At 38.3% G+C, this 72,089-nt stretch overlaps 1 protein-coding gene and 6 non-coding genes across 10 annotated transcripts; 5 read left to right on the top strand and 2 right to left on the bottom strand.

Annotated features, from left to right (window-relative positions):
• Positions 1-12,840: 12,840 nt before the first annotated feature.
• Positions 12,841-32,499, bottom strand: ZNF184 (zinc finger protein 184). 4 transcript variants are annotated; one of them, XM_058555014.1, is made up of 6 exons: positions 32,083-32,499; positions 31,652-31,922; positions 28,380-28,447; positions 19,777-19,903; positions 19,108-19,203; positions 12,841-15,789 (listed from the first exon to the last, which is right to left on the bottom strand). In XM_058555014.1, the coding sequence occupies exons 2-6, from the start codon at positions 31,656-31,658 to the stop codon at positions 13,829-13,831; spliced, it is 2,259 nt and encodes a 752-aa protein (XP_058410997.1). In that variant the 5' UTR covers positions 31,659-31,922; positions 32,083-32,499; the 3' UTR covers positions 12,841-13,828. The 4 variants fall into 4 exon arrangements, with proteins under 4 accessions (XP_058410997.1, XP_058410998.1, XP_058410999.1 ...); XM_058555015.1 differs by having other exon boundaries at positions 31,652-31,787; XM_058555016.1 differs by having other exon boundaries at positions 31,652-32,147; positions 32,326-32,499.
• A 5,007-nt stretch (positions 32,500-37,506) lies between these two features.
• TRNAS-AGA (transfer RNA serine (anticodon AGA)) lies at positions 37,507-37,588 on the top strand. The gene has a single exon. It is a non-coding gene; the product is annotated as a tRNA-Ser (tRNA).
• Positions 37,589-51,931: 14,343 nt separating this feature from the next.
• On the top strand, positions 51,932-52,013 carry TRNAS-AGA (transfer RNA serine (anticodon AGA)). The gene has a single exon. It is a non-coding gene; the product is annotated as a tRNA-Ser (tRNA).
• A 5,732-nt stretch (positions 52,014-57,745) lies between these two features.
• Positions 57,746-57,827, top strand: TRNAS-AGA (transfer RNA serine (anticodon AGA)). Its single transcript has one exon. It is a non-coding gene; the product is annotated as a tRNA-Ser (tRNA).
• Positions 57,828-58,551: 724 nt separating this feature from the next.
• TRNAD-GUC (transfer RNA aspartic acid (anticodon GUC)) lies at positions 58,552-58,623 on the top strand. The gene has a single exon. It is a non-coding gene; the product is annotated as a tRNA-Asp (tRNA).
• Positions 58,624-62,791: 4,168 nt separating this feature from the next.
• TRNAS-UGA (transfer RNA serine (anticodon UGA)) lies at positions 62,792-62,873 on the bottom strand. The gene has a single exon. It is a non-coding gene; the product is annotated as a tRNA-Ser (tRNA).
• A 7,245-nt stretch (positions 62,874-70,118) lies between these two features.
• TRNAQ-CUG (transfer RNA glutamine (anticodon CUG)) lies at positions 70,119-70,190 on the top strand. Its single transcript has one exon. It is a non-coding gene; the product is annotated as a tRNA-Gln (tRNA).
• Positions 70,191-72,089: the final 1,899 nt, after the last annotated feature.

Raw genomic sequence — 72,089 nt, 5'->3', positions numbered from 1 at the left:
TTTTTTGCTGAGGAAGACTGGCCCTGGGCTAACATCCGTGCCCATCTTCCTCCACTTTATATGGGACGCTGCCACAGCATGGCTTGCCAATCGGTGCGTCGCTGCGCGCCCGGGATCCGAACTGGCGAACCCCGGGTTGGCGCAGCAGAGCGCGCGCACTTAACCGCTTGCGCCACTGGGCCAGCCCCTCTTTATAATTTTTTTATTGTGCTAAGATTTACATAACAAAATTTCCCTTTTTTACCATTTTCAAATGTACAATTTAGTGGCATTAAGTACATTCACAATGTTTACAATAATCACCAGCGTCCATTTCCAGAACTTTTTCATCATCCCAAACAGAAACTCTGTAGCCATTAAACAGTAACTACCCATTCCTCCCTCCCCTCAGCCACTGGTAACCTCTAATCTACTTTCTAGCTCTACAAATTCGCCTATTCTAGGTACCTCATATAGGTGGAATCACACAATATTTGCCCTTTTGTGTCAGGCTTATTTCACTAAGCATGATGTTTTCATGGCTCATTAATGTTGTAGGATGTATCAGAATTCCTTCCTTTTTAAGGCTGAATAATATTCCATTGCATGTATATACTACATTTTGTTTATCCTTTCATCTCTTGATGGACATTTGGGTTGCTTCCATCTTTTGGCTATTGTGAATAATGCTGCTATGAATACTGGTGTACAAATATCTGTTTGAGTAACAGATTTCAATTGTTTTAGGTATATACCCAGAAGTAGAATTGCTGGATAACATGGTAATTCTATGTTTAACTTTTTGAGGAACTGTCAAAGTGTTTTCCACAGTGGCTGTACCATTTTACATTCCCACCAGCAATGCATGAGGGTTCTGATTTCTAAGCAATACTTGTTATGTTCCGTTTTTTTTGATAATAGCCATCCTAATGGGTGTGAACCACCTCGTTGTGGTTTTAATTTGCATTTCCCTAATGAGTAGTGATTTTGAACATCCTGTCATATGCTTATTGGCCATTTGCATATCTTCTTTGGAGAAATGCCTATTCAAGTCCTTTGCCCATTTTCAAAGAGGGTTGTTTTTTGTTGTTGAATTATAGGGGTTCTTTATATGTTCTGGATATTAATTCCTTATCAGATACATGATTTGAAAATATTTTCTCCCATTCTGTAGGTTGTCTTTTCACTCACTTGATGGTGTTCTTTGATGTACAAAAATTTTTAATTTTGGTGAGGTACAAATTATCTATTTTTTCTTTTGTTTTCTATACTTGTGGTGTCATTGCCAAACTCAGTGTCATACAGATTTTCCCCTATATTTTCATCTTAGAGCTTTATAGTTTTAGCTCTCACCTTTAGGTCTTTGATCCATTTTGAGTTAATTTTTGTATATGGTATAAGGTAAGAGTCCCACTTCATGTTTTTGTATATGGATATCCAGTTTTCCCAGAAACATTTTTGAAAAGACTCTCCCTTACCCATTGAATGGCTTGGCACTCTTGTCAAATAGCAATTGACCATATATCTGAGGGTTTGTTTCTGGGATCTTTATTCTATTTCGTAGGTCTCTATGTCTAGCCTTATGCCAGTATCATACTCTTTTGATTATCGTAGCTTTGTAGTAAGTTTTGACATCAGGAAGTGTTCTTATTCTTCTTTCTCAAGATTGTTTTGGTTTTTCAAGGTCCCTTGAGATACTACAATGAATTTAGGATGGATTTTTTCTATTTCTGAAAAAAAAATGTCATTGGTATTTTGATAGGGATTACATTGAATCTGTAGATCGCTTTGGGTAGTATTGTCCTTTTAACAATATTATCTTCTAATCCATGAACATAAGATGATTTTCCATTTATTTATGTCTTAATTTCTTTCAGCAATGTTCTGTAGTTTTTAGTGTACATGTCTTTCATCTCCTTGAAATTTAATCTCCTTGGTTAAATTTATTCCTGTTTTATGGTTTTTGATGCTATTATAAGTGGAATTATTTCCTTAATTTCCCTTTTGGGTTGTTCATTGTTAGTGTATAGCAACGCAACTGATTTTTGTGTGTTGATTTTGTATTATGCAATGTTGTTGAATTCATTTATTAGCTCTAACAGGTTTTTTGTGTGGAATCCTTAGAGTTTTCTACATATAAAATCATGTCATCTTTGAACAGAGATAATTTTACTTCTTCCTTACAATTTGGATGCCTTTTTTTTTTTTCTTTTTCTTGACTAATTGCACTGGCTCAAACTTCCAGTAGTATGTTGAATAGATAGTAGGTGAAAGCAGGCATCCTTGTCTTGTTCCTGATCTCAGGGAAAAAGCCTTTAGGCTTTCACCATTAAATATGATGTTACCTGTGGACTTTTCATATACGATCTTTATCATGTTGAGGACGTTTCCTTCTATTCCTAGTCTATTGAGTGTTCTTTTTTTTTTTTTTCATGAAAGCATATTGAATTCTGCCAAATGCTTTTCCTGCATCAACTGAGATGACCATGTAGTTTTTATCCTTCATTGGATTAATGTGATGTATTTCATTGATTGATTTTCATTGAACTATTGTGCACCTGTGAACCATTGTGCACTCTGGGAATAAATCCCACTTGGTCATGGTATGTAATCCTTTTAACATGTTGCTGAATTAAGTTTGCTAGTATTTTGTTGCTCTTCATAATTTTTATCAATATGCATAATTATTTATATATGTTTTCTTTACATGAGAATGTAAGCTTCATGGATGGCAGGAATTCTGCTTTGTTAACTACACCTAGGATGGTGCCCAGCTCAATACATTTTTGTTGACTGATTTATGGCAACTTAACAATGAAATAACCAGAATAGGAGATCAGGAAAAAGGCATTTGAGGAGCTGAGAGGGTGCCTTTGGAAGCACAGATAAAACTCTCCCTATGGAATCCCAGAGTTAGGAGGAGTTTGAGAAGGTCAGTCTCCACAAAGTAGGCAGAAATAGGACTACATAAATATTCTGTCTCCAGGTTGTTGTTGCCTGGTAAAATATATAATACAAGTATATGTCAATAGTCATAGTGAACTATTGTGGTAGGAAGAATTCTAAGATGGGCCCCATGATCCTTTGGCTCCTGGAATTACTCTTGTGATTACGTTAGGTTACATAACAAAAGAAATTTTGCAGATGTAATTAAGGCTTCTAATCCATTAACTTTAAAATAAGGAGATTATACTTGTGGGCCTAACCTAATCACATGAGCCTTTTAAAAGTGGAGAGTTTTCTTTAGCTGGTAGCATGAGAAGGATTTGACTGTGATTCAGAACTTTGAAGATGAAGGGGTCTACATGAAAAGGACCTGAAAAGGGCCTCTAGGAGCTGAGAGCAATCTCAAGCCAACAGCTGGCAAGAAAGTGGGGATCTCATTCCTTCAACCACAAGGAAATGGATTCAGCCCCAGTGATCTCAATGAGTTTCGAAGCAGATCCTTCTGCAGATCCACCAGATGAGAATGCAGCTTGGCCACCACCTTGATTTCAGCCTTGCAAGACCCTAAGGAGAGAACCCGGCTGAGCCCACCCAGACTTCTGAACTACAGAACCGTGTGATAATAAATGGATGTTGTTTTAAACCAATAAGTTTGTAGTAATTTGTTATGCAGCGGTAGAAAACTAATACAGCTGTCATCTTGAATTACATTATTTCTGGCTTTGGTGTCTTTCCAACTAAATCAGTTTCTTTAATGTGCTGAAAAACATGAAGGAGTCTTCAAGATGGAGAGAAACCAGAGGGTGTATCCTGCAATGGCCGTAAGCTTCTACTTATTTGAACAAGGAGATCGAGAAGGTTATTTTTATTCTCTGTAATGAATAATTATCTGCTTATATCAGTGTCCATGTCATTTCCAGTTAGTTTAGTTCTAATCTACTTATGCCTATCATCTTCTACCTATCACCTCCTACCACTCTTTGCCATTTACCCCACATAACAGCAATTGTTGCAAGATTATGTGCTGTTTGGGAATTCTTTGTAGTCTTTCAAATCTTTTTATCATGCTGCTTTCCCTTTATTTCCAGAATGTCCTTTCCTCCTCCCTTCTCTGTTTGGACAATTCCTGTAGTTCCATCAAGACCCAGATAAAATGTCACCTTCACTGGGAACCTTACCATTGAGTAAAATGCCTTGCTGTTTCTTGGTTGAGCACAGCACTTAGTTTACATCTTTAGTACAGGTGACATCTCATTATATAATTTTAATTGTTCTATCTATATAAATAGATTGAATAGATGGTGAACTCTTGAGACTGAATTTTATGATCTTTTTATCCTCAATCTCTAAGAAATACGGGTGCTCAATAAACTAATTTTATTAAATAAATAAAGAAACCCATAGGCAAAGCAGAAATTGGATTCGTTCTCTGAGGTGAAGGTGATAAATTCAGCTTCAAGGGTGTTTAATTTGACAAACCAGTAGGAGATCTGAGTAGAAATGTCCAGTAGGCCGCTGGCAGTGCAAGATGGCAGCTCAGAGACGAAGCAGTACAGATCATATTGTTCTTCAAAGTAATCTCTTCCAAGCATCATAGTTTCTTTTATATTGCCTTAAATGATTTTATCCTTCCATGTCAGATCTTTCTGCAAACTATTAATAACGCAAAGTACCCCAATTTGAGTAAATTAAAAACAAAAATTATAGCACTTCAGAGTAAAGATTGTTTGGGCCATTTCTGTATTCTTGTGGATGCTTTTGAATACCACCTCTTTTTTTTAACTGTAGTCACTTTTATTATTCATTCAATTCCTCAAATTTTGTTTTTCCTCAAATTTTGCAACTACATTGATAAATTTTAACATTCTATGTGTATGGAATTTCTTTGGCAACTTTGAGTTATTTTATATTTTTAAATGTTGTTTTTCATTTTGCCAATTTCTAGAAATGTTTACCATTATTTCTTCATTGTCTTAAATGGCACATTAACTTTAACTTCGTGTTTCTAGGAATTCATAGCCCAAACTTTGTTATTTCATATGGAAGAAGTCACTCTAGTGACTAGTTTTTAAGAGTACAGTACATAGATCAGCAGTATCATCTATGAGCTTGTTAGAAATGTTGAATATTGGACCTCTTTCCAGACCTCCTGAATCAATAACAAGACCCCAGTGATTCATAAGCACTTTAAAGTTTGAGAAGCACCACCCTAGATTGTTCTTCAGCAAATTTATGATCCATGTATATCAGATTTGAAGTACTAATATTATATTGAAGTTTTTGGTTACTGAGTATAATCTTTTTTTGTGTAATAGATAAGAAGATGAAACTGACTTACGATCCTTAACTTCCCCTAAATTGAGCGTTTCTTTATATGTCAAAAAAATGAAAATTGCCTGGCTGAAATTTTACAGAAATCTTCAAAAATATTAGAACTCATGTATCCAATGTTTTTACTCTTGTCATTGTCTATTTCTTTTCTTACTTTACCTATCTGTAACTGTATAGTTAAATAAACACTATTTGGGTAAAATGGATGAATTGGTTTTTCAGCAAATTAGTCTTTCATTAATTTTTGTGTAATTGATTTATGACAAATTGATTTTGAATGAAATGGCCTGATTCCACAGAAGGAAAACTCTGTTGAAAGGGTGGTGAGAAGTGGCTCAAGCACCCAAAAGAATCAGTTTTAGGGAACCTAACTATATCCATTGTATAATTCTGTAGCTCACTGACGTAGAGAAGTTAAAAACCTGAAATTCCATTGACAGTAAAAAATAGTGCTGAGATTTGATCTTGGATCTAAATGGTAATGCTAGTCTCTGTCCATTACTCCATAATCAATACAATATAGACGTTCACTAAATAAACACTGGTCATTTGCTATTTTTCGTTAATTGAGGGTATACCAGCAGTCCTCTGGTCCACTGATGCAATGAAGAAGTTTGCCTTTATGATGATGATAATGTGATTTAGAATTTCAAAAGCTTTTGACAAGGAGCTTCATCAAAGGTTACTATTTTTTTTTTTTAAAAGACTCATTTTATGTTTGAGGAAATTTTTTGACAAGGAAGTGTCATAGAGATGGAATGCTGAGTATATAAAAGGGAAGTTCCAAATTATCATGGAGGTTGAAAGAGGTGCACAGCTATGTATTCTTGTCACTAGAAGAAACCCAGTTGGCTGACCACTCAGAGGGTAGGATTACTTTTGGTGACTTGCTGGTAGGCATTGTGATAAGGTGGGAAAATATGGACTTTGAAGCGCTTAAGCCAAAAAGAATTTGAATCCGACTCTACCACTTTCCATATGATTGACATTCAGTTACTTTACCATTTAAATTTCAATTTTATCACCTGTAAAAATAGGTATAACAACACAAACCTCCTACAGTTGTCATTAAAGAAAAGGGGGGGAGGTGGATAATGCATGTTAAGTAGCGTGGAATGTTGCTTTTTAATAAATCATAATTATTATTGCTGTTTTCATCATCCAGGACCTGGTCTCAAGTTTTTAACACTAAACGTGGCCATAAAATAGGGGTTGATAGGGAGACTGATTCACATTGATCAATGTAAATAAAATCAGTCATTTGAGACTGATGTATAAAACAGAATGCTAATTCATTAATTAACAATGAGAACTGCAATTGTCATGAGGACTGGAATACTTCATGACTACAAACATTGCATTGTCTCCTAGTAATCAGCTCTACAGGGGAAAATAACTTATCAGAAAATAAAGGTGTGGAAGAAAAAAGCCTAGAAAATGTGAAATTTGTGCAAGGGGAATTAGTTGTGTGATTCAAAATGTTTTGGATCATGCTAAAATAGCCTGATGCAGATCACATCAACATTGTTATATCTGCCTGTAGTTCTTTAAGCCCCACTAACTCACTTAACACACTATTCTTTCATGGGCCCTGTGCCCCTCTATTTTCTCAGCCTCTTCCTAGTTTCCTCTCCTATTTTCTCCAGTCTGGATGCTATAATTTACCTAGGGACTTGGGCCATGATTACTTTTCCCCTAAAGAATAGGATTATTATAATGAATATTGACCCCTCTTCCCCCTTATAATGTATTTGCCCTACTTAACTTCCAACCAGTTGCTCAATTATAAATACTAATTGAGTGCCCACCATGAGACAGTGTGCCCACGGGCTTGTGCCCTCTTCCACTGCCTGTCTTCTTCCTCTTTACTCTAAGAGTCCAGGCTCTGTGATCACTATTTATTCCTGATTAGAAATATTCCCAAATTATCAAATCCACTTTCTTATTTGCATTTTTTACAATGAGAGAATTCATAAGAAAATGCATCACAGACTCTAAATACAATTCTCAAATTCTGGCACCTGTTTTGGAATATTTTCTTTACCTTCTTCCTCTTCTTCCCTTGCATCTGTCTTATGTAAGCAGACTTAACTGGGCCTGGAGGAGAGGCAGTGTCCTTGCTCCACACTGCCACTTACAGGCTGTTGTTTCTGCCTCCTCCCTAGAATCCCCCAGCTCCACTGAGACATCTGTCATCAAACTAGATCATCCACTACCCCTTCTTGTTGAAGTCATGTACTGATCCCAGGTCACTCCCTCATTCACTACAGATTATAGCACCCGCCTCACTCTTCCCATGACTGCTCAGACCATCCTACTTGGTGATTTTAATATGTATGTAGTCAATTCATCCAACACCCCATGCTCTCAAGTCTTTGGCTTCCTCTCCTCTAGTGAGCTGGTTCTCTCTTCCTCCTCAGACATCTACACATATAGTCACACCTTAGACTTTGTGGCATTACCAGTAAGTACACTCCTCAAAACTTCAAGCATCCCACTTCCTGACTACCATCTCCTATCTTGTCAACTTCCTCCCTCTAGTACTGCAATTTTAATTTTCTTCAACCCCAACAAAACCTAAAATTGTAAGACGTGTGTGGCTTATTTCTGCTTGCCTCACTCCCGTCCCACCTCCTCCACCCCCACTTTAGCCCTTACTTTCATTTCCTCCCAGCTTAAATTCCACACGTTATTATTACAATTCCTCTCTTTTGGGTCACACTCTCCTAGAAATATCCTGGTTAAATCCAATTTTCAGCTTATTGCATCGCTGCCCCCATGCACTGAACATAGCTAAGGAAAACTCAAAGATGATGATCGGTCTCATTTAAAACTTATGGCCAAATACCTCAAAGCGACTGTCAGCGCTGCCCTCCAATCCCACATTTCCTTAACCAATCACTTTCCCACTCCATAGGAGGTAACTATTCTATGCCTTATCTCCTCTCATCAAACATCTAACAGCTCTTCACTCACTTCTCATTCTCAGCTGATGACCTAATTTCTATGAAAAACACAGAAGCAATCAGAAGATAACTTCCACATCCTTCCTCCACCAACCCCCCTGAAACCATAGCTCTATGTTCTCTTCTGTTTTAACAGCTACTATTTTAAAGTCAACTCTTCCACTTGTGCACTGAAGCTCATTGCATCTTGCTCCCTAAAGGACTTCACTCGATGTATCCTTTCTCCTTTCTGGATCATCAATTTTCCCCTCTTTACTGGTTCAATCTCAATAGCATTCAAACATACTGTAATAGGTCTTGTATAAAGAAAGTCTTCAACTTCACATTCCCTTCTGGTAACTACCCCAATTTTCTCATTATAACGAAACGCCTCAAATGCTCAAATTTGCTGTTCTCTAATTGCTTACTTCCTATTCTCATGTTAACCCCCTCAACTCAGATTTTAGTTCCACCAGTCTACCAAACTGCTTTTAAGATTGCCATTGACTTCTTCACTGCCAAATCCAAAGGTTAATTCTCAGCCTTCATCTTATTCAATCTCTCAGGAGACATAGTTGATCATCTTCTCATTCTGAAACACTTTTCATTTGGCTTCCAGTATACTATACTATGTTGTTTATCTTCCTACCTCACATGCCGCCTACCTCACACATGGATCCTCGTCTTTCTGATTTCTAAAAGTTGGAGTTTCTAAGGGCTCAGTCCTTGGAACTCCTCTTTATCCTATACTCTCCTAGGCCACAGCATCCATTCTCATGATTTTAAATATACACTGTAGACTCCCAAAAGTGTATCTCTAGAGTGGACCTCTCCCTCATAATCCAGACTTGCATATCCAACAGCCTACTTGATATCTCCACTTGGATGTCTAAGGCATCTAAAACAACACTTTGCCCAGAGAGTTACAATTAAAAACACAATGAAAATGTTGGCAAAGACGTAGAGCATTGGAAACTCTCAAATATGGGTAATGGTAGTGTAAATTGTTACAATTCTTTGCCAAACCATTAAGTAATGTCTACTAAACTTGAATATATATATGCCCTATGACACAACAATTTCACTCCTAGGTACATACCCAATAGACATGGTTGCACATGCGCACCAAAAGACATGAACAAGAATGTTCTCAGTGGCATTATTCATAATTGCCTCAAAATGGAAACAATCCAAATGATCTACCTGCAGTAGAATAGATAAATAGAGCTACATTCACAGCTACTTGCAACAATACAGATTAACCTCACAAACACAATCTGAGTAAGAAAAGCTAGACACAAAAGCATATTTTATGATCAAAGATTGAAAACAGGCAAAACTAATTTATGGCTTTAGAATTTAGGATAGTGGTTACCTTTGGGGAAGAAGAAAGAGGTTCTGATTGGAAGGGAGAATAAGAGGGGTTACTGGGATGCTGGTAATGGCTCCATGTCTTGACCTGGATGATAGTTATACAGATGTGTTCACTTTGTACACTTATATTTTGTGTTCTTTCCTGTGTTCAATAAGTTCCAAAACTGAATTCTGATTCCTCATCCCCTCTGTGAACCTGCTCCTTCTTTAGTATTCTCCATCTCAGTACATGGCAGCTCCTTTCTTCAAGTTGCTCAAGCCAAGGCTCCTAGAGCCATTCTGTTTTCTCCTTCTCTCACACTTTCATGTCTAAACTATCAGCAAAACTCGTCTGCCATGTTTTCAAAATATGGCCTCAATCCAAATACTTCCTACCACTTATCACTAATACCTTTGTCTAAGTCACTCTTAGCTCCTATCTGGACTATTGAAGCAGCGTTCTAACTAGACTTCTGCTTGCACTCTTGACCCCCTACAATCTCTTCCCTATACTGCAACAAGTAACCCTTTTAAAACATGGTTAAAATCATGTCTCTCCCCTGCTCAACATCCTCCACTGACTTACTATCTCATTTGGAATAAAATGCCAAATCCTTAACATTTCCAGCTGTCTCTCTGACATCATCCCCTCCCACACACTGCACTCCAGCCAGGGTTCCTAAAACTGCCAAAGATGCTGCTATCTCAGGACCTTTGTGATCACTAATCCCTCTGCCTGGAACATTCTTCTCCCAGATATCTGCCTAGTTCATTCCTTCACTTCCTCCAGTCTGCTCCAATGATACATTAGAAAGGCATTTCCCAACCATCCTACCTATAATAGCACCACATCCCCTGGTGGGGATTTCTCACAAGCCCTTCATGCTGCTTCATTGTTATTTATAACCCTTATCACTACTTGGCATTTTACACATTTATATTTTTTTTGTGAGGAAGATCAGCCCTGAGCTAACATCCATGCCAATTCTCCTCTTTTTGCTGAGGAAGACCTGCCCTGAGCTAACATCTATTGCCAATCTCCTCCTTTTTTCCCTCTTTTTCCCCCCAAAGCCCCAGTAGATAGTTGTATGTCATAGTTGCATATCCTTCTAGTTGCTGGATGTGGGACGCGGCCTCAGCATGGTGGGACAAGCGGTGCGTCGGCGCGCACCCGGGATCCGAACCCGGGCCGCCAGTAGCGGAGCGCCACACTTAACTGCTAAGCCACTGGGCCGACCCCTTACACATTTATTAATAATAGGATGTGAGCCCTGTGAAAGCGGAGATTTGGTTTTGTCTGATTCTGAACCCCAACCACTACAAGGTCAGGCACCTCATAAACACTGGCTATGGTTGAATGATTTTTAATGAAGACCTAAATGTTTAAGGAGTGACTAGGTTATGTGATAATTTCTCCCTTTCCCTCTTCCCTCACCCAGTTATTGGATAAAAATCTAGTTAGGTGGCCCAATATCTATAATCTGGTGGCAGATAAGAAAATTGCCAATCTAGGACCTAGAGGAAAATGTTTGGTCTCTATATGCTCAATCTTGAATACGGAAACATCTAAAAAAACTACATGTGAAGATACTAGAATTTTTTGTAAACAGTAAATAATTCTTGCCTCATAAAGAACTGTCTGGCTTTACTGGTTATTCCTGAGATCTGCTTATTTCTGGGCAATTTGTCAATGGCTATTAGACCTATAATATAATCTGAATTCGTCTGCTACTTTTCTGGACTAATTATAACTTCAAGGAAAGGCTATAACTCTTAACTTCTAATTCCCCCCTTTAGATTTTAATTTTACCCTACTCTTTCAGTATGATAAATATTAAGGAACTAATGTTTGTGTTATACTAGTGTTTATGGCATATAAACGACAAAATTAAGGAAAAAAAAGACTTTAAGAAACCACTTAAAATAACTTCCTCTTTCTCCTCTTAAGGGTAAGAAGGAAAAAAAGTGCATGGCTAAGGGACATGTCAGATGATAAAGGACAAAACCTTAGTTCACCACAGTGTATAAACAGATTGACATGTCTAAGCAAGAGCAGCAGTTGCAAATCCATCCACTTTGGGAAATAGGAATGTGTTCTGGCATAGCTAGTAGAGGTGTTTTTGAGGTACTCAAAAAGGAGATAGAGAAACCAAGATCATGTTAACTTCTGGAGCCTCACTGCCTATTCCTTCTCCTGGCCTGTATCATCCCAGAGTGGTTAGCACATTCCCAAAGTCTAAGACGGAGGAGGACAAGCAAGCAGAGGGAAGGTGGGAAAGATCAGGTCTTTCTTTTTGATTCTGTTTTAATATAGGAGGAATTAAGTTAGGCAGTGATCATCTATTCTTGGTGCTCTGGGTTTGCTCTAACAGATGTATGAAGAGATCAAATTAATGGGACAAAGTGGGGCCTTTCAGGGCTAATGACAAATTTCCACATAAATTCTATTCCTTCATATAGGAATCAGAGTGGCACAAGCACAGGAGTCTTCCCACGCTGGACAGACTCTGGTGTTTTCCACCTTGGGATCTCTTCTGAAATGGGAGGACCTTCACCCAGATACAGAAACTTCATTTCCTTGTACTGTGGGAGTGGCTCAGATTCCAACCAAAACTTACCCTATAACCTGAGATCCATCCCTCTGCCAGTTTCCACCTTTCTACAATGGGAAAACTATAATTCCTACATAATGGAAGCCTTGAAAAATGAAGAAATACCAAAATGACATTTCTTTATAGATGCTTCAAATTACAACAGAAAAAGGTCCTGAGATCCACATGGCTACATTATTTCCAGAATTTTATCTGTTCTTCACAGTCTGGCATCTTCAGTTAAGGAGGTGACAGAATTCTGATGCAGGTCACTGGCAGTTATATAAGTGAAAAAGACTGCACTGATTTTTTTCACTGTAAAAAAATTCGCTTTAAAATCTGCAGCAACCACTCCCCCAATCTTTGTTTGTGGGAAGAGTCTAGAATTCCTTTCATATAAATAATGATAGATTTCTGTGCTACCCTCTGTTGTCAGTGCTCTCCATTCTCAAGGCCAGGCTGGGAAATTGTCAGGTGCTCTTAAAAGAGGTGACCTGATAATTAGACTGTATCTGAAGAAAATATAAGGGGCTCATCTCTTTATAGCTAGACCCATATTTATTTCTGGCTCAAACATCCTGACCAAGGTTGCCAAAAATGGCCATGCAGACTGGGCTACACATCTCTAGAGGTGTCATTCACACTGTCATCTGCTTCTGATACCAGGGGGCCAAGAAAAGCAAGTGAAGTGGCCATTAGTTTACACGACCATTTAATTTCTGCACTTTAGTGAAGAAACAAATTGACCCTACCTCCCAAAGCTTGTGAGAACCCAATTTACAGAACAAGATGACAGTCAAAATTACATTACATGTACTGAACACAGCTAATCTGTGAGGCTTCTAGGAGGAGCAACAAAAAGAAGCTACTAACTAAAGGAGTGGGTACTGAAATCTAACCCAGTTGTTCTTCCAGGGTACACATTAGGAGTTTAAAAAAAAATAAGCCTGGGTCCCAACCGATAGCCCAATTAAATTACAGTCTCTGGGGGTAGGGCCTTGGCAAGAGAATTTTATAAAGTTCCTGAAGTGATTCCACTATATAACTTGGGTTAAATAACACTAGTTTAAACTGTAGAAGAGGATCTCTGTAGTTGTCATAAATTCCTAGAATGTTAAAACATACTGGAAGAGAAAATAATAGGAAGGTTTAATACTTGTATCGAGTTAAGCCATTATATGTTACTGAATTACTAATTTGAGGGTACTTTATAATTCTTTTTATTAGGAACCAGTTACTTAAACAAATGCATTAGAATAGGAGCATAATAGATCCCCAGTCTAGTTACTGAAGCACAAATGCTTTCTATTGCCAAAACATGCATAAATATACACATTCTAGATGCAACACAGCAAAATGCTCATGGATAATAATCCTATTCAAAAATATATTGTGAATATACAAAACTGAATATAAAACTCCAAATGACCTTTGAAATCATCTACTCCAAATCCCTCATTTCACAAAGGAAACTGAAGCTTAAAACAGTTGAATTTTCCAATGTCACAAAGTTGCTCAACAACATAACTGGATTACTTCAGCCCAATGTACTTTCCATTCCATAGTGTGACAGGGAAAAGTCAAAATATTTTAACAGTTTCTCAATCCAATCTGATTCTCAGGACTTACAAAAGGACAAACTAAAGTAAATGCATCCCCTACATTATGATGTTCCTAGAACAGTCATATGCCAGGGTGCAGTCTCTGATGTTTATTGAGAGCAGAACGATATCTGAAGGCTTTTCCACAATCATTACATCCAAAAGGTTTCTCTCCTGAATGAATTCTCTGATGCTGAATAAGGTAAGTGCTCTGGCTGAAAGTCTTCCTGCACTCATTACAGTTATAAGGTTTCTCCCCAGTGTGAGTATTCTGATGTTCAGTCAAATGAGTGCTCCGGCTAAAGGCTTTGTCACATTCATTGCACTTATAGGGCTTCTCTCCGGTGTGAATTCGTTGATGCTGAGTCAGATGGGAACTCTGGCTGAAAGACTTTTCACATTTATTACACTGGTAGGGTTTTTCTTCTGTGTGAGTTTTTTGATGTTGCGCAAGAGATGAACAATGTCGAAAGGCTTTGCCACACTCAGCACACTCATAAGGCTTTGCTCCTGTGTGAATTCTCTTATGTTGCGTAAGGTGTATGTTCTGGTTGAAGGCTCTCCCACATTCATTACACTTGTAAGGTCTTTCTCCAGTATGTATTTTTCTATGCTGAATAAGGGATGAGCCATAACTGAAAGTTTTCCCACATTCGTGACACTGATAGGGTTTCTCACCAGTATGAATTCTTTCATGTTTGGCAAGAGATGAACTCCGAATAAAGGCTTTCCCACATTCCTTACATTCATAGGCTTTCTCTTGGGTATGAGTCTTCTGATGTTGATTAAGGTTTGAGAGATAACTGAAAGCCTTTCCACATTCACTGCATTCAAAGGGCTTTTCTCTGGTGTGAATTCTCCGATGCTGAGTAAGGGATGAGCAGTAACTGAAGGCCTTTCCACATTCATTGCATTTGTAAGGTTTTTCTCCAGTGTGAATTTTCAGATGTTGAGCAAGGGATGACCAGTAACTAAAGGATTTTCCACATTCAGCACAATCATAAGGTTTCTCCCCAGTATGTGTTTTCTGATGCTGAGTGAGGTTTGAGTGCTGACTAAAGGCTTTCCCGCATTCATTGCATTCATATGGCTTTTCACCAGTATGAATCATATGATGACGGATAAATGTTGAGGGCCCATTGAAGGCCTTCCCACATTCATTACATTTATAGGTTTTCTCTCCAGTATGAATTTTTTGATGTTGAGTAAGGTGTGTGCTCCTGGTAAAGGTTTTATCACATTCATCACATTTAAAAGGTTTTTCTCCTGTATGAATTTTCTGATGTTCCATAAAGTGGCCTCTCTGGCTAAAGGCTTTTCCACACTCGTTACAAGTATATGGTTTCTCACCAGTATGAATTCTTTGATGCTGAACAAGATGGGTCCTCTGACTAAAGGCTTTCCCACATTCATCACATTTATAGGGTTTTTCTCCAGTATGAATTCTTTGATGTTGAGTAAGAGATGGACCCTCAATGAAGCCTTTTCCACACTGATCACATTTATACGGTTTATCTCCAGTATGAATTCTTTGATGGTTTATAAGGTTTTCACTCCGGCTAAAGGCTTTTTCACATTCATTACATTTGTAGGGTTTTTCTCCAGTATGTGTTCTCTGATGGCGAATAAGAGCTGAACAATAACTAAAAGCTTTCCCACACTCATTGCACTTACAAGATTTCTCTTTTTTAACTGGGTTTGAATTCTGTTTGACACTTGTTTTAGCAGAGGTCTCTTCTGGAGATATTTCTTGTTGTGTTACAAGGTTTAAACCCACATTGATGCTTTTTTCAAAGTCATTATTTACAGGGCCTCTCTCCCAAGTGGGTATTGTCTTTTCAGTTATTTTTATTTCTCTTAGCAGTGGCTGTTGGTTTGCCTGCTGCCTCTCTACACTGCTTTCAGATTCCCAACTTTCTAAGAAGTTGGAACTACACGGATCATCCTTTTTGCATTCTCCCAATATTGCCTCTTGAGATGGCTGTTCCTCAGAAATGTCCAGCTTTGGGACTGATATGTCATTTTCTGGTCTTGTCTCCCACTCTGAAAGAAAAAGAAAATGCCTGTATTCTCTGAACAGAGGGGAAAAAAACCTGTTGCTGTGGGAATGACCTAATGAAACTAAAAATAAAGCCCTCAGGAAATTATGAGGATTTTCAAATATAGCCCTGTTATTTGGAAAGAAAGTTGGAAGGAGCTAACAATAATGATAAATTAAATATGTACGTGGCAAGGGAACATCTAATTCAATTTCACAGATGATCTCTAAAAACCAGTGAGGGAACTAACTCCATTTGAGGCGACAGTAAATTAAAAAGTGACCACAAAGATGGCTAAGAGGAGATACAGATGGACTGAATCTAAAGGAGGCAGTCTCAACAGGGATTCTTTGCCAATGAACAACAAAACAAAAATCTAAGAACTAAGATTTCAAGACAGGACAAACAGGAAAGAACTGGCTAAGATGCCATGGTTTTTAGCGTGGAACACTGAAGAAAGAGTCACATCACTGCTAGAAATGGGAAAGTTGAAAACAGTAGAGGAAATAATTTAAGGGGAGGAAGATACCAAGTTCAGCTCTAGGCATTTTTGAGAATTAGGAAGAGAAATGGAGGACTAGACTATGGGGTGTTTGTGGGCATGGAAGATGCCAAAAGTAGCAGGATAGCCAAGATGTTCAAATGTAGGATAGGAAACATCAGCTCAAAAGAGCAAGGAAAAGAATAGCTAAAGCCACAGGAACATATGTGAGAAAAGAACAGAGGTAGGGGGAAGACCCTTGAGGGTCTTTAGGGTAATGGGATGAATAAAATATACTAATGAAAGAAAGCAGTTTATTAGCAAACAACAGAAGAAACAAAAGACAGGAAAGTACATAATCAGGAAGTAGAGCTTTGCCCAAGACAAGAAAGATGACAACTAAAAGAAGCAGGGTAATCAGTGCTGGCAGATTTAGTAAAGAAAATATTTCTCTGGTTCTACCGGTAACAGGAGGGTACAGCAGATCCCAGAGAACCCTGAATCTCCTGTGCTGCCAGCCCAGTCACTATCACCATCATTATCACTTCAAGCATGAGCGGTGAGGCAGAAACTCAGCACTGCCTACTATCCCCTCCATATGTGGTACCATGGGTAATGGTGCAGCATACACAAATGCAGGCAGCCTCATCATAGCAATACTTCTCCAGCAGGAACAAGAAGATCAATAACACAGGTTTTGAGGAACAGGCAATTGTTCAATATAAGAAATGGATATGTTTCCATTAACAGGAATGACACCAAGAAAGGTACACTTATACAGCAGATGGCCATAAGGAATACTTCCTGCAAGCTCTTCACAGTGAAAGATAAGGAGACCACGGAGTCTGATGCTATTAAAGGAGAAAAAGGTGGAAGTGGCTGATCTCCAGCCCTGGTTGGAGTCCCAGGTGAAGGCAATAAACATGCAACAGGCCATGATCAATGCTATCCACGTTGTCATGTCTTCCATACAATAACCAACAGAATTACCAGAATATCAGGGGTGGAGCAAACAAAGAAGAAATGGACAAAGTTCCAGGAGGCCAGACTGAACAGAGCCACCCCTTCTGCAGAAAGAAATTCCTACTTTACTACATGCAAAGTCTATAAGCCTTGACCACAGTATTCCAACACTCCTGTGCGTGGAGAAATAATAAAGGGTGCTGACAACCAGGCTGCAAAAGAACACGGTAGACAAGTGAGACAGAATACACATCAGGGTTATTGATCACAATTCTGCAGAGGCCAGGTCACCAAGACAGCCTGGAGAAGATGGCAATAAAGAGGATGAGAAAAATGATACAGACAAGGCCCAGGTCACCAAGACAGCCTGGAGAAGATGGCAATAAAGAGGGTGAGAAAAATGATACAGACAAGGCCCAGGGCCAGTGGCCATCTCATTGTAGGTACCATCACAACTTCTGTTATATGTACAGATGCCTATAAAACTGTAAATCATTTTTATAGAGATGAAAGCAGCCAAGTGACCAGCTAAGAATAAGTCTGCTCCGAATGCTGAAGAGGGCAGGACCAAGGGCTAGCTTACCAAGACTACCATCACTGGGTCACATTCCAGCATAAAAAGTAAACAAAAGAAGAGAGCTAAGTACTTCAAGTGATTGTCTTCTGCCTACTGACTGGATTACTGGAACTATCTGCATTATCTATGCAACCTGGGTTTTTTATTATCTAAATAAATCTCTCTTTGGTAATGACTAAAGCATTTTTTGAATAGCCTAGGATTTTTCAATACATATTTAAATATTTTTAAATTGTTTTCAATCTGCTCAAGTTGGGATTTTTAAAAACTTCATTCTTAATTTGTAAAGTAATAAAACTTGACAACTTGTTTTTTCCAAAAGTTAACAAACTGTAAGCACAAGTTAATAAACCTCTTATTAAAAAAAAATAGTTTTCTAAATTGTGTTCCATGAAACCATCTTCTAAGAGAAATATTTTAAAGGGGGGGAGAAATGTCATATTCTCTGCAACCCTGTTGGAAATTCCTAATGCCCAAACTACATAATAAAGATCTCTCTGAGTGTTCTTCCTGTAAGAAATCTGCTACAATTTTAGCTAATCCAGTACTTTCCAAATTTGAACATGGCTTGTTTTTTTCCTACCCATAAAAGAGGACCCCCACTCCCACTTCATTAACTCTGGAGATATCCCCTTACCTAGAGTGACTAAGTTTGTACATTTTTCCAGGGGCAGATCTTTGAAGAGGTCTCTCTGCGCAGTTTTGGAATTGATGGTTTACAGGAAAGTTATTCATAATTTCAAGGATAGTCTGATCAAGTGATAAGATCAGAAGCTACACCCTGAGATTAAGAAAGGAATAGGTAATGAAAAAATCAAGGCTGTACCTATGAAACTCACTTTTGCAGAGCATGGTTGGGGAAAGCAAGGAGGCCGATTGGATGGTGGCAAAAAAGATTAACAGCGTTGAGTAAAAGTATTTGAAAATTAAGGTTACCTATTTCTGTCTGAAGGTACTAGCAATAGAGCCTGGAGATCCAAAGAGAAAACTATAAGGGCTGAAAAGTCAGGTGATAATTACGAGATCAGGGTCCCAAAGGAGGTGGTAAAAGATGGAATCCAGAGTCCAGGTTAAGAGGTTGCCTTTAAAAAAAAAGCAGGAAGGATACCTCCTCTGAAAGGAGTATAAAAATAGAATATATGTTAAGACGGTTAGTGTTTTGACAAAACATAAGAGAGTCCAGATAGCTTCCTATTTCTCCACAGGAGACACTTTAAAAAGAAGCAAGTACATCTACATTTCAGACATAAAAACCTCTTATCAGGCTGATGACACTCATGTGCCACTTAGCCATTACTTACCTCCAAAGGTATGTACTGGAATGCTGGGCTCCATGATCCATGGCTCTGTCCCTTGCTCTAACTGGGAAATCACATCAGGTTTGGAAACTTGGAGTCCTGCTCACGGGGAAGAAAAAAAAAGGTACCTATCTGCAGTAAGGGAAAAGTGCCGTATCAGAATTCAGTCTCACCACTTTGTTTTTAGAGGAAAGGGTATGTGGGACGCATCTGATGGGAGTGAGTAGAATACAAAGCTTCACTGTTACAAATTCCCAGACATGGGTTCAGAAAAATTATTAGTTTGTCCCTTCCTTGCTAGGAGAGTAGAAACCTTTTCAAAACTTTTCAAAATTTAGGAATCTTTGGTTCCTTAACTTAAAAGCAAAACTCACCTATGCAAGAGAGAACCCTCCTCCCTCCACACCCTTACATATTTTTTATTTTTTAAAGATTTTATTTATTTATTTATTTTTCCCCCTAAAGCCCCAGTAGATAGTTGTATGTCATAGCTGCACATCCTTCTAGTTGCTGTATGTGGGACGCGGCCTCAGCATGGCCGGAGAAGCGGTGCGTCGGTGCGCGCCCGGGATCCGAACCCCGGCCACCAGCAGCGGAGCACGTGCACTTAACTGCTAAGCCATGGGGCCGGCCCGACACCCCTACATATTAACTTAGAGATGTCATCCTTACCTATAGAGACCAGGTGTGTATAATTTTCTAATGTCACATCCCTGAACAAATCTCTCTGTACAGGATCCAGCTGTTTCCATTCTTCCTGGGTAAAGTCCACTGTCACATCCTTGAAGGTCACTGATTCCTGAAATACCAAACACATTTCTGCTTAGCCATAAAGCATTTACTTAAGAAAGGGGTGAAGTTAGCAATACTTATGGAAGTTAAGGCAAGCAAAGGGCTATCTGAAGAAATATTTTGTTATTTCCTCCTTTGTGAAATGAATATAAAAACAGTACCTCACTAATAGGGTTACTGTAAGAATTAAATAAAAAAATGTTCAATGTGAAATGCTTAATTTAGGGTCTGGCATATAACAAGTGCTTAGTCAACACTAGCCATTGTTGTTGTTATTCATCATCATCATTACCTCTGTGTTCCAAAATATATCAAGTATGAACAGTATACCTACTAACATCAATAATATGTTTTACTACCTACAATGTGTAAGAATAGCCAAAAACATTTTTGAAAAAAAAATTTGGGGAGAAGTCTTGCCCTATCACATTTCAAAATATACCAAAAGATATACCAAAGTATACCAAAGATAAAGATAAATTAAAAGAGAGTAGCTTTGTATGGAATAACACTCAACGAAACAAAATATAGAGTCCAAAAACAGACCCATGTTTATAAGAATTGAATAGGATTAAGCAACTTTCTCATTAGTTAAAATATGCTGGATTAGTCACTAAAGGGTGTTATAACAAATGACTGTCTATTAGAGGAAAAAAATAAGGTGAGTTCCCTACTTCATGGCATAGACAAAATTTCTGTTGGATTAGACGTTAAATTTTAAGGAAAAAGCAAAATAAAACAGAATAAAAGACAGGAAAATAGTTCTATAAGCCATGTGGAAGGCAAAAATTGTAAGATAAAGACAGAGATTGATAGACCTAACCACATAAAAATGTAAAACTTTTATAATAAACCATAAACAAAAGGCAATATTCTGAGTTCCTATAAATAATTAGCAAAAAAGATGAACAACCCACAACAATAACAAGAAAAAAAGACCAACAACCCAAACAGGCAATTCACCCAAAACATTGTTAACAAACCATGAAAGAATGCTCCACTCCACTAAAAACCCAGTAAAATAAGATATTAGATTAGCCAACACTGCTGAAAGTGCACATGTGTACTATGGTGGGAATCTATGTTGGAGGCAATCTGACAGGATCTACTATGAAAACTTTAAGTGCATATATCTTTCAATCCAGTTTTATCCTTGTAGGAATTTAGTCTTCAGAAACACCTCAGCGTGCAAAGACATACGTACAACTACCCTGGCAACACTGTTTGTGTGGAGGGAAAAAAAATGTAAACTTAAATGTTCATTAATAGGATAGTGGTTAAAGAATTTTTGGTATATCCTTACTAACGCACTTTATGTAGACTTTTTAAAAATGAACTATCTCTACATGTACTGACTAGGAAATACGTATACATATTAAGAACAGTATACATGGTATGATCTCACTTTTATTTTTATGAATAGGAAAGTTTATACGTAAATGCACAGAAAATAACCTGAAGGAATATACTACTAAATGTTGTCAGTGGGACTTGAAGGCAATGCAGGGGAACTTCCTACTTTTTTATTTACTATGTATCTGAAATTGGGTGAGTTTATGTTGTTTTAAAATAGATACATAAATTATTGGGACTTCTGCTTCTAACCACAACAGAGCAACTGGACTAGCTCTCCCAGTGTAAACAACTATAAAACTGAACAATATATCTGAAACAAGTGTTTGAACAGCAGGCAGGACAGATCTGTGATCTCCGTGAGAAGGGAGACAATCACATGGGCCTTCCAATCCCCTCAGCTTCCTGCCTGGAGGCACTCTCCAGACTGCAGAGCAGGGAGGCAGAGCCCTTGCAAAGCATGGTGGTCTTACTGAGCTGAGAAGACAAAGGTGGCAGCTCAGGAGTACTGAGGCAGGGAATCTGCAGGATGGATACTGGAGAGGAGAGAGCTACACAGAAGAAGAGCTCCAAAAATCTGGTGGAAATACAATCTCCACGGGCAACAGCAAGTTACCAATGACATAAATGAACCCCGAGTTAAGAAAAGACATGCACAATAAGCTCCCATGAACAGTTCTAGCACACTTTCGGAGCACGGTAGGTTTAGCAACAAGTTAAAGCAACAAGTCTGGTTCGCTCAGTCCTTGCTAATCTCCAGGGAAATTCGGATCCACGTTTCTGAACCTTGAACAAGCTCTGAAAACTAATGCTTACAAAGTCACCAACTGATGATGTTATTGTGTGCCTGGAGCACTGGGGCAGGATGCACAGACTGTGAGCACTGTTTAAAGTACACGTGAAGACATGATGGACACACGGTGTCAAGTTTGGGGGGGGTCTGCACCACAGCTGGTCAATAGCAGGTATATGCTGAAATGATCAGCTCCTTTTAAGAACCCTGGACAACAAAATTCAAGCAGGCTGCCCTGGGTAGAGACATTTCACACGTCTCTGTGGATCACAGCTAGAGAGAAACTCCATCTGTGTGACCATCACAGAGGGGGGACTTGGAAGCCTGCACCTGACTTTTCTGGATTCTGCTTATGAATATCTTTTTCCTTCTGATCCTGTTTTGTATCCTTTGATGTAATAATCTTTAGCCCTGAGTTATGCTACAGAGTTGGGTGAGTCATTCTAGCAAATCACCGAACTAAAGGGTGGTCATGGGCACCCCAAAATACAGTCCTAGAGTAAGGCTATGCTAGATGAGCCCTAACAAAGCTTAGCGTTCAAAAACAAACCTCAAAAGGATCAAGCTGTGGCCAAGATGGGATTAACAAGGATTTACCCTTCTGAATGAAATAACCAAAATCCAGACAAAATATATGAAACAACAGCTTCCAAGATGCCAAATCTCAGACAACAAACAACAGTGGTCCCTGAGAATCAGGAAACATATGAAGTGAGCCATATAATTGCTCCAGCTTACTGCCTTGAGAGTTTCCAGACAGTAGTGCAGGGAGGGGGAACCCAGGAGCTGACCAGCAGACTCCCTGAACTGAACAGACAATGCCGAGAGTTTGGGGAAATCTAGGTGACTAGAGTTCACAGAACAGAGTACTGTAGAGGAGAGAGCTACATAAGGAAATAAGCAAGGAGAACTGCAGAGGTTCCCACCTGAGTATTCAGCAAAGTACCAATCAGCATGTGAGTGTGATGAGACTATCGGAGGCAGAGAAAGAATCATCCAAAAGGATTCAAGGGAACAGTACCAGTGCTCAAGAAGGGCTTGAAATAGAGTCTGTTCCCATCAGTCAAACTGGAAAACTTCATAATTCATTAGGCATTGGGTAGAATACTCAGAAAGATCCTGCCTCAGTAGTGGGGAATAATGGCCTTAGACTAAATGCTGTTCTGGATTCACCTAACAAATCTCAAAAGCAAGAACTGAAAGGAACACAATATTTCAAGTAACTTAAGTGCATCCCAGAAAAGGGCTCGAGAATATTTTATAGGAATGCAAAAGTATGCAGAACCCAATAAGGTAAAATTCACAGTATCTGGCATTCAATCAAAGGTTATCAGGCATGCAAAAAAGCAGGAAAATATAACGTGTAATGAGGAAAAAAAAAACAATCAATTGAAATCAACCCAGAACTAACAGAGATGCTAGAATTAGCAGACAAGAACATTAAAAGTTATTATGATTATATTCCATATGTTCAAAAAGTTAAGCAGAGATATGGAAGACATTAAAAAAAAGACCCAAATGGAACTTCTAGAGCTGAAAATGAGAATGTTCTGAGATGAAAAATACACTAGATAGTATTAACAGCACATTAGGCACTGAAGAAGAAAAGATTAATAAATTCAAAGACAGAAATAGAAACTATCAAAAATGAAACAGATAGGAAAAAAAAATTTTAAAAAAGAGATAGCATCAGGGAGGTATGGGACAACTTCAAGCGGCCCAATATATGTGCAATTGGAGTCCCTAGGAAAAAACGAGGAGAGAGGAACAGAAAAAATATTCCAAACAATGAAATTATAAACCCACAGATCCAAGAAGATCAATAAAATGCAAACACAAGAAACACAAAGAAAACTACACCAAGACATATCTTAATCAAACAGCTCAAACCCAGTGACAGAGAAAATCTTACAAGCATCCAAAGAAAAAAAAAAGACACAAATATAAAGGAACAAAAATAAAAACAACAGTAGCTTTTTGTTGGAAACAATGCAAGCAAGAAGACAATGGAGCAACTTCATTAAATACTAAAAAGAAGGAAAACTGTCAAACTAGAATTGAAAAACAAAGGTAAAATGAAGACTTTTCAGATATAAAAACTTGAAAGAATTCATCACCAGCAGACTGCCCTATAAGAAATCTTAAGGAAGTCCTTTGTGCAGAAGAAAAACAATAATAAATGAAAATAAGGATCTACACCAAGGTTTCTCAACCTTGGTGCTACTGATACTTTGGACCAGATAATTCTTTAAAATAATTGTGGGGGGCTATCCTGTGTATTGTAGGCAGCATTGCTGGCATCAACCCGCTAGATACCTGTAGCACTCCCCACCAAGTTATGACGATCCAAAATGTCTCCTAACATTTCCAAATGTTCTCTGGGGGGCAAAATCACCCCTAATTATGAATCACTGATCTACATAAAGAATGAAGAACACCAGAAATAGTAACTACATGGGTAACTATAGACAATTTTTTTCTTAGTATTTAAATCTCTTTAAAAGATAATTGCTTAAACAAAAATAGTAAGTATTGTCAGGTTTATAACATGTATAATTAAAATATATGGCAACAAAAGCATTAGGAACTGGGAGGGGAGAAATGAAAGTATACTACTGTAAGGTTCTCATATTATTCATGAAATGGTATATCACTTAAAGGTAAATGGTGAGAAATACGTGTACCTAAAGCAACAATTAAAATAACCAAAGATTTATGGCTAAAAAGCCAATGAAGGAAATAAAATGGAATCATAAGAAATATTGAATCCAAAAAGAATAGAGGAAAAAGGGAACAAAGGCAATACAAATAGAAAACAAACAGCAAGATGACAAACTTAACCATATCAATAATCACAGTAAATGTAAATATACCACATTAAATGTAAATGGCGTAAACCACCCCAATTAAAAGGCATAGATTGCCAGAGTGGAATAATAAAAAGCAAAACGCAACTACATATTGCCCATAAGTAACACACTTTATTTGTTTATTTATTTTTATTTATTTATTTGTTGTTATTATTTTTTTATTTTTTTATTTTTTGTGAGGAGGACTAGCCCTGAGCTAACATCCGATGCCAATCCTCCCCTTTTTACTTGAGGAAGAGCGGCCCTGAGCTAACATCTGTGCCTATCCTCCTCTACTTTATATGGGACACCACCACAGGATGGCTTACCAAGCGGTGTGTCTGTGCATGCCCGGGATCCGAACCTGCAAACCCCGGGCAGCCAAAGCAGAGCGTGTGCACTTAACCGCTTGAGCCACCGGGCCGGCCCTGTTATTATTTTTATAATTTTATTTATTTATTTATTTCCCCCCAAAGCCCCAGTAGATAGTTGTACGTCATAGCTGCACATCCTTCTAGTTGCTGTATGTGGGACGCAGCCTCAGCATGGCCGGAGAAGCAGTGCGTTGGTGCGCGCCTGGGATCCGAACCCGGGCCGCCAGCAGCGGAGTGCGCGCACTTAACCGCTAAGCCACGAGGCTGGCCCTATTTATTTTTTTTTTGTGAGGAAGATCAGCCCTGAGCTAACATCCATGCTAATCCTCCTATTTTTGCTGAGGAAGACTGGCTCTGAGCTAACATCTATTGCCAATCCTCCTCCTTTTTTTCCCCAAAGCCCCGGTAGATAGTTGTATGTCATAGTTGCACATCCTTCTAGTTGCTGTATGTGGGATGCGGCCTCAGCATGGCCGGAGAAGTGGTGCGTCGGTGCGCGCCCAGGATCCGAACCCCGGGCCGCCAGTAGTGGAGCGCGCGCACTTAACCACTAAGCCACAGGGCCAGCCCAAGTAACACACTTTAAATACAAAGACACGAATAAGTTAAAAGCAAAATGGTGGAAAAAGATATACCATGCTGACACTATCAAATATCAAAGTAAATCTCAAGGCAAACAATATTACCAGGCATAAAAAGGTCATGTCTCAATGATAAAGGGGTCAATTGACTAAGAGGACATAACAATGCTAAATATTTATGTACCTAATAACAGACCTTCAAAAAATATGAAGTAAAAACTGATAGAATTGCAAGGAGAAATAGACAAATCCACATAATAATGGCCCAAAATTTCAATGCTCCATCACAGTAATTGATAAAACAAGTAGACAGAAAATGAATAAGGATACGAAACACTTGAATGACAATAATAAACAACTTCACCTAACTGATATCTGTGGTATACAGAACAATGGCCCTCCTAAAGATATCCACATCTTAATCCTTGAAACCTGTGAAACTGTTACCCAAAATAGCAAGAGACTTCGCAGATGTGATCAAGTTAAGGACTCTGAGATGGGAAAATTATCCTGGATTACATGAGTGGGCCCAATGTAATCACAAGAGTCCTTATAAGAGGGAGGCAAGAAGGTCAGAGTCAGCGTAGGAGATGTGAAGACAGAAGACAAATCAGAGTTAGAGAAAGAGACTTGAAGATGCCACACTGATGGCCCTGAAGATAGAGGAAGGGGACACAAGCTACAGAATACAGTCATGCATTGTGTAACAACGGGATATGTTCGGAGAAATGCATCATTAGACGATCTCGTCATTGTGTGAACATCATAGAGTGTACTTATACAAACCTAGATGGTATAGCCTACCACACATTTGGGCTATATGGCACTAATCTTACAGGACCACCGTCGTATATGTGGTCCGTTATTGACTGAAACATCATTATGTGGCGCATGACTGTACAGGCAGCCTCTAGAAGCTGCAAAAGGCAAGGGAACAGATTTTGCCCTAGAGCCTTCAGAGGAATGCAGCCCTGCCAATGCATTTTGAACTTCTGACCTCAAAAACTGTAAGACAGTAAATGTGTTGTTTTAAGCCACTAAGCTTGTAGTAATTAATTACAGCAGCAATAGGAAACTAACACATTCACAGAACACTCCATCCAATAACAGCAAAATATTCATTCTTTTCAAGTGCTCACCACTCATTTACCAAGATAGACTATATTCAGGGCAAAACAATAGGTCTCAACAAATTCAAAAGGATTCAAGTCACACAAAGTATGTTCTCTGACTGTGCATACGTTCATTATCTTGACTGTGGTGATGATTTCATGAGTGTCTGTCAAAACTTATCAAGTTATACACTTTAAATATGTGCAGTTTATTGTCACAGTACAGGCATAGCTCAGAGACACTTCGGTTCTGTTCCAGACCACTACAATAAAGCAAATATCGCAATAAAGCGAGTCACACGAATTTTTTGCTTTCCCAGTGCATATAAAAGTTACGTTTATACTATACTGTAGTCTATTAAGTGTGCAATAGCATTATGTCTAAAAAAACAATGTACATACCTTAGTTAAAAAACACTTATTGCTAAAAAATGCTAACCATCATCTGAGACTTCAGTGAGTTGTAATCTTTGTGCTGGTGGAGGGTCTTATAAAAAGAGCAGTGTCTCTGAAGCACAATAAAACGAAGTATGCCTGTACACCTCAATAAAAAATAAATACCCAAACTACTTGGCAAGAACTGGGCCCATTTCTTTGGTAAGATGATTTAGTTGTGGAATAGGAAGTAAGTAGGGGGAAAAAGTCTAAGAAGGTACCTGATTAAAGGAAGGCTCAAGGTTGATTATACCCGGTGGAACAATCATTACCTTTTTGTCAAAATTCTCAGTTATGATTTTTCCTAAAACAGTATCATGTCGCTTTCCTCCTCAAAAATCATTAATGGTTCACAAACGGCCTGCAGAATAAAGCCTTCGACTTCTCATCTAGACACTCAAGGCCTTTCATATTCCAACCTTATTCAACTATTTGTTTACCACTTGCCAAAACAAACAATGTCTTCCAAATTTTTCTGAATCTTATGTAACACCTGCTAATTGTTACTTGTGAACCCCTGCTCATAATCTTTTCCATACCTGGAATCCTCATACCTCCCACCTTACTTGTTCAAATATTCAAATGCCACCTATCCTTTGAGAGTTAGTGCAAATCTCACATCCTCCATGAAACTCTCCTAATCCTTCTAGACCACACACATTTTTTTCATTTTCTATTTTCCACAGTACTCATTTCACCTTTCCTATATTTATCTGTTTTGTCTTTTAGCAGGCATTATTCAAGTAAAGGATCCAGTTTTGTACTTCTTTTGCTCTCTCATCACTGGAGGATGGCAAGATACTAAGCAAGAGGTAAGTAGTGAGTTAATTAAGCTGGAAAGGCAGAGCTAGGAAGAAGGCCACTGGGCAGATGGGAGCCCAGAATGAATTGCCAACACTGATTTTTGGATAAACAGACCCCAAAGAAAAGAATACACACAGTCCCACTCTAAGGACTGAAATGCACTTCAGGAAATCCCAACTTACCTGAAAACTGGCTGATGGGAATAGAGTAGGTCTCCCTTGGAGAACAGTAGACTCTGGAGAGGATAGATCTATAGGAGGAAGAAGAAACCACAATGAATCATGCCCAACTTAGCTGGTCCCAGCAATCAATAAAATCCACTTATTTTTTCAAGACCTAAAATCTAAAACTCCTAGAAGAAAACATAAGAAAAAAACTCCTTGACATTGGTCTTGGGAATAATTTTTTCAATATTACACCAAAAGCAAAAATCAACAAATGGGACTACATCAAATAGAAGCTTCTGCAGAGCAAAAGAAGCCAACAAAATGAAAAGACAAGCTATGGAACAGGAGAAAATATCTGAAAATCATATATCTGATAAGGGGTTAACATCAAAAATATATAAGGAACTCATACAACTCAACGGCACAAAAAAAAAAATAATCCAATTAAAAAATGAGCAGAGGACTTGAATAGATATTTTTCCAAAGAAGACATACAAATGGCCAACAGGCACACAAAAAAGTGCTCAACATCACTAATCATCAGGGAAATGCAAATCAAAACCACAATGAGATATCACCTCACACCTGTCAGAATGAATATTATCAGAAAGATAAGAGATAAGTGTTAGTGAGGATGTGGAAAAAAGGGGACCTTTGTGCACTGTTGGTGGGAATGTAAATTGGTATAGCCACTATGGAAATATATATATACCACATTTTCTTTATCCATTCACCCACTGATGGACACTTTGGTTGCTTCCATATCTTGGCTATTGTAAATAATGCAGCAATGAACATGGGGGTACAGATATCTCTCTAAGATAATGCTTTCATTTCCTTTAGATACATACCCAGAAAAAAGGGCTTGCTGAATAATATGGCAGTTTTTTAATGTCTTGAGGAGCCTCCATACTGTTTTCCATTGTGTGTATACCAATTTACATTCCCACCAACAGTGAGAACATGTGTGTGTATATATAAAATGTGTGTGTATATATATACATATACACACAATATGCTATATATATACACATACACACACACACAATGGAATATAAATAGCCATAAAATAGAAGGAAATCCTGCCATTTGTGACAACATGGACCTTGAGGGCATTGTGCCAAGGGAAACCTAAAAAAGCTAAACAAATAAAACAAAGAGTAGAATGGTGGTTTCCAGGGGGTGGGGAGTGGGGAAATAGGGAGATGTTGGTCAAAGGGTACAAACTTCCAGTTTATAAGATAAAGAAGTTCTGGGGATCTAATGTACAGAGTAAATCTTAAATGTTCTTACCACACACACACGCACACACACACACAAAGACGAATATGTAAAGTGATAGATGGATTAACTAACCTTATTGTGGTAATCATTTCACAATATGTAGGTGTATCAAATTATGTTGGACAACTTAAACTTACAGAATATTATGAATCAATTGATCTCAAGGTGTAAAAAAATTTTTCTCAGCAATGTTTTGTAGCTTTCAGTGTACAGAGCCTGCACATTTTTGTTAGATATATTCCTGTTTCATATTTTACATGCTATTATAAGTGGAGTTGTTATTTTTATTACAATTTCCAATTGTTCATTGGTAATATAATGAAAGACAGTTGATTTTTTAAAATTAAGCTTTTTGTTTTGAGATAATTGTAGATACACATGCAGTTGTAAGAAATAAAACAGGTTCTTTGTACTCTTTAAAAAAAAGGGGGGTGGGCCGGCCTGGTGGCGCAGTGATTAAGTTGAGCACGCTCCAATTCAGGAGTGTGGGGTCGGCAGGTTCGGATCCCAGGTGCAGACCTACACCACTCATCAAACCATACTGTGGTGGCAACCCACATACAAAGTAGAGGAAGATGGGCACAGATGTTAGCTCAAGGCCACTCTAGCTCAAGCAAAAAGAGGATTGGCAACAGGTGTTAGCTCAGGGCCAAACTTCCTCACCAAAAAAACAAAAAAAAAATTGAGGACAAATACAAAGTATAACTCAAACCCAAATAATAATATAATGTTAAGACTTCTAATGATATTAAACAAATGCAAGAAAAAGGACTGTATGATAATAGTTAGGATAAATCAAATCTGACTGCATAGCCATACCTAAAGAATGTAAAGACAACGACAATGCAGAGGGAAGTCTATACTGACATGTCACAGGGCTCTGTCCTTACCCTGACCTGTTCAATGACATGTAGGAAGAAACAGAAGAATACTAATTAAATATGCTAGTGACAGAAAGTTGGAAAGGACAACTAAAACACTGAATAACTAAGATTCTTAATTATTCTGACAAGCTGGAACACTTGGCCAAAAAATTAAACAATCATAAATGTGAAGTCCTGACATTAAGGATAAAAAACAATTCTATTATACAAGGATGACATAGATCTAGTTCACTGAAGTTTATGTAAAAAAGATCTCAAGTTTACAGTATAATATTGCTGATTTTTTTTAAAGCTAATACAATCTGATACTAAACAGTAGAAGTATAATCCAAATGAAAAGAAGCAGTACATTATACTTTTAGGTATTTTTCAAACTATATCTAAAGAACTATGTTTCCTTTTAGGCAATGCAGTTTAAGAAGCATGCTGTCATGCAGCAGAGTTTTCAAAGAAGAGGTCTAGACATAGCACATGAAGACCCATCAAAGGTTCTGAGGCTATTCTGCTTAGAAAAGAATTTGTGAGTAGGAGTTGTAACAGCTGAATTCACATATCTGAAGGGAAGTAATGTGAAATGGAGAGCTGTCTCTTGCTTTTGGGGACTAAGAACTAAGATCAACACAGAAGTTACAGAAGCAGACACTTCTGCCTAATATAAGGAACTAAAAAAAGAAAGAGCCAACAAGGGAATAGTCTGCACCCAAAATGGAGAGTTTAACGCCACACTTGTTCAAGCACAGGCTTAACAGATGGCCATCTGCCAGGGATATTTCAAAACTGATTCTTGCATTGAAGGGAAGATTACCAAGACTTTTCTGACTGCAAGATTATCATTCTAATATTTAAGAAACAGAAGTCATGTGAGGATCACAAACATTCTGAATCATTGTTCATTTTCATTCCCCAATCTCGAAGCCAGGGAGAATTAACTCTTCCTCCAAGTCTCTCCCCATAATGTAAATGAATCTCGCCCTTAATGTAATTCAGTTTCTTTTCTGGATCCTTAAATATAAGGCTCCCTCGTTCCACCTCTTCCATCTCTGTCAAGTATTTTATCTCCAAGTGATAACTGTTCTTTTGCCACCAACATCCCACTCTCCCCCGAGGCGTCCCCATTACCTTCCATCTCAGCTCATCCCGTTCCTCTGGAACCTGGACATCAGAGTTTCCCAAGCAGCCTATCTCCGGCTGGGTCCTTGGTCTAGGGCTCAGATGTCCAGCAAGGAGTCTGAGCCCTTACACACGCTGAGATTGGCTGCCCAAAAGACACAAGATGGGGTCAGCAGCGTCCGTCACAGGATCACATCTCAGAATTTTGCAGAGTGCCCAAGAAGTCCTTAGAAAAGGGAAGTGCCTAGAGAAAGCACTAAACAGGCATGTGGCACTCCTGCTGAAAAAAAAGAGTGGAGATCGAGTACGCAGGTTCAGCCCCAGATTCCAAAAACCCTTGGTGCCTACCCTAGAATCTGCCCAGAGGCGCCCACAGACCCGGCCCGTTACCTCCGTGCACACTCGCGGGCTCACACCCCCGCGGGCTCACGAAGACACACCTGTTGCGGAGCAGAAAAGCTGGAAGGCGGACAAGCAGGGCGGGGCCCGGCTCCAGTCCTTCCTCCTAGACCGGAACAAAAGAACAAAGCCCTCCAAGGGATCAGCGCGCAACCGCCCCGCACTGGAGGAGGCGAGGGGCGCCCCCTTCGAGGACTCCCCAGCTCCCTCTCGGAGAGGCCGCCTCAAGCAAAGAGAAGGGTGACGTCACGCGGCCGGAGGGCTGGCGGTTGCCATGGTGATACCTGGGCTTCCCTTTCTCTGCAGCAACCCACACACTCTGATCTCGGGTCCGGCAGCGCTGGGACAATCACCAAACCTAGCGAAGGGAGCCAAAGCGGCTGGACTTCCCCAGCACCAACGTCTTTTCACGCCTACAGCCGGCTTCAACGGCCACTTCCGGTCGTGCCAAGAGAACCCCGCCCCTGCTCGCCGGCTGCTTTAGACTGCGCCCGGCTGACACGCAGGACTACGATTCCCAGAATGCTCCACGACGCTGAACTCCATTTCCCAGAGGCCTCAGCCGACGTGCAAGATCCCGTTTCGCGGGGCCGAGCGCTCAACGCCGCAGTGTTTGTTCCTAAATGTCTCAGGTAGAGGTATGCATTAGAGTGGTGACGTTCAAGCTTGTGTGACCGGACTGATTGTAAGAAATACACATTTACACATATATGTAATTTAAAAACCCAAACAAGCATTTAACGATGCATTCCTTACCTTTATTACCTGTGTTGCATTCTATTTAGCGTACTATTCCTTTGTCGTTTTAAAAATTCCGGTCGTAACCTATTATATTGCTTTTATGACTCTCAAATGGATTGCCACGAACATTTTAAACCAGGACGTGGTGTTACCATGTTTTGCCCTACAGTAGTGCATCGTGTATGCCTACTTCAGCCAGCACGAAGCTGCGAATGGAGCCCAAGCCCACTCGGTCAGTGTGTGCTTGGCGGGAAAAAAATACAACAGAAATCGGTAGTTTTTATTATCTTTAAATGTGTGGCCCACGCACTTTACTATGCTTCTGTGCGTCTCCAGCATTTTTATAGAGGGGCTAAGGTCAAGTCACTCAGCCTGTTGGCCGACAAAACACTAAACTTGGAAATTCTGACACTGAGTGTATGAAAACAAAATTACAGTCAAAGAAAAGAGAACAATATCTAGAAGTCTCTAAGAGCAGATTTCAGAAAAGATCTACTGTAGGAACCAGAAAATTTCAGGAAACAATTTGGTATTCTCAGTAGATTGCAAGAAGACATGGCCTGAATGAAACAAGAAGGTGTGAGAGAATAGACTGAAATAAAGATACTAGATGGCAAGGCATGAAAATATACAGAAAAATATTTAAAATGCAGCAACATAATTAAAATCATACTGGAAAAAAACTGAATTGATGCTGTGGAAAAGAAAATCAGTTATGTGTAGGATATTCTTTTAAAGCTCCTCCATGATTCAAAAGAAAAAGATGAATGAAGTAGAAGAGAAGAAAGTGATAGATATAAAGGACAGAGGATGGAAAGCCAATATCTGGATAATTGGTCATCAGGAAGGAGAGATCATATGAAATTAGCTACCATTTAACACTTTCTATGTGTTCTAAGTGCTTTATATCTATTATTTAATCCTTAAAACAACCTATTGAAGTTATTTCCATGTGATTATTTCTACTTTACAACAAAGGAAACTGAGGCACAAGTAACTTGAGTAACTTGCCCAAGGTCACATAGCCAGTAAATAGAGAAGCTAGGACTTGAATTTAGTAATTTGGTCCAAGCTCTCACTTTTAATCTCTAACACTAGACTCCCTAGTAAAGAGATGAACAATTTCCTGAGTTTAAAAAAGAATAAATCTCTTATTCATTGTTTGTGAAAGTGAAAAATGCTACAGCTACTTTGGAAAACAGTTTGCCAGTTTCTTACAAAACTAAACACACTCTTACGATATGATCCAGCAACTGCACTTCTTGATATTTCTGCAAATGAGTTGAAAACTTATATCCACACAAAAACCGAAACGCCAAGACTTGGAAGCAATCAAGATGCCCTTCAACAAATGAATGGATAAATAAACTGTGGTACATCCATACAATGGAATATTATTCAGCAATGAAAAGAAATGAGCTATCAAGTTACCAAAAAACATAGAGGAACATTAAATGCATATTGCGGAGTGAAAGAAGTTAATGCGAAAAGGCTACTTATTGTATGATTCCAACTATATAACATTCTGGAAAAGGCAAAACTATGGAGACAGCAAAGATCAGTGGTTACTAGGAGTTGAGGGAGGGAAGGAGGAATGAATAGATGGAGCACAGGGGATTTTTAGGGCAGTGAAACTATTCTGTATGATACTGTAATGGCAGATACATGTCATTATACATTTGTCAAAACCCATAGAATGTACAACACACAGAGTGAACCTCTAATGTATATATAGTCTTTAGTTAATAGTAATTTATCAATATTAGCTCATCAATTGTAACAAAGGTACCACACTAACGCAAGATGTTAATAATATGGAAAACTGGGGTTGGGGGAGTGAGGGTATATGGGAACCCCGTACTTTCTACTCAATTTTTCTGTAAACCTAAAACTGTTAAAAATAATGAAGTGTATTAATTAAAAATATATGATTGTTAAAGGTGCTTCTGGTAAGGTCTTAGAAGGAAATGAGGGACATGAAATTAGAAACTGGAAGAAAAGTGATTCTTGTCATAAAGTGGCAGAAACATGGCTGAATTGTGCTCTACGGTTGGGTGGAAAACAGAACGTGTAAACAATAAACTTGAACATTTAGCTGAGGAGATTTCCAAGCAAAGTGTGGAAGGTGTAGCCTGGTTCTCCTTGGGTTTATAGTAAAATGTGTGAGGAAAGAGACAAATTGAGGAAAGAACTGTTAAGCAAAAAGGAACTATTTTTTTTGATGGTTTGGAAATTTTTCAGCCACATGTTATACACATGAGGCTTTCAATACATATTGAGGAAGGGGATATATATACATGCAGAAAGAAATATATATACATATAATTCCTGTCCTCAGTGACTTGTCTATCTAGTTTTAGCGAGTAGGTCTACACATAAAGTAAGCAACCATATGAAGCAGCATATAGATACTCCCTGAGTGTATAAGCAAAATATTAATTGAGTACCTACTGTATGCCAAGCACCAATAAGAAACACTATCTGCATAGAAGGTATAATTTAGTGAATAAAAGCCAAAGTTTGAGTTTTTACTTGGTGCCAAGCTCTAAACACTTTACTTGAATTAATTCATTTAATTAACTCAGGGTGCCAAATAGAGAACAGAAAAGGATGGAAATTCACATAAAATGCATAGGTTGATTTGTTGACAAATATACGATCCTGCCTTAGTACTATGTGCGCCTAATGTGTCTTTTTGCACAATGGCTAAGATGTGAGTAATAATCAGATTTTTGTTTTTACTTGAAAAATATAAAATGAATATCTTAGTGTGTCATCAATAAATATTCATATATAACGCACATTTTAGTGGCAGAAAAAGTATTACGTCCTACCAATGAAGGATTTTTTAAAAGAAAAATATTTACCGAAGTTTAACAGATACACCAAAAAGCGTATGAAAGTGAACTACTCAATATATTTACACAAAGCAAGCACACCCATGTACCCAGTATCCGATTTGAGAACCAAAATCATTACCAGAATCCCAGAAACTCTTCCTAAGGGTAATGGGAAACTCCTGGTCACCACTTCCCAAGGGTAATTACTATCCTGTTTTCTAATATTGTAGGTTAGTTTCACCTGTTTTTGAACTTTCAACAGTTGGAATGCACTATAGTATGTATTCCTTTGTGTCTGGCTTTTTCCCGCTCAATATTAGGTTGTGAGATTTCATCCATGTGGTTGTGTGTACTTGTGTTTCTTCACTCTCTTTGTGCTGTGGTATTCCATTGTATGAAAAAAACACTCACATTTTGTCTTTTCCACTGTAGATGGACATTTGGTTTGTTTCCAGTTTAGGACTAAAGTAATAACTAGTTTTTATTTCTTGCAACTCAGCCCGGACTCTCTTCCTTTACCAAGATTCATTCTGCCATTGAAAAAAAAAAAAAATTTAGTCCAGTAAAACAAAGTTGCAGTTGTGTCCAGCCCTTGTTCGTTGTTACTCTAAAACAAACAACCTGTTGATTAATAATTTTAGTTCAAATACATCACTAATTGCTTTCTATTTGCATTTTTTTAAGCACAAGAAGTTTTCGGTATTTTTTCGGTGTCTAACTTCAATCAAAGCCAGAGTTCCAAATAACTTTGGCAAAAAAAAAAAAATCATATGTACACCAAATAAAAGGATGTGATGTGTATAAATTATGGACAACAATCTTCTATAGCATAATTTATATCAAAACTGCTTCATGCCTATCTCTTCAGAGGAGGTTGTTTCCCATAAAACCATTGAATTTCTTAAGTTTCTCTCCCTTCTTCCTTACCATCACTCTCTTCTCTCCCTCTCCTTCTCCCTCTCCCTTCTCATCCCTCTTCCTCATCTCTCTGTTTAGGCGACGTGACTTCTCCGTTTGCTATCGTTTTCCTTCTTTCTTAAATTACTATATGATACCAAGAAGTAGACAAAAGCCAGTAGCAGTAATCTATGCACCGAACCGGCTCAGGAAAACATGTGACCGCAGCTTTAGCCTCTGAGATCCAAATATAACAAGGCAGAAAGAAAACATACTAGAGTTGGATAAATTTTGAGAAAATGAGCTCCTGCCTTGGCCAAAAATGAAACTATGATCTACCTTTTGGAAGATAGCCAGGTTCCAGGGCGGGCAGGAACTCACAAACCATATATAAATTTCGGTCTTAACCCGACTGGAGCGTGGAAGCGCGCTGTGAAATGCAAAGCACTGTGCAAACACAACAGGATTGATGCTCCCTTGGGATTGATGTGGGCCTGGGCGCTTACCAACACCAAAGCAAGGAGACGCAAGGAAGGTTTTCCTCGCCCTCCACTTGGGACACCAATCAGCGGAACTAAGTCCCTCTCTGAAAGCCATTAGCCTTTATCAAGGAGCCTCAATGCCTGGAAGTTCCAAACAAAAGCTACACGTATCAAGCCTAGAGTTAGGATGAGTGTCTGATTCCACTTCGCTGGGAAGTCAGTTTGGTTCCAGTTGAGGATAATACAGAGGCCCAAGTCTCCTGGAGAAGCTATTGCTGACGCGGTGAGGAGGATTCCCCCTCTAGTGCTCTCAATTCTCGCGCTGCCCAAGAGAGGTGACCTCCAGCCAAACGTCCGCTTCAACTGAGGGTTTCTATCCAGTTTGCAGTGTTTTCTTATGACAGGGGCCATTTTTATCCTGACCGTTCTTTTTTTCTTTTGCTCTTGTGGTAGGTCAACTGGTGGAATTTCTAGTTAAGGATTGACATAAGAGGACATTGTTCATGTAGTCGTGGCCGAGTGGTTAAGGCGATGGACTAGAAATCCATTGGGGTCTCCCCGCGCAGGTTCGAATCCTGCCGACTACGGCACGCTTTTCTGTGACTTGTTCTCAGTTCCGGGGCAAAACTCGTGGTGTGGCTCCTGCGTGTCACGCAGGAGGCAAACTTTGATTCATACGTTCCCCTACACTCTTATTTTTCTTCGCCTCCGCATTTCCTGCCTTCGAAATGCTGCTTAAAGCCTCAGCGGAGTCAACGGACGCCTGTTTCAGGGTTGAATGACTCCCTTCTGTGTTCGCTAGGATTCAGATCGCAGTCGTGAGCGTCGAGAGGAACCAGTGCACCAACCAAGGCAGGTAGCGAGGACACTTTTTATTTTTCCTTTTTATCTTTTATTTTAAGGCTCTCACATAGCGCCATCTCCGGCCTTCCCACCGCGCTGCCTGTTCCCGGAAGTGAGCGAGGGACTGGTGTGGACTCAAGGCTACACGTGGACCGTTGGGCTCGGACGCTGAATCGTGTAATGTACGGTTGACAGGGGGACGCACAGCCTGCAGAGCGAAGGAATAAGGACAACAGTGACTAGCTTTATGAGGATTCCTTCAGAACAGCATTCTTGTCCGTTTCCTTGTTAGTGTAGTAGTGAGTATCTCCGCCTCTCAAGCAGGAGACCAGGGTTCGACCCTCCTGGAGGGGAGAAAATTTTGATTCTTAGAAAGTACCTGCCGGTGGACATTTTCTGTTCTTCCAGTCAAATATGTACCAACGAAATAGTCAATGACGTAGTATTCAGTAATATGAAGAGAAAAATAGCATCTCTACAGTGGAGAAATTGGGTTTAGGTACCTCCTTAATCAAGTGATTCATCCAGTTTTGGGACAAATCAGAATTACTTCTGATGTGATGTACTCAGGAGGGTACAACGTCACTTTTGTGGTATTGCTGGCAAAAATGTGTAATCTGACTCTATTCAGAGGAAACATCAGACAAACTCAAAGGACATTCTACAAAGTAACTGACTTGTACTCCTCAAAAATAGCACTACATTATTATGAAACACAAAGAAAGGTTAAACATTCCAGACTAAAGAACACAACTGAATGCAGCACATGACCTGGGATTTTCTTTTGCTATAGAGGATATTATTGGAACAACTGGTGAAATCTGAATAAAGCTTGTAGATTAAATATTATTTTATCAGTGTTAATTCCTGATTTTATCAGTATTAATTTTTCTATGGTTATATAAAAGAATTCCCTTGTTTTAAGAAAATACTGAAATATTTAAGGGTAAAGGGGTATGTATTTTCAAACTCAGTCTCATACAGTTTGGAAAAAAGTATATATACATATAAATGCTCTTCTGTCATATATATATGACAGAGAGAGAGAGAAATGGAAAAGAAAATACAGTAATATGCTAAATATGCTAACGTTTGGGGAATAGGGTGAAAGGTAGCCAGGAATTCTCTGTATTCTTGTAACTTTTCTGTCAATCTGAAGTTATTTCAAAATTAAAGTATTTCAAAATAAAAAATTAAAAGACAAAAAACCACAATAATTGAAAAATATGTTGGGCCGCCCCGTGGCCTAGGGGTTAAGTGAGCGCGCTTCACTGCTGGCGGCCCGGGTACGGATCCCGGGCGCACACCGACACACCGCTTCTCTGGCCATGCTGAGGCCGCGTCCCACATACAGCAACTAGAAGGATGTGCAGCTATGACATACAACTATCTACTGGGGCTTTGGGGGAAAAAATAAATAAGTAAAATTATTAAAAAAAAAGAAAAATATGTTCATCAAAATCTAAAGGTGCAAATATACAGTTTGAACCATAGATATGAAAGAGGTAAGGAGTAAATTAATCAATAGGAATTTAGAACTGATGAAGGAATGAGATGCAAAATACTATAGTGAGCAAGGAAATTCCTAACACATGAGAAAATCTAAATAAAGAATGCATGCCTAAAACAACACTGTTTAATAATGACTGCATTTCAGGATATAAAAACCAGATATTACTAAAATTCAAAACAGCAATAACATGTAAGATGGGAAGATGTGACCAAATCCAAATCATTCTATGCTCCCTTATAATGATGAATAAGGTTAGAATTAGAAGTATACTCAATACATACTTTGGACCAGTTGCTGAATGGATGAGTGTTAAAATCAGTATTTCTGTGAACCACGGTCAAAGCCAAACAGATTTTTCATCCTTCCAAGATAAAAGAATAAATCTGAAATTTTAATTTAAAATTAATTATTAACATTTTGTCATGAAATTTTGGTAGTCAAATTTAAAAGTTAATATTACTGTGTAACCACTAGATTATTCCTTCAGTAACTTGACTACACAGTTGAGTGATCAATGCCCCTTCCTTTTCACCTAACAAATTGAATCTCATTTGTCTCTATTACTTCTTTTCTTCATAGACAAAATATTCTTTTTTTTTATGGAGGAAAAATGATTCATGATGGATAAGAACTATACAGGCACTGATGAGCAATCAATGCAGGCAGGGCTTGAAGGGCTACAATCCTTGAGAGAAGAGAAGCACATGATATGAGTTGCATGAGGGCTTGCCTTGAGGGCATGCTCTATTTTGCAGCATTTTGGAATAGCCTTCAAACGGAAAGAGGCAGTTGCACTGGACTGAGGAGACACTCATCAGTGTTTTGGGCTACCAAAGTCCACAGAACCTGAGGGTCAAAATGCAGATGATGAGGTAACCACAGAGAAGGAGCTGAAATTTCTATGTGTAAATTCTCATTACATCATGGACTAATTCCTAAATTGCACATACTCAGGAAGATGTTCCAAAATTCTGTAGGAAAGAGCTGCTGGAAGGCTAATATCTGTAGAGATTCAGCAGCTGCATGGTTCTGTCTCTCCCAGTTGCAGGAAACTTGGTAAACATTATCAGCTGTCATTTGAGACTTCAGAAGCATTATCCCTTAGCAGTAAGTGACAAACCCTAGCTGTAAGGACCACACAAAAGGAGTAAGGGCTAGGACTTAAAAGTACAGAAAAACTAACATAGACTAACCATAACAAATGCTCAATCTTTGTGTATTCAGAAAGACTACCAGAAAACTCTGAATGTTTGGAAAGAAAGCAATACATGCCTACATACTCCATGGCTCAAAGAAGAAAATGCAATGGCAATTTTAAAACATTTTGAGCTGAGTGATGATAACAAAAATATACGATATCGTAATTTGTCTGATGTAGCTAAAGCTGTTCTTAGATAGAAATCTTTACCTTTAACTGCATATATTAGGACAAGAGAAAGGTTGAAAATCAGTGATCTAGCTCAAGAAGCTATAAAAAGCCAGAAACTTAAATGCAAAAAGTAGAAGGAGCTATTAAAATAACTGCAGAAATCAATAAATGGAAAGAAGACATACATCAGAGAAACTCAACAAAGTAAAAGGTTGGTTCTTAGAAAAGATTGATAAAATAGATTTACCCTGAGTAAGACTAACCAAGAAAAAAAAGAGAGTAAGATAAAACACAAAATGCCAGCAATAGGAGTGAAATAGATGATATTTATATATATCCTAAATATATTTAAAAAACAAGAAAGAGGTATTATAAACATCTTTAAGTCAATATATGTGAAGCATTTGATGAAATGGATACACTCCTTGAAAAACACAATATACTACAACTGACACAAAAAGCAATAGGAAATCTGAATTGTCTTATGCCTATTAAAGAAATTAAATCCACAATTTAAAAAGTCACTGATATAAACCCCCAGGCCTAGATAGATTCACTTGTGAATTCTTTTCTACAATAAGAGATAAATACCAATCTTACAGAAACCCTTCCGGAGAACAGAAAAAAAGAGAACATCATTCAACTCATTTTATGACATCAATATAACTCTGATACCAAAAGTTGAAAAGAGATTATGAGAATGGAATAGTATAGGCCAATATCTCCAAACACAGACTCTAAACTGTTAACCAAAATATTAGCAAATCAAATCAAGCATTTTTTTTGAAAAGCTAAAACATCATGACCAAATGGGATTTATTCTAGGAATTCAAAATTGGTTTAATATTTTTAAAATGTAATTTACCACATCACTAGAATAACTATAAGAACTAAATGACCCTCTTGGTAGACAAAGAAAAAGAATTTGATAAAATTCAACATCAATTCTTGATAAAACTCTCCCAATGATGAATAGAAGGGAATTTCTTTAGTCTCATAAAGGTTAACTATAAAATACCTACAATGAACCTGAGTTTGGGAACATGACAAGGATGTCTATATTATTTCTTCTACTCAACATTGTGCTGGAAGTAAAAGCTAGTGCAATAAAACAAGAAAAGAAATAATTGATATTAACATTGGGAAATAAATAAAGCCTTCATTGTTGGAAGATAATTTGCTTATGAATGTACAAAACTGAGAAGACTCTAAATCTATTGGAATTAGTAAGTGAATTTACTTACTAATGGTTACTCCCTTCCAGGTCAATATGTAAAATATCTAATATGTTAATATATAGTAGCAACAAGCAAGCGAAAAATAAAATTTTTAAATTCCATTTTCAATAGCATTACAAACATTAATTAGCTAGGAATAAGTCTAACAAAAGTGTGCAAGAAATTTACACTAAAAACTACAAAACATTACTGGGATAAATTAAAGAAGACCTAAATAAGTTAAGTGATATACCAGGTTTATATTTTGGAAGATTCAATAGTGTTAGGATATCAATTTTTCCTAAATTGATCAATAGACTCAGTGAAATTCTAGTCAAAATCTCAGCAACTATTTTTGTAGAAATTGACTGATTCTAAAATATATTTGGAAATGCAAAAGAATTTGAAAAGTCAAGTCAATATTGAAGAAGAAAAACTAAACTAGAAGACTTATGCTGCCAATTTACAAAATAGATCCTGGGTCAATTCGGTCAGGCAAGGATGGCCTTTTTAATAAATGATGATGGAACATTTTGATATACATATAGAATAAAATAAACTTTGACTCTTACCTCACGTTATAAACACACATTATAAACGAAACTATTTCATGATAGACCTTCATGTGAATGAAAAAAACAGCAAAGTTTCTAGAAGAAAACATAGTAGAATATCTTCATGGACATAGGTGAGGCAAAGATTTCTCAAACAGGACAGAAAGAATCTGAATCATAAAATACGAAGTTGATGAGTTAGACATTTTAAATTAAGGATGTATTGGCTGCAAAAGACGCCATTAAAAGAGTGAAAACACAAGCTGTGGAGTGTGAGAAGTTATTTGTATTATTTGTATACAATCAAATGAATAATATCCAGATATATAAAGAACCTCCACAGATTAATGTGTTAGACAGACAACCCAATTTGAAAATGGGCAAAAGACTTGGCAGATACTTTATAAGAGATTCGAAATGGTCAATAAGCATATGAAAAGTCACCCACTAGAATGGCTAAAATTAAAAAGTCTAACACTGCCGATTGGTAGTAAGAACATTTTCGCATTGCTAGTAGAGTATAAATTAGTATAACCACTTGGAAAAAATGCTTCACTATGCTTAAAAAAGCTAAGCATAATGTTTCCTATGACTCAGATATTCCACTACTTGACTATATAACCAACATAAATAACATGTACATGCATGTTCATAACAACTTTATTTGTAATAGTCAAAATTTGAAACCACCTAGATGTCCATCAGTGGTAGAATGGAAATGTGGAATAGTATACAGTCCTTATGAAGAATGACTACTGTGGGCCAGGTCGGCCCCGTGGCTTAGCGGTTAAGTGCACGGCTCTGCTACTGGCGGCCTGGGGTTTGGATCCCGGGCGTGCACCGACACACCGCTTCTCCGGCCATGCTGAGGCCGCGTCCCACATGCAGCAACTAGAGGGATGTGCAGCTATGACATACAACTATCTACTGGGGCTTTGGGGAAAAAAAAGGAGGAGGATTGGCAATAGATGTTAGCTCAGAGCCGGTCTTCCTCAGCAAAAAGAGGGGGATTAGCATGGATGTTAGCTCAGGGCTCATCTTCCTCACACACAAAAAAAGAATGACTACTGATAAAACAACATGGCTAAATCTCACAGAGGTAATATCACTCAAAAGAAGACACAGAAGAGTGCATACTTCACATTTCCACTTATAAGAAGTACAAAAACAGCAAAACTATTTTATGGTGATAGAAATGAGGAGAGTGATAGTCCTTGTGGGAGAGGGCATGCACTGACTGGGATGATACTGAAGAAACCGTTTTGTATTGCTGAAAATATTCTACATCTTGATCATGGTGATTGTTGGACAGGTATAACCATAAGTTAAAATTCATCAAGCTGTACAATTAAGATTTGTGCTCTTTATGGTATGTAAATTATACGTAAGTTTAGAAAATGGGAAAAATTAAGGCAAAACAAGGATGGTTTAACTCAAACAAAAGCAGGGAGAATTCCTCATTAGCATTTGTGCATTACAAGACATAATAAAGGGTATTCTTGATGTTACAGAAAAATAAGGAATCTGAAAATTGAAATTAATAGGTGAATTAGCATAGCAGATGGTTTCATGGTCAATATATAAAACATTAAGTGTGTTTATATGTACCAAGAACAAGCAAGTGGAAATTAGAAATTAAAAGTTCCAATTTCAATAGCATCAAAAATGTCAACTGCCTGGGGTAAATCTAATAAAGGATGAGAAGATATCTTCATTAAAATCTTTTATGTATAACTGAAAATTAATGCAAGAGAAGAAGTAGAATAATATAAATACTTTTCAATCTAAAAAGAGGCAAGGGGGCAGGAATTAGAGAACAATGATCATATTAACAAAATTAAAAGAATAGCCACAAAACTCAACGAAATAAATATTTTCTTGAATGTTAGTAGACTAAATATTTCAATTAAAAGACAAAGGTTGTCATAATGGAAAAATATTTACCCAAACCTGTATGCTCTTTATAAGGCGTACAATTTAAACATGTGGATTTTAAAAAAGGATTAACATTAAAGAATGTAAAAGACATATCAGAACAAGTAACCAGGAAAGATAGATCAGAACCACTTTAATGATAATAATTTGATATTTGTAGACTTTCAAGAAAGAAGCAATACTAGAAATACTGAGGCTATTTCATAACATCAAGGGCAAATTTAGTAAGAAGATATTACAATCCTATATTTCTATGCACATAACAACAGCTTCAAAGTATAGAAAACAAAAGATTGACAGAGCTAAATGGAGAAATACAAAAATCCATAATCATAGTTGAATATTTCAACACTTCTATAGAAACAACTAATGAGACAAACAGACAAAAATTTAGTAAGGATAATTTAGTAAAATTTAGAAAGGAAATTTTAAGCAATAGGATTATTTCTATACCCAACTGCAGAATATCTTTGTTTTTGAGGTGCACATGAAACATTTAACAAAATCACCATATGCTGAGCATAATGCAAGTCTCAACAAGTTTCAAAAGATTGAGATCACACAGAGTGTGTTCTCGGAGCACAGTATAATTAAATAAAAATCAATATCAATAATATAAATAGAAAATTCCCAAATGTTTGAAAATTAAATAATACAGTACCAAATAATCCCATGGGTCAAATAAGTTAAAAAACTATAAAATATTTTTAACTGAATGATAATGAAAATAGGATATATCATGACTTGTGCCATGAAGCTAAAACAGTACTTAAAGTCTAGTTTTTAGCTCCAGATTCACACATTAAAAGAGAAGAAAAATGGAAATTTAATGATATAATTTTTCATCTCAAGAACCTAGCTAAAAAATCCTGTAAATTAAACTTTAAAAAGTTAGAAGAAAAAAATAAGAAGAATAAGAGCTGTAATCACCGAAAAATAAAGAAAAAACAGAGGAAATCAACAAAGCAAAAATTTGTTTTTTAATTAGTAAAATTGTTACCCCAAATCAAGACTGATTTTTTTTAAAGAGGAAAAAAATCAAGGATAGAAAGAGGACAACATTAAAGATCTTCCTGACATCACGATCAGAGTTAGAGGATAAAATGAATAGTTTTGGGGGAATAAAATTGATAATAGAGGGTAAATTACAGGTTTCTTCATACATACAACTTACCAAAGCAGACATAAAAAGAAATTAAAACTTCAAATAGTCTGAAGTCTATTAAAGAAGTTAAAATCATAATTACCTTCTGTATTAGTTTGCTGTGGCTGACATAACAAAATACCACAGATTGGGTGGCTTAAACAACAGAAATTTATTTTCTCACACTTCTGGAGGCTAGAAGTCCAAGAGCAAGGTATCAGCAGCTTTGGTTTCTCCTGAGGCCTCTCTCCATGGCTTGCAGATAGCCACCTTCTTGCTATGTCCTCACATGGTCATTTCTCTGTCCATGCTCATCCATGGTGTCTCACTGTGTGTCCAAATTTCCTCTTCTTATAGGGATACCAGTCAGATTGAATTAGTGCCCATCCTAACAGCCTCATTTTAACTTAATCATATCTTTAAAAGCCCTATCTCCAAACACAGTCACATTCTGAGGTACTGGGGGTTAGGGCTTCAACACATAACTTTTGGGGTTATACAATTCAGCCTATAACTCCTTCTGACAAAGCAAACACTATGCAAAAATGGCTTCACTGTTGAAATCTTAAAACAATAAGGAAGAACTAATATTATACACATACTCTTTCAGAAAATAGAAAAAGTAAAAATACTTCCCAATTCTCTTTAGAGGCCAGCATAATCGTCATACTAAAATCTGACAAGGATGTTACTAGAGAGGAAATTACAAATTAATCTTTGTGTCAGATGCTCTAGATGCAAAACCACTAAACAAAATAAAAGCAATCAGTTCCAGTAATATATAGAAAGAATAGTCAAAAAGTAAAGAAGTAATGTTTTTTTAGTAATATGTAATTTGTTTAATATAAAAAATAAGTAACTTTAAATTTATCACAAAGTACAAATGATCATATCAGTAGGTGCAGGAAAAGCATTTGACAAAATTCAAAGACATTCATTTAAAATTTTCAGCAGTCTAGGAATAGAAAGGAGATTTCTTAATCCCATGATGCATATATACAAAATCCTACATCTAACATCCTAATTATGATAAATATTTAACACTTCCTCCCAGATATTGGGACCAAGACAACCATCACCTCTATCACCACTGCTATTCAACATCATATTGGCGATCTTAGCCCATGAAGTAAGACAAGACAAAGAATTAAAAGATACTAAGATTGGAAATGAAGAAATAAGACTGTCATCACTTGCAATTGATATGATTATGTGCTTGGAAAATCCCCCAAATCTATACATTATTAGAATTAATAAGTATTAATTATAAGTATATTTATTATATACTTATAAATATATAAGTATATAATTATAAGTATTAATAATAAGTATTAGAATTAATAAGTAAAAATAGCAAATTTGCTGGATCTAAACCCTAATATTCAAATATATGTTGTATTCATATATACTGGCAAAAATAGACAATTTTTAAAAATGTCGTTTACAAAAAATAGCAAGAAAACTTTCAATAACCTAAAAAATGTATGTAATAAATATAATAATTTACATTTATTGTATTGTATTATATACATTACATTTACATGTTTACTACTACAATATATGTAGTAATATACAATAAATGTAATAAAAATGTGCAACAGTGCTACATTAATAGCTCCAAATCACTGTGCGGAGAATTTTTTTTTTTTTTGTGAGGAAGATAACATCTGCCAATCCTCCTCTATTTTTGCTGAGGAAGACTGGCCCTGGGCTAACATCCGTGCCCATCTTCCTCCACTTTATATGGGACGCTGCCACAGCATGGCTTGCCAAGTGGTGCATCGGTGCGTGCCCGGGATCTGAACCAGCGAACCCCGGGCCACTGCAGTGGAGCGCGTGCACTTAACCGCTTGCACCACCGGGCCGGCCCCAAGAGAGTTTTTTTAAATATCTAGATAAATGAAAGGATATACCATATTCATTGATTGAAAGACTCAGATTCAATGTAATTGAAATGAAATATTTAAGGAGAACTTTTGGTAGAATTGGCAAACTGTCTCTAAAATATATATGCAAGTAGAAAGGACCCAGAATAGCTAAAGAAATCTTGCAGAAGAAGGATAAATCTGGAGGACTTTTACTACCACATAACAAGATTTATTCTAAAGCACTAATTAAGAAAGTGTATTATTGATATAACGATAAACAAAGAGATCAACAGAACAAAATAGATATGCCCATACAAAACCACACACTTATAGCAAAGTGTCATTGCAATTCAATGGAGAAAATGATAGATTTTTCAAGAGGTGGCTCTGGGTCAACTGAATATACAAAGGAAAACAATGTGGACATTGATCTCTTCCGTAAACTATTCCCTAAGGTAATTCAAGATGGATTAAAGACCTAAGTGTGCAAGGTAAAAAAATAAAAGTTATAGAGGAAAGCATGAGACTATCTTCATGAACTTTGGGTTGGCAAAGATTTCCTGTTTAATAAGCACAAAAGGCAATAACCATAAAAATGATTGATAAATTGAACTTCTTTAAACTTAAGAACTTCAATACACCCAAAGACACCATTAACAGTGTGAAAAGGCACAAAATAGAAGACGTTTGTAATACATATATCTCACAAAAGATTTATGTCTTGAATGTATAAAGAATCCCTTAAAATCAACAAGAAAAAAAGATTTAAAAAAAATCAGATGGTGTGAATCTGGGTAGAGTCTCCTGGGGTAATGGCTGATATGCTGGTCACTAACAGTAGGGTCCTCTTTGAAGGATAGTGTAAGTCAGCTTCCCCTTAGTGTGATACTGACACATTATTTTTAACCCTCTGGGAAGGCCCTCCATTTGTGGCAGTAACCATCTATTTCGCTCTCCTTCAAGCGAATCTTTCTACACTACAGAGGCTAGAAAGTTAAAACTACATTTCCTTAGCTCCCTTGCAGCTAGGGTTCTAGTTGTGATTTCAGCTTTATCTTGGAGTTTTCAAATGTGGAAATGAGGCATCTCCTGGTTCCATTGTTTTGTGCTGACAAGAATTGTCATGGACATGTTGGGATTTTCTGCAGAGGAATGCAAGGTGAGGCGCATCCATTGTTTTGCTAATTCACATCTAGGAGACACAGTGTTCTCCAGAACATGTGATTCTCAAAGCGTGGTCCCCAGAGCAGCGCCAACAGCAGCATTTGGCAACGTGTTTAGAAATGTAAATTGCTTTCTGAGTGTTCTGTATTATCATAAATTCTTTATTTTTCTATTTGGTACCCATTAATTACAGGGCCAAAATAACAGCCAGAGCTATGTACATCTCCTGCTATCCAGAGCCCATCTTCTGAACCACCTCCTTTATCTAATTCTCACACACCAAGCCAATATTTCCTCTGTCGTGAATCAGCCCAGAGCCAGGTAATAGACAACTAGGGATAGCACCTATGCCCTAACGCTCACCAGAATTATTCAAATTAGCCAGTCCTAAACTGTTTACTGTAATCTGCCTTTCCTTCCTTGTGGAAATCCCAGTAGAGACTGTGGCTTACGCCTTCCCTTTGCTCTTTTCTGCCTCTTGACCAAAACTGGTGCTTCCCCCCATAGTCTCATGTGGTGTGCCATGCCTCTTGTTTCTAGGGAAACTGTGAGTAACATGAAACTTTTCTTTCAATGGCATTGACCTCTCCTTGTCATCACTCAGTCACCTTTATAAATTAAGACCCAGGCACAAATCATTGACTTGCTTTCTGTCATGATAGATAGCTTTCATGCTAAATTTTGAGAACCACTGCCCTAGAGAGAATATTGCTGTTGCAGAAGCCTCCAGATCCCTGCACTACAGTTCAGGCAATAGATGCCTGAAGTCAACAATTCTAGTGGATGCATCCTGATTTCCCACTTTCTTTTTCTTTTTTTTTTTTTGGAAGTATTAATGATGACTTTAATTTTCTTCTTAATATTTTTTTCTCTTTTCAAAATTTTGTGATAACAATGAACTGTTTTTATAATATACTTTTTAAAAATTTTTTGTTTATTGCAGTAACATTGGTTTATAACATTGTATAAATTTCAGGTGTACAACATTATACTTCTATTTCTGCATAGATTACATCATGTTCACCACCCAAATACTAATTACAACCCATCACTGATTGTAGAGACAATAGCAGCCTCTCTGGGAGACCATTTCTGCAGGGTTGGATTAGAGCTGGCACCTGCCTCCATCCCTCTTTTCCAAAAATTTTGTAAGCTTCTGTATTCTTTATTAATCTCTTTTGTTTAAAAGTGGCTTGAGTGGTTTTAAGTAATTTTGATTTACATATAATATAATGCAGTATTGATGCAAGAAAGTACATAAACCATGATTAGACAACTCAAGAAATTTTCACAAAGTGAACATACCTATGTACCCAGCACCCAGAATGAGAAACATAACCATTTCCAGCATCTCCAGCAGGCCTCCTTGATACTGGCTCAAGACAAGGTTGACACAAGGGAAGCCATATTGTAGAAAAGAAAAACTCTATTGTAACTTTGAATGGCCTCTGACAAACTAACACAGCTGGATATGCACCCTCCAGGAGACCTAACTGTTCTGTAGATTTTATGACCCCTGCTTGTGCATGTACCTCCCAGCTGCCATAAGACGATAACTTCAGTTTTTCAAGTTCCTTAGGAATGTGATGACCCCTGAACAGAGAATCTGTGCTGATAGCCATCATCAGTGAAAACTGAAAGATCTCGTGTGGCACTCCCAGTCTGCAACACTAGACGGTCAACATTCCTAACCTCCTCCCCAATAACCCAATGGCCTATATAACTGCTGTAAGATGTCGTGCCCCCTTAAGGTGTTTCTTTTGCACATGAGTTGGCCATCTTCCCTCTTGCTAGCAAGCTGTAATAAAAAGTCCTTTCTCTCCTACCTCCTTGCCTCTTGACTATTAGCATGTCTTGTGGCGAGCAGAAGGCCCCACATTGGGCGGTAAGACCCTCATGGCTTTTCCCAGTCATAACCACCTTCAACAATCACCTTCCTGATTCCTAACACCATAGATTTCCTTTGCCTGTTTTGCACTATATATAACAAGTCAAGGATCTTGAAACTGTCAAGGATCTTTGTTTATTTCAGTCCAAGCAAAAAAGGAATTGATTAAAATCAGTTCACATTAAGCACAGCCACTTTCTTTTTTTGCTGAGACTTTTTAAAGCATGAAATGTTTCTGTTATTCCTTCATATTTAACTCCTTCCAAACTAGATTTCCAAAGGAATTTACCTAAAATGTTATATTCTTGTTTAAAATGAGTAGACCAAATAAAAGAGCCACAATGTGACTAATTATAGCAACATCTATATCACAACTTACATTTTACTTAAAATTTGCATTTAGTCATGCCATAACCTGACATGATTTTTAAAGAACCTTTATGTGATTGATATTCATTTTGATAGGAAAGGCAGTTCAAATAATGGACTGCTCAGTTAAATATGGAGTCTGGCTCCCTTATCCAAAACTCGACTTAATACTCCCCTCAGAGCAGACTCCACTCCATTAAACCATTGGTTTCTTAGATTGATTTTATCTCAGTAGAAAAGCAACGTTCCTTCATCTTTTACCCCTACCCCACCTCCCCCTTTTCACTCTTCATCTTTCTTCTCCCTCCTTCTCTTCTTTGTTCAGATGATAGGATAGATCCCTCTGTCTTTGGTGTCTCTTCCTCTTCCTCCCTTTAAAAATTAGATTGACCTTATAAGCAGGATAGACAAAAACAATTTCAGGGCTTGGAAAAACACTGTGACTGAGAAACCAAGGTCGAAATGTAAGGAGAAAAAGAAAATCTGTTGCGCTGGTTAAATTTGGGAAGAAATAACTCCTGCGTCGGCCCAAAATCAAACCAGAGTATGCCCAAAGGCCTAGTAACATCACGGCGAGGGGATACAGAGGCGGCTTTTCCACACCATTTTTCGCGCCCTCCACCTGGGACGCAAATCATTGGAACCAATTCCCTGCCTGGAATCCACCTCTCACAGCTTTATTCAAAGAGGAGCCTTGGGCTCCAGGAAGTCCAAACATTCCGGACTAGAAGAAAGTTAGGACCTGACTCCCCTTTGGTACGGGCTAGGTTTGGTGCCAGTGGTGGTGAGTACAGAAGCCCGCACCAGCGCGGCCAGGTCCCCAGAGCAGGCAGGCGCTGGCGGGGTCTTACCTGAACTGACCTGAAATTTGCTGGTAACGCTGATGCTCGTGCGGTGAGCACTCTTGTCTCTCTCATTCCAGTGCTCTTGATTTCCGGGTATGTCCTTTCCTCTAGTTTTCATTCCACCTCAGCGTTTCCAGCAAGCGCACCCAAAGCACGGGTTTGTACACATCATGTTTTAGACTGCCACGTGATTCTTGTCAATTTACTTCTCCCACGCAGGTGTAGTCGTGGCCGAGTGGTTAAGGCGATGGACTAGAAATCCATTGGGGTCTCTCCGCGCAGGTTCGAATCCTGCCGACTACGGGATATTTTTTTTCTCTCTCTGAATTTAGTACTGCCTCCTCCATTGATCAGTTTGACAATCTGAAATTACCCGGAAAGGAACTCACTAACCGCTTCCCACCACGACAGTGCAGACTTCTTCACTAAACTTGCCCTGCTCCAACCCTCACTCAAAACTTTACTGCCACAGAGCTCTCATCGTGAGATGATTTTTTTTTTTTAAATTGCCTCTATAGGCAAAAAACAAAACAAACAAGCAAAACTAAAAACAACAACAAAAAAAATCCAAGCTCTTTGAGCGAAATGCAGGTCTCGGCGATGCAGACTCATTTCCTGTCCTTGAAAGCCCCGCCTCGGATTTTCTTCTCCGCCGAATCACGCCCTTCTTGAGAGACCACAAAAATATGTCTCACTTGAAAAAGTAAACTTCATGAAATCCTTGACTCACTTCTCCGTTGCAGGGAGTCGAACCTGAGATATCTGTTTATGATTTTAGTAAGAGAATCGTCACACCAGCAGGTAAACCAACATTGTCTCGCCGGATCATCCTGTCCAGGAGTCTGGGATCGGGGGGAACGAGAGGTATTTTTTTCCTTCGAGCACTTCCTTTTTAGAGTAGTGGTGTGCATCCTCGCCTGTCACCTAGAATGCATATGTTCAATTCCCGAATGGGATGGCTGGATCTTTTCACCGAATTTTGTGGCCCTGACAAACTGTTCTTGTTCTTCTACACAACTATTAAATTTCTTCTTCTTTTAATTTATTCTTTTCAAGACAACCAAATGTAATGAAATAGAAGCGAGCTGCATAAATCGTGTGATGAGTAGTGCTAAGGGAAAATAGTAACTTGACAATGGAGACACTTGACAGACACCACCTTAATCAATTGATCATAGTTAGCATTTTGAGTATTAGGATAATCACATCATGTGCCTCCCAATATGATGAACTGAGATGGACACATCCTCACTTGTGTGGTATTTCTGCTAAAAATACATAATCTGAATTTAACGTGCAGGAAATGTCAGACAAATTCAAACTGAGGGGGCATACTACAAAATACCTTGACCTACTTATTTTACTAAATGTCAATGAGTGAAAGACAAAGAAAGATTGAGGAACGCTTCCATATTAAAGGACTAAAGAGACATGACAACTGAATGCAATGTATTTTTCCCGAAATAAAGGATTCGCACAATTGGCAAAACATTAACAATGTCTGTAGATTAAATAAGAGTTTTAATCCTGGTTTTATAATTGTTCTGTGGTTAGGAAAGAGAAGGTCCCTGGTTTTAGAAAATACACAAGGAAGTATTAAGGCGTAAAGAGACATCTTGTCTGAAACTCACTCTCAATAGCTAAGAAAAAAATTACATAGATGTAAATCTATCCATATCTATCTATCGAGAAAAATAAAGCACATATGGTAAATTGTTAACATTTGGTGAATCTACATAAATGATTTATGAAAATTCTTTGTACTATTCTTGCAACTTTTCCATAAATTAGAAATTATGTCAAAAGAAAAAGTTGAAAGAAGAAAAAGAAACCAATAGAACAGTAAAGAAAAAACAGACTCATTGAAATAAAAACCCAAATACCATTTGAACATTTGACATAACATAGGTGATGAGGAAATTATTAAATATGAATTTAGATCTGATGAAAGAATAGTATGTAAAATTCTGTACTAAGCAAGGAAATTAATAAACATTATTATTATTATTATTTTTGCTGAGGAAGATCTGCTCTGAGCTAACATCCGTTGCCAATCTTCCCCTTTTATTGTTTGAGGAAGATTAGCCCTGAGCTAACATTTGTGCCAATCTTCCTCTATTTTGTATGTGGGTTGCTGCCATAGCATGGCTGACAAGTAGTATAGGTCGGCACGGGGGATCTGAACCCACGAACCCAGGCTACTGAAGCAGAGCATGAAGAACTTAACCACTACGACAGAGAGGTGGCCCCTAAACATTATTTTAAATAATGACTATATTTAGATTTTAGGTACAAGGTGGAAGTATTATACAGCAGTGTCATGTATAGTTGGAGGGTGTGAATATAATCAAATTCTGGGGTCTCATGATTTTGTATCAGGTAAAAATGGGAAGTGCATTGAATGGTTGAGTGTTACATCAGTTCTTCTGTGAAGTCACCATCAAAGTTCATAATCAAGAAACAACCATCTAGGATATAAAAATAAACCTGAAGTTATATGCAATATTTTAATTTAAACATTAATGATTACCATTATGTTATTTAAATATTAGTGGTTAAAATGTAAAAGAGTGATTTGTGCAGCAGGATTATTCACCAAATTATTTCTTCAGTCACTGTACTTAACATTTGAAGTAATATGTACATGCCCACTTTCAGCTAAGCTCAAACATTATTTGTCTCTGTTTCTTCTTTTCATTATAGACCATATACAAAATGTATGTGTGTGTAACAAGTGGAAATTAAAATTCAAATATTCCATTTGCAGAAAAAACTTAAAAGTTTAGGAATAAATCTAACAAAAGATGTGCAAGAAATCTGCATTAAAAACTGCAAAATATTGCTTATGGAAATTAAATGGAGGAAAATGCTATCTATGTTTACTTTTTGGAAGATTCAATTTTGTCAAGATGACAACTACTTCCAAATTGATCAATAGATTCAATGAAATCCCAATCAACCTCCAAATACATATTTTATGGAAATTAACTCACAGTTTCAAAAAGACATTTGGAAATGTAGAGCAACTTAAAAAAAACAAGAAAATATTGAAGAAGATAGCAAAGTTGGAGGACTTATACAACATATATATCAAGACTTATATGTAATTACTTATAAATCTACAGTAACTAAGACAGTGTGCTATTGGTTATTATACATATGTAAATACCAAAACATCATCTTCATATCTATGATATCAACTTGGCCAGGTTGAACTACATTCTCCAGAATTCCCTTTTCTGTATGTTTCTTGTTGGATGGTCCTCAAGAGATATTCTTGTAGGAGATTTGGAGGGACAAAGTCAAGTAGCAGATATTTTGTAGCTCATACTAACTCATCTGCTGACTTACCTTGTCATGAGGAAGCAGTGGGGCCTGCAACTCCCCCAGCTTCCCCTGGATCCTCTTTCAGTCTCCTCCTTTCCTGGACCAAATGTGTGAGTTTAACTCCAAATGAAGTGCCCTGGCCTTGGAACACCTGCACCACCAAGGTCAGAGGCAACCAGAGCTGATGAAGATTTCAGTCTATCACATGGGGCTCCGCTTCATGCTTGTGGGTTCCAGCTTGTTCTAATCTTCCCCACTTTACATCTATCTTCTCTTATTGACAGTCTGCCCTGTGAACGTCAAGCTTCAGCATTATAGAGACTACTTAGCCAGCTCTTACAAATCATATATATATATGAAATTTATGAAATTTATATATATCCATCCCAGTATTTCTGCTTCTCTTATTGAACCCTGACTGCAATTTTTTTCATGGACTTGTTCCAATTGTTAACCCTTGAAGAATGTTGACCAGGAATAAAATTGGTTGCAGTAATGTATATATTCAAGAAGAAGATCATGGAGAAAAAGGATGAATAAACACTAACAAAGGGAAGGATGATACCCCACCAAGATTTAAAGTCGGATTGGTGGACTTAAAATGATCAATGCTATAAGTACTTCTGTTTTTCACCATGGTGGAGTAACTGGGACCAGACTTACTCTCCCACCTTAACCTAGAAAACCCAATGAAGTATATGAAACAATGTTCTTCAAGCAGTAGACAACTTCAGACAGTGACTAACTCTGATACCTGGGAGAAGGAAAACAAATGAGAAAGAAATCACCCCAGCTTACTGCCTGGAAACAGATCAAGAGGGACATTTCATAACGATAGAGGAGTAAATACATCATGAGGACATAACAATCCTACATGTATATGTACCTAATAACAAAGTTTCAAAATACATGTAGCAAAATCTGATAAACTGCAAAGAGAAATAGAAAAATTCCTCAAATATAGTTGGAGATTTTAACACCTCTCTCAGTAACTGATAGAACAAGTAGTTAGGAAAATCAGTAAGGATATACAACTCGTGAACATTATCAACACACTTGACCTAATTAATATTTATAGAATACTCTATCCAACAATAGCAGAATATATTATTTTCAAGTGCTTATGGAATACTCACCAAGACAGACCATATTTTGGGCTATAAAACAAATCTGATTAAGTTTAAAAGGATCAAAAGCATAGAAAATATATTCTGTGACTACAACAGAATGAAACCAGAGATCAGTAACAGAAATTAAACAAAATACTTCTAAATAACCCACAGGCCATATAAATATCAAAAGGGAAATTTAACTTTTTTAATTAAATGAAAATAACAACAAAATATAGCAACATGTCTGGGAGGCAGCTAAAGTTTTGTAGAGAGGGCAATTTATAGCAAGAAATGTATATATTGTAAAAGAACAAAGTTCTCAAATCAATTATCTATATTTCCACCTTAAGAAACTAGAAATAGAAGAGCAAATTAAACTCAAAGGAAGCAGAATGAAAGAAATATTAAAGAGAAGGGCAAAAAAATCAATAAAACAAAACAGAAAAACAGTAGAGAAAATCAATAAATCCCAAAGTCTGGTTCTTTGACAAGATGAATAATATTGACAAATCTCTAGCAGACTGATCAGAAAAAAAAAATCACAAATTAACAATATCAGGAAAGAAAGAGGGGACATTTATATGGATTCTACAGACAATAAAAGATTATTATGAACAATATTATGCCAATTAATTTGACAAATTAGAAGAAATGTATCTTGAAAGACACAAGCTACTAAAGTTCACCAAAAAAGAAATAAATCATCTGAATTGTCATATATCTACAAAAAATAGAATTTGTAACCAAAAATCTTCTCATAAAGAAAGATCCAGGCCCAGATGGCTTTATTGGTGAATTCTACCAAACATTTAAAGAAGGAATAACACCATGTCTACATAAACTTTTCCAAAAATTAGAAGAGAGAATACTTCTCTATTCATTTTATGAGGTCAACATTACTCTATCAAAACTAGATGACAGTTTGAGAAAAAAATTACAGACCAAGGCTCCCCAAGAAAATAGTTGCAAATGTTCTTAACAAATTTTAGCAAATTGAATCCAGCAGTTTTTAAGAAGGATAATATGCCGTGACCAAGTGGGATTTATCCTTCTGATGCAGATGGGACTAGTAATTATTGCTTTTCAGTTCTCAAAGGAGTCATTTACTATATGTCTATGAGGAAAGATGCAGACCAAGACGCTTTGATTCCAATACTCAGTAGCCCTGTGAATTTAGCAACTTCTCTCATTCGCACATTTTCTATTTGTAAATGTGGATGGCAGCACTTCGTGGAACTGTTCTGAAGGTTAAATGAAGTTGTTAATCAGAAGGCATGTGAAATTCAGAGTTGTTAGATACTAGTATTATTTTTACCAGATCAATTTCCATGCCACACTACTCCTTGTTTCTTCAACCAGATGACAAGAGGTGTAGAATCATGCTCTAGTTTTAAAGCAGGTGTGGGCACGCTTTAAATCCAAACACAAAGAAATACATATACTTTACCTGAAAATTCGAAAGAGAGAAAAGCTGAAAGAAGAAAACAAGGAGTAGCTATGAGTCCAAAACTCGAGGAAAACTAGTATTAAGTTTTTGATAAATAGACATCAGTGCTTGCCTGTCCGTAACTTGAAAAAAAAAGCGACCGGGACCGTGTAGTCGTGGCCGAGTGGTTAAGGCGATGGACTAGAAATCCATTGGGGTCTCCCCGCGCAGGTTCGAATCCTGCCGACTACGGAAGTTGTTTTCTTTTTTTCCGAGCGAATATAATTGGGAATTTCTTGGCGGAGAGAGAAAACGAAACAAACCGCAACGTGTAAGATCCTTGACTAAACTTGTTCGGTTCTTTGCCCGGGCCAAAATTGCACAGCAATAGAGAATGGAAGTTGCTATTACTCTACTATTTTTATTAAAATTAAAGGTGCCTTAGTAAGTAGAGCCCTAATCATATTCCCGTCAGCGAAGCCTCCGCACAGATCTCGGGGACACCTCGTGTTTCCTTGCCCTCCAAGACCGCTTGAAGCCTATATTTTCAAGACAACTCTTGATAGTGTTTTCTTCCTCCACAGAAATAAGTCTTATTTCCTAGATCGCAGTCTACGGTGAATTAGCAGAGAGACTCCGTGGAATCAAAGGTTCAACAGCTTTGGTCGCCTAGATTCGTTGCTTGCAAATCTAGTACGAGAAACACCGTCAAAGAAAACGACACCATCCCTGTAGGGAGAGCAGGCTGTGCTGCCAGGCCCGAGCGTTTCAGCTCCAGGGCAGAGGTGGATGGAGCGAGCGGGCCGGGAAAAGGGCTGGAGCGAGACTTGGTTGGTGGCGGACGAGTCCGAGGGAGCTGAAATGTAGATTTGCCAAATGTAATCAAGCAAGTAGAGCACAAATCTATAGGCTAAAAGAAGGCGGACAGGAGGATTTCATTTTATTAGATATCTTTAAGAGGGTGGTTTCAAGTTCCTCCTCGTTAGTATAGTGGTAAGTATCCCCGCCTGTCACGCGGGAGACCGGGGTTCGATTCCCCGACGGGGAGGTGAACGATTCTGTTTTGTATTCATAGTTACTCACTTTGGAATTCCTGGCAATCATGTAGCTACTGCTTAGGAGCAAATACCGCATTCCATATTTCTTTAATATGAAATTGCAGAACTCATTCTGGTTAGCGATCTTGAGGAGCGGACCTCGGAATCCGTGGGCGGTGCTGCAGCTTCTTCCGGAGCGCGCCCGGTGATGGCATCTGTGAACTGAGAACACAACAACCTGGGAACTCGCCTGTCAGTTATTCACGACAACCGCACCCTCCCCAGCTTCCGTCACTCGTAGTCCTGGCTGCTCTGATCAGAGAAACATTTCAGTGCAATTCTAAAATATCAAAGCCACAGCTATTTTAAGGCCCAGAGGAGAATCTAGGTTTAAATGGCACAGGACTTAGAATACTCATTGAGAGTTAATAAGAATATAATAATAGTCCAACGCTTGCCTCGCATTTGCATGCAGAAAGAGCTACTAGGGCAATATGCCAAGAAAAAGGTCAAAAAGCCCCTGTAGGTGTTCAAGTCCTCCATCCTCCTAGACATCAAACCCTGGAATGATGATACCTACGTGGCACAGGTGAGGACTCACATGTGCTCCATCCAGACGCACTGGCTGACCTGGACAACTCCAAACTGGTGCACCTGAACTATAGCATCCACAAGATGCAGATCAAATGTGTGGAGGAAGAGGACAAAGTGGTCACAGACTTCCAGGAAGAGGAGATTCCCCAAGTTCCAGGAGCATGTGAAGAGTGTCAACATTGCCATTTTCAACAAGACCAGAAGCTCCCAGCAAAGCGCTTGTGAATGTGTGTCAGACTTTATGAATTAAAGACTGAGCTTTCTGAAAGGAAAAACAAAAACAACAACTATTATAAACCCATAGCAATCAAGACAGAGTGGCACTTAGGGATGGAAAAAACCAATGGAACAGAAGAACGCACCCTAAACAGACTCATTCATACAGTCACTTGATTTAAAACAAAGGCGACCCTGCAGTGCAATAAGGAAAGACCATTCTTTTCAACACATTGAAATTCTATAAACTGGTGGCTCAGCTGAGCATCCGTACAGAAACAAATGAATCACAACATACACAAAACTCAATCAGATGCAATGTACATTTAAACATAAAAGGGAAAGCAATGTTGCTTCTGAAAGATAACATAGAATAGTATCTTCATGACCTAAAACAGAGCACAAAAAGCAATCACCACAAAAGATATGTGTTTGCATCAGACTTCCCCAACATTTTGTTCATTGCTAGCCACCAGTAAGCAAGTACAAGGCAAATCTCAGAGAAGATATTTGCATCACATATGCCTAACAAAAGACTGTGTCCAGAGTACAGATTTAGATATAAATGTGTTGTTATGACTTTGTTAAATTGACATTTGTTAAGTGGAGCACAGGATGCTGGATGGTGGATCGAATTGAGGTTCAACAACAGACCACAAGAGAAACTGAAACACAGAGGTTTATTACTCACAGGTCTTGGAGGAAGCACATGGACACATCTCAAGGGGCCACATGGGGAGGTCAAGGCAGAGTTCAGAAAGAGTGATAGGACCTGGGGCGCATGCCTTTATTAGGGTCCATGGGTGGAGTGCTTTGGGGTTCCTGGGCTAAGGCTGGATTGGTCAATTCAAACCAAAAGGGAGGGGTTTTGGTAAGGTCAACAGGGCTCTTATCAAAGGGGCTGCATCCAAAAGGATGGAACCAATTCAAATGACTTTGTAGAGGAGGTGGACTTTAAGTAATGCCTTGACATCTGGGGCTGATTTTGAAGATGGTGGAAAGATGCCTGTCAGAACAAGAGCAAGGGCATTGAGGGACTTCTGTGACTGAGGCAGCTCAGAGTAAGAGAGGCTAGGAGGGGTGAGGACACTCCTGTATTTGGCACCCTGCTGGCTTCTCTTCTGCTCCATCTCTTCCATCCTTTAGCCTTCCTTCCCCCACCTCCTTCTTTTTGTTTTTCCACATGTTCTCTGCTCCTACCTGAACCTTTTCTTCCCACTTTCTTCTGGGTGGGAACCAAAGTACTGAGGCTCTGAATTTACATTTTGTTTCCTAAATCAACCGTAAGGCCCAAATAAATGTTCTTGGTCTTTCAATGTGCTGGAGAAGGTAGAAAGAGAGGGCTGGCACCAGACAACTTTCCACTGGAGTCTTTAAACTGTAGGATAGAGGCATTGAACACAATGAGTACTAGCGGGAAACTGTGCTACCAAATTTGTGAGCTTTACTCTAACTGATCCAATTTTCATTTTTTATTTTTACATCCCATTTCTTTACAATCTATGTTGTTTGACTCTCATTTCTAGTCATCTTTGAGCCGCAATAGATGAGTAATGAAACAAGAAACTAAAACTTGCAAATGTGATACTTTGACATACACAACAGATAAACTGTACCAAACTACGATGTGAAAGACAAACTACCTAAGCTCAAGTTCTTTTTACCTCACTTTATTTATATATTTTATGGTAATACCATAGCAAGAGTAATTCCAAATGGATTCGTGTTCCAAAGATCAGATCACTGACTTGTCTAATCTTATCTCATCCCAGTCATTTGCTTAGTTGACAAATTCTGATCACTGTCACAGACCTCCTTTAGTAATTTCTGTTCTAAAGTCATCCTATGACTAACCCTGGCCCCCCAAACTCTTGTAAGTCCCCTCCCTAACTCTACCCTTTGAGTCACTGAGACTCTTTCAGAATCGGACTCTCCCTTGGCCAGTAAGTGTAATAAATCCTGTTTACCAGGATCAACAGGCTTCCCTGATGGTCTTTGTATGGGGTTCAACATGGATTTTGTTTTTACTCTCAAACTAGAAATATTCCTGGGCCTGGCAGCCAATGCCTGAACACCCACCTTCTGTGGTTTAACAAACCTTTTCTACTCTTGAGCTCTGGAGTTTTCAGGCTGAGAAGATACAATGGACGTGGTGCTCTTTATAAACTAGTCATTTATATGATGCTACAATACCAATTACTGTTATTATTGCTCAAAAATAGGTAAAGCCTCATTGCTGTTGAATGATATTCCCCAACGTTGGGCTAACAAAACACTTAATACACAATGGGTAACATTCCCACACTCCAGACCAGCAACTTAGACTTATCTATGGAGACAAACTCTGAATAGAGTCAGGCAGTAACATTAATTTCCAACTGTCGCCATTGTCAATGCAAACACAGCGGATCTGCCTCCACACAAACCCAAGTCGTTTGGCTCCCTAGCTATAGACACAAACCCAGGCGGAGTTGAAGCTCAGCCCTGCCACTAACTAGCTGGGTGACCTTTGTCAAATTATTTTACTCCTATGGGCCTCAGTTTCCAGATTTGTAAAATGAGGGTAATAGTAGTGTTTACTTCAGATGCATGTTGTGAAGATCATACAAGTTAACATACACAAAGCACTTGGAAGACCATATATGTAATCAGTACTTGATAAGTAGGAGCTGATATTAAAATTATTTCTATGCATAAACTACGCTAGGATTGAGTCTGCTAACCGCTGTTTTTTTTTAAAAAAATATGTTCCCTGTAATACTTGTAAAATGTGATTTCACAATTACATTTAAGCAAGTCCTTCGTCTAGATATCATTTTACTGTCCAGTGTGGGCAAATCAATCATTGGTTTCTTCATTGTTAAAATGGGGCTAATATTACCTATCTGATAACGTTATGTTAGTAATTAAATGAGATAATGAATGTAATACCAATTCAATGCCTGGGACATATTAAGGGTTCAAAAAATGGTAGCTGTTAGAGTAAATACTGTTTTATAAATCCTGAGTTCCCTAGAATAGACAGCAGCAAGGAAAGCACCTCCACCCCAGGAGAGGATGTAGTCTGACTGTGATGCTGAGCAAATTCAACTTGTGTAATTAAGGAAAAGAGAATTGTCTTCCTCAAATCAGGCTTAATAGTACGTGATGTTCACACCCTAATAGATTCACGCCTCCATTTGAGGCTGATGTCAAATATTTCAAAACACAAACGTCTCTGAATTGGAGGAAGTTTATTTGACCCAAAGAATGACGCAGCAGGCAAAGCAGAATGAGTAGTGAAGATGCCAACTAGAACGCAGAAGGTCCGGTTGCGTTTGGAGCGCTAATAGACAGGAACTACATAAAGGAGGCGTTGGAGGATAAAACCGTAGTCGGCAGGATTCGAACCTGCGCGGGGAAACCCCAATGGATTTCAAGTCCATCGCCTTAACCACTCGGCCACGACTACCTATGAAAGGGCATTTCGTGTTAACAGTTTTGAAGGTGTAGCGAGTGGTGTGCTTCCTGATAACTGTGTACCAAACTATCTTTCACTGTTACTTGATATTACACTATAACGCAATATAGTAAAAGATGTTTTAGTGCGTGATTATTAGGTCAGGCAACAAAGAATTTCCTATGTCCGTTCAAGGCTTCTCACTCTTGCATGAAATAAGTCATCTACGGCAAATTGAAATTCAGCAGAGGAAGGTGGAATTCAAAGAACCATTCTGAGACAAGAGATTCGAATTCTCTATGCCCCAGAACTATACTGCCTAATCACCGTTGACGCGTTCGTTCATAGGTATTTGTCAGAAACCAGCAGAAAGGAAGTTTGGAGCTGAGGGTGGCCCTAGGAACCTCAGACCTGCAAATACCAATGACTGGAAACAGGCTGGAAGAAATCTGGGGTAATCAGAAACCGCGGAGTCATTCGCGTTTGCTTTCAGCGTTAAACACTAAAACAGAAATATCTTCGATAGCCTTAAACGGCTTTGCCCTTTCTCTGCCTTAAAGAGACTGGTTGAAACTCGACTTGAGCGGGGGTGCAGGGTGAGAGGGGGCGGAGAGGGACCAGGAGCTGAAGAAAACGATGCTGGGAAGGTCTCCATCTCCTCAGAAAAGCTCACTCCTTTTCTCCTTCCCCAGAGAGGGAAACCCGCAGCCCTAGGAGTCTGGCGAATATGGAGAAGCAGGTTGGATAACAGGTGTTCCAGTCTGAGGACGTTCTCTATCCCTCTATCCCACACAAGAGGTTGTGAATCCCAGATTAAATCTAGCTGTATTAATAGGATTGTTTCTGGGTTTAGAGACTTGATTCAGTGAGACACTATAGGATCAGGTTCTTTTTTTTTTTTTTTTAGTGAGGAAATTAGGGATTATAAGATTGAGTTCTGGGAATTGTAGAACTTTGCCAACACCATCAAGTAGATTCAGACAGACTTTCAGACACAAACAGGAGAAATTCTTTCATGTCTGAGGCCCTCAAACTGTCTCATAGTTAAAGCCCTCCTATATCTGTTTTCGTTTAAAGCAGGCAAAGAGAGGATTGCTCCTCTAGCGGGTTGAATTGTGTGGCCCAATAAGATATATTGAAGTCCTAACCCTTGGTACCTGAGAATGCGACTTTATTTGAAAATAGTCTTTGCCAGTGCAATCAAGCTAAGATGAGGTCCTATTGGATTAGAGTAGGCCCTAAATCCAAAGACAGTGTCCTTATAAGGAGAGAGAGATTTGGAGACACATAGAAACATAGACACACTGGGACAAAGGCCACGTGAGAGGGGAGCAGAGATTGCAGTGATGTAGCTACAAACCAAGGAACGCTAAGGGTTTTCAGTGACAACCAGAACTTCCATCTGAGATTTTATCTCTTTTGACTAAAGTTTTCCCTTTAATACTTCCTTTAGTGTATACCTGCTGATGAAGAATTCTCTCATCTTGGTGTGTCTCAAATTACTTTTACTTAGCCTTTATTTTTGAATTATATTTTCATTTATTATAGAATTTGGGGTTGGCAGTTATTTTCATTTAGCACACTAAAGTTATCATGCTATTGTATTTTTTTTTAATTTTTTGTTTATTGCAGTAACATTGGTTTATAACATTGTAAAAGTTTCAGGTGTACATCATTGTACTTCTATTTCTGCATAGATTACTTCTATTGTATTTTTGCCTTCCGCTCTTTGTGTTGAGAAGTCAGATCTCAGTCACATTTTTGATATGAAACTGATGAACCATTTTCTCCAGTATTTAAGATTTTGTATTTAATTGTATCAGTTTAACTACGGCATGCCTCTGTTTAGATCACTTTTTTATTAATCTTATTGTAGTTTGTAGGGTTTTTTGCATCTGTGTTGATTTTTTAAAAATCAGTTTGGAAAATTATCACCCTTTGTATCTTCAAACATTGCTTCTGCCTTTCCCTTTCCTTTCCTCTCCTCTCCTTTCTGGACTCAAATGATTGCATGTTTGTTACACCTTCTAACTTTATCTCCTATGTCCTTATGTATGTCTATCCTTTTACTTTCTATACTTCAAACTAGAAATTTTCTTTCGCCTTGTCTCTGAGTTCACTAACTTTCTTTTCATCTGGGCATAATCTTCTTTTAAATCAATTAAATTCTGGATTTTTTATTAGTTAATTTTTCAATTCTAGATATTTTTTTTGATATATTTTTTCAAAATTGCCATGTATTTTTTACTGTTTCTTGTTCTCAGTGTCAGGGAAGAGGGAGAATCCTCTTCTGCCCCTTCCCTTAAGGTTCTTCTGACTGGCCAAATAATTAAAATGACAGGTTAGCCAGAGAAAATAATACCAAGTTTAATAACATGCATACATGGGAGAAACCAGGGAAACTGAGTTTTCTTAACACAATAGCAGAAATTCTCATCTTAAATACTATCTTCAGCTAAAGACAAAGGAGGATGTTGGGGGTGGGTGGTTTGGGATTTTGGAGGGGAAGAAGACAATTTACATGAAGAGGGAAATGTAAATGTTTGTCAGACAATGCTTTGCAGGGCCACCTATGGAAAATGTGGCCAGAGAGACAAGAATTATAGTAATCAAGAATATGTAGATTTAAGTCTTCTCTTTCCTAACTGATAAGAGTTTCCAGAGACAAGGCCATCTCCACCCCCCCCCCCCCCGCCAGCTTCTTCCCAGTATGCAGAGGGAGATACATTTACAAACGTAAATATTTGGTAAACAGAACTTTGAAAAGAATGGGCTTAGTGAGGACTCTGGCAGTCTGTCCATACTCAGAGTTAAATTCCTTTAGGCAGTTAGTGGGGGAGGTCAAATGTCCGTCAGAGAAAACAATCAAGGTAAAGAGATATATTTCAGGGTGGTCAATTTTGGTCTCCCACATCAGTTAGAATTAATCTATCTTTTCTTTTTTCTCTTTGAAAATAGTGGACACTTAAATATACAATAGTGAATCCTTACACTAATGAGAAGGTAAAAAAGAATTTTAATATTTGGTTAGAGTGCGAATTTAAGTAGGTTGGAAAAAAATCATTTCTATTCTTTATGTAATTTAGGATTAAAGAAGGATAAAGAAGAAGTCCATCAACATTAAACCTTTTACATATACAGTAAAGTATTTGGGACAAATAAGATTTTTAAATGACTCCCGATGAAGATATGATTACAACTCATGAGCTTAGAGCACAGTGGGGTGGTAGCTCATGTAGGCCTTTACCACTTTACTAATGCACTCCCTGTGAACAAACTTTGGGATCTTTTCTACTTTATCTATTAATCTTCAGGGAGCAGCAAGACCTTCTGGCTAGAATATGGTTTATGAGATAGTTATGACTTGGAGATAACTAGTGCCTTCACGAGTAGACAAGAGGAAGCCCAGGGAATCTACTTTTAGATGACACAAGATTTAGAAATCTCACTGAGCCATGAGAGAAAATGGCTGGTATCTACCTTCCATTTACACGCCTACTTCTTCAGCAATACATGAAAAAGATCAGAATTTAACGGATTCCTCTTAGTGGAGAGTGCCCAGTAGGGGCCAATGAGAAGCTGCAGTAGAGATCCAATTACCCTGTGATAAAAATGAGCCTGTTCCCCTCCCTTCTGTCTGACCTACTTGTGTCTGAGTCAAGTCTCCCCAGACTGCATTATCAGAAATCCACACCCTCTGAGAACTGGTTTACCTCGTGTCTTGGCTTCAGTCATGGATGTAACTTTGACCTAATTTACAAGACCAGGATTAGTGAAACATTCAACCACAATTAGAAGATGATTTTACATTAGTAGTGTGATGCTTAATTTCTACTTGCAAAATTTGTTTCTTATTTATTTAAAATTAGATTAGATGACATAGAGGAGAAAATCAAATGCAGAAGATTCTTTGCCTGGGGTCCATGGACTTCAAGTATTCCATAAACACCCTGAAGTAGTTTTCAAAATGATAAATGTATGTATCTAGGGGCACCTTTGTGAGAAAGAGGTTTCATAGATTTTATTCAATATGATCTGGAGTCCAGAGCCAAAATAATATGGTTTGAATTTTTGCTCTGACTTCTTTATTCTGTGAAAGAGAAGGAGAAGAATTTTCCAGCAGTATTTTGTTTTGGGGGAAATAAATAAAATGACTGAGTGAACATGAAGACTTCAACCCAATTCCCACAGACTGATACCAGCAACTTCTCTGATGTGGAGCTGACCCCAGTCTTGCAGGGAACTCACCATTATACTGAGGATGAAAGCCCAGTTGGAATCTCCAGAGCTCCCTGAAGTCACACATGATGTTCACTGATGTTCACAGTTCAAAGCAGGCACTTGAGATCCTAAAGCAACCTTGGAATCTTAGCCTGAGCTATGGTCTCAGTCCACCATCAAACGTTTCCTCAGCTCCTCGTTTACTTTTACCATGGTATTGCTGCCCAGACAACCAGTCCATAGACTATGCCCCTATCTTGCATCTTATATATGAAAAAGTGTGGGCCAAGACTCCCTTTTAAACAGTATCTTCAATCTCTGCTCAAATTCAAACATTCAGTTTTTATTCTTATTTGAAGAATATGCTATTAGCCTCTAGTCATCTGCAGTTTCCCCTAACTCTCCCAATGTGGGTGTTATTTTATTTATACTTTTGGTCTATCCCATCACTGTAAACCAAAAATCTCCAAGGGCAGAACCAGTGGTTAGTGTCCTGCTTAATTCTGTGTCCATAGCACTGAGCAGAGCAGTTGTCATGGCATAGGAATTTCGCCTTCCTAATTCCAAGCCTATATACTCTTAGGACAGTGGTAGGCTGTGCAAGCTGTATCACTGAATCTGATGATGTGGCTCATTAGTTAAAAGAGGAGGGAATTGTACAGGTGCACATTGCAAGCCAGAGCTCTGAATTCACTTTGAAGAAATAATTTCATTTGGTTACATTTTTGTTCTTATTCCTGTAAGCAATAGTTTCTACTTAATTGGGAAGATAGAACAGAGAGTTCTCATGTATCCCACACTCAGTTTCTCCTATTATTAAAATCTTACATTAGTTTGGTACACTTATTACAATTAATAAATGAATAATTATAATTATTATTAACAAAAGTTCAAAAGTTATTTAGATTTTTTTAGTTTTTACCTAGTGTCCTTTTTCTGTTCCAGGATTCAATTTAGAATGCTACATTATACTCAGTGATCATGTCTCCTTAGTCTCCTCTTGGAGACTAAGTCTCTTAGTCTCCTCCATGTCTCTTCTTTGCTATAGCAGTCTTTCAGACTTTCCTTGTTTTTGGTGATCTTGACAGTTTTGAGGAGTATTGCTCAGATACTTTGTAGAAAGCCCCTCATTTGGGATTTGTTTGATGTTTTTCTCATAAGTATACAGGAATTATGGGGAGGAGTTCAGGGAGGAAGACCACAGAGGTAAAGTACCATTTTCATCATTTATATTATATCAAAATGTCTTATCACTGCTGATGTTGACCTTGGTCACCTGGCTGAGTCGTGTGTGTCAGATTTCTTCCTTGCTTACTCTTTTTCCCCATTTTCCATGCTGTACTCTTGGGATAGCAATCACCATGCAGAGCCCACAATTAAGGAGTGGGGAGTCCTGTTATTTGGAACTCTTCTGCACAGGAGATTCCCTGAGAGACTGAAGTTGGTTCCACATCGGGGAAGCTGCTGGCACCAGGCTGCAGGAATTGGTTTTCAGTCTTCATGTTCACTCATAGGTATTTTATTTGCTTCCCAAATGTCTCTTCTCCCCAAGTTATTTATTTATTCAATAATTTATTTATATCAGCAGGGAATCATGGATATTTATTTTATACTTTGTGTTGAAATCCAATACTATTTTATTCATTGTTGCTCAATTGTTCCAGCTTTGACTGCAACACGCCTATATTTTTACTTCTTTTTCCTCCCCCCCCCCCCCCCAGAGATCTCAGAACTTGGTACAAGCCCTAGCCCTTAGAAATGCTCATGGAAAGTTTGTTGCATGGACCTGAAGTCCTTCAGTTATGTTGAAAGGGCTCATGATTCTAGTGTTGCTTGTTCCTAAGGCTTCTGGAAATCACGTTTATTTACCCTACTTGGCAGAAGAGTTTCATTCTTCCTTCTGGAGAGTGAGTGGATAAGGGGGCCATAGGGGCGTGGGAGGAGATGGAGTGGCTGAGATACAGGGAGGGAGATGTTCTGTTAGTCCAGCGGCCGCGGTCGCTCACACTGCAGAGTACGCGCCCTGCGAGCGGGGCCCGTTTTAACCTAGTAGTAACCGCGCGGCCTCTTCAAGCCGGAAGTATCTCCTTGCATATATCAGATGTCTTTAGGAAACATACATTGCCTCGGCAGAATGCCGATACTGCTCCAGAGGTCTTGTTGGGAAAGTTCGAATCCTGACATCTGCTATTATTTACTCTTAGTAAAGACCATTTGCCTCTCTCCTCAGCCTTTCGCTTTGACAAGCTGTGATCCTTCTGTCTCCTGCCATTGCTGGGGCGGCAACGAACAGACGTCATGTCCCATTCTTGATACCAGGAAATTTTTACAGCTGAGGAATTTGAGACAGGCTCATAGCCGCTGCCCGTAAAAGAGCCAGATTATAGCCTTCTCAATGAGAACCATGTTACAAAACCCTGCTTTGAAAACGGTCAGGCTTTTCATCGTGCTTTTACCCTCTGGTCTCCACGAAGTGGAGCCTTTCCGGGAAGCAGAAGGCATCTCTTGGCGTCCTGCTTTTGTTCCCCTGGGCAACGCCACACCTGGCCAGGACTGGCTGGCACACCACGTCAAATGAAGTCATAAACAATATATATGTCACGAAATTAAGCTTCTAAGAGTTTCCCTTGCGTTCGGAGAAGAGAACGCGGGACAAACGCTCTGGAGGCGCGAGCCCTCGCCGTTGCCGCAGCAACACAACCCGGCAGCCGTGCCCGGCCAACGCCTGCGGGAGCCGCCTGCCCCTGCGTCTGGACAGCCGGCTGCGGGCAGCGGGGCAGAGAACGGCCCCGCGAGCTGCAGAAAAGGCAGAGGGGCGCTAAAAAGCACGGACTTATCTTATCTGTCCCTAGAAACCTATTTGCTTTTGGATTTTGCACTAAGAGCCCTGTGCGCGAGAGAAAAGGCGTGTGCCTTGGCTGTAGATTAGTGAAAAGTAGGATTCGAATTTCAATTTTTGTAAGAAGGACTACTTGAATTCAGAAATGAAGATATATTTCTATCAGGAAGGAGTGCTAAAGCCACTGTTTACTGTGTGGTTCCATGGTGTAATGGTTAGCACTCTGGACTCTGAATCCAGCGATCCGAGTTCAAATCTCGGTGGAACCTAAACTTTTCCTCATTTCTCGGTTCTGCTTTTTGTTGTTGTTTCCCTTTTAGGGGTGGTTGGCAAGGAATCCCCAGTTCACATAAACCCAGAGGGTGATCCAGAAGGGGAAGATGACACGGACTCTGAGTAGGATCTACTGATTCCCTGCTGTATGTTCGGAGCAGGGGACCATTCCTCCCTCCCGCTCCCCCCACTCCTCTCCCACTTAACAGATAATCTTGAGTTGAGTTGAACTTTTCCTTTGATTTACTGCTTTATAAGATGTAGTGAACTCACGTCGTGTAGGAGAAGAAGAATTCTCATGGATATGAAACATTGCTGCCCAGAGAGAATGAGACTTCATAATGCCTATTAGGTTAAATGACCAAAATTTATAGCTGTTTCATTTTCCGCTAAGAAATGAAGATTTGTGAAAATCTATTCATACTTTAAATAAGTAATTTCTTGAATTGTCTCAGGTATTTGAACACTACTGGATGCCCACGCGAAAACTTGAAGCATTGTCAACAGACCAAGTAAAGGTCCAGATACATTTTTTAAGCGTTTCCATGGGGTTCCTTTGGTCATTTCTATGACATTAATTTACTACGCAGAACTGCTGTCTCTAATGAATATGTTCCATATAAATCATAGCGCTTTCAAATTGTATCCTAAGATGTCTTTGTGATCATTTTATCTTCATAAAACCAAGTGCTCCTATTGCAAGTGAGTTCATTTTCTGGGAAGTGTCTGTATTTGTCACAACTTAAGGCAAAGAAGTTACTGGGACTCTCAAGAAGTAAGTCCAAAGTGCTTTCTTTAGTTTTATTTCATCTATTTGTATTTCTAAAAATTGTATATTTTTATTTCAGATACAGGATATCAGGCTATAAATAATCTTATAGATTTTACTTTCTTCACTTAATATTATATGGCTAAAATTAATTTTTACTTTCATTGCAAGTAGCTGCCATTCATTCACATTAGCTTCTGTATAATATTCTACTGTATCAATATACCACAGTTCATTCATCCACTTTTTTGTTAATGAGAAACCTACAGAGTTGTACATAGTATGAATTTGGTTTTCAGTTATGTCAGCTCCGGGGCCACAAGAAATTCAAAATTGTTTTAGGGCAGAGGAAATCCCTGATTCTGTAACCACATATTTAGCTGAGAATTTTTAACACTGAGCTGTCATTTTCTCCCTCCAAATGCTTCTGCACAGTAGTGATCACTCACCCTTTAGTATTACTCAATCCTTCTAATTGCTCCAGTATTTCCTAGTGTCACCTGCCAGCAGAATTATATCTCCCAGCATAGAATGCCATTGCTAGGTCCTATGCCACCACTGCCTCTAAAAGCTCAGATATCTACCTACTAAGCTCTTTCACCCTTACTAGGAAGCAGTTCTGTGCAAGACTTATGCCCCATGTTTCTTCTGAAAGAAGAAATCTTGCCTTTGTACATTTGATTGGCAAAGCTTAGGACACATGCTGGCATCCTAGCTGCACAGAAGCCTAGGAAATTTAGTTACGTCTGCTCCCTTGAGGACACACAATTCATTGCTAGGGAATTCCTCCTAGTATGTGAAGTCTTAGCCATATTAGACCACTATGTTTATCAATGTGATTATCACCTACAATTACTTTTTCATAACTTCCCAAACTTTTCTTCTTCCACTGTTTTTCTCTTCCATTATGATTCATCAACAGATTATATTCTAAAGGTAAGTTATTAAACACAGCAAAAAACAAAAAAAAAAAACAAAAAAAAGAATTAGATCATTAAGAAATAAATTGTGAAAAAAATCACTTTAAAAAAGAAATAATAAAACCACAAGTGGAAACTATATTCATTGATATTAAAAGCTCAGATGTATAGTTTGAACAGTAAATATAACAAAAGCAACGAATAGT

The sequence above is a fragment of the Diceros bicornis genome, chromosome 14 (genome assembly GCF_020826845.1).
Source record: "Diceros bicornis minor isolate mBicDic1 chromosome 14, mDicBic1.mat.cur, whole genome shotgun sequence".
Classification (NCBI taxonomy): Eukaryota; Metazoa; Chordata; class Mammalia; order Perissodactyla; family Rhinocerotidae; genus Diceros; species Diceros bicornis.
This window is presented reverse-complemented; position numbering and strand designations above follow the sequence as displayed.

Coding starts and splice junctions, on each gene's coding strand:
- ZNF184 (XM_058555014.1), bottom strand. Junction 19,904..28,379: donor TCCCATCAGCCAGTTTTCAG/GTAAGTTGGGAT, acceptor TTGGTATTTCAG/GAATCAGTGACCTTCAAGGA. Junction 15,790..19,107: donor TCCAGTACATACCTTTGGAG/GTAAGTAATGGC, acceptor TTTTTCTTTCAG/AGTGGGAGACAAGACCAGAA.